We start from the raw sequence: 70,951 nt of genomic DNA on the forward strand, positions 1-70,951 counted from the left end.
CACTAGCAGTTGAACAGGCCCGTAGCTCCGGGTGGGCTGACTGCTCCACCCAACCCCCCCCTTCCACCTGTATGGCCCCTCCTTTCCTCGCCACCACTCTCGCTGCCACACACTAGCTGCCCCCTGCTCTCGCCACCCCGTTTTCACCACCACCGCTCTCCCCACTGCTCCCACCGCCCCGCTCTCCCTGCCGCCCTTGCTGCCACCACCACTCTCCTTTTTAATTTATTTTTTGAAGTGGGTGACGTCAGTTTGGGCCCCTCCACCTAAACTTTTATTCCCTGGGCCCCCCCACCCACCTAAAATTTTCTAGCTACGGCCCTGTGGTTGGAGTTTTCCCATGAGCAACAATCTCAGAGAAGTTCTTGCATCGCATCAGGAGAAAGGCACCTTCCAGCAGAGGAATCCACTGCTGCTAGCAGGACAGATCTGCACTATCCATCCCCTGTTGAATAACGAGGGGTTTTTTTCTGTAGAAGGAACTCCTTTGCATATTAGGCCACGCACCCATCCTCCTGGAGCTTATAGTAGGCCCTGTACTAAGAGCCCTGTAAACTCTTGGAGGATTGGCTACATAAGAGGGGTGTGGCCTAATATTCAAAGGAGTTCCTGCTACAAGAAAAGCCCTGAAAATCTATTGTGACTCATTGCAGACCAGAGGTTACCTTCCCCTGCCTCATGTTCGCGAAAGAAGGGGCACAGACTTTCCATCTGTGCAGTCTCGCAGAAGCTCTCAGTAAAGACTGAGCGAGACCATTTCCCTTCTCCCACATTTTCCCTGTCCTCTCCGAAAATAATTTTTAACCACATTTGATAATTAGTGTATGAATTTCTTCTGAAAATCATAAAATGGCTCAACAGCGGTGAGCACATGTACCCAGTGAAATCATTAGACTGGGGGATGATAAAAAATAAAGAATAAACCCCACCTCCCAAGTTAACCTTACAACTGGCCTCTCTTCATTGCCTGTTTTAAAAGTAGGGTTGCCAAGTCCAATTCAAGAAATATCTGGGGACTTTGGGGATGGAGCCAGGAGACTTTGGGGGTGGAGCCAGGAGACACTGGGGGCAGAGCCAGGAGCAAGGGTGTGACAAGCATTATTGAACCCCAAGGGAGTTCTGGCCATCACATTTAAAGGGACAGCACACCTTTTAGAATGCCTTCCTTCCAAAGAAAATAATGAAGGATAGGGGCACCTTCTTTTGGGGCTCATAGAATTGGACCTCCGGTCCAATCTTTTTGAAACTTGGGAGGTATTTTGGGGAGAGGCACTAGATGCTATACTGAAAATGTGGTGCCTCTACCTCAAAAAACAGCCCCCCCCCAGAGCCCCTGACACCCGCGGATCAATTCCCCATCATTCCCTATGGGAATCGTTCCTGGAGGTGCATAATGGCTATGGGGGTGGAGCTTCCCCCGCTGGCCAGCTGGCTGGGGGAGGGGGGAAGCCTGTAAAACCAGGGGATCCCCCGCTGGGACCTGGGGATTGGGAAGCCTATTTAAAAGCTTTGGTTGGGGTCATGTCCTTTCAAGTCCTTTCCATCTCCGCCGCTCACTAAAATAACCACATTTCTCTCCCAGTACCTCTGTGGATCAGGGCAGTTCTCAAACACAACTGAGCCGGCAAGGAAAGCAAGGCACATACTGAATTTGTCAAAGGCCACAGAGGGGAGAATTCTTGAGATTCGAAACGTTATAGTGTCTTCCCTCGCTGTTACACAGCCATCCAAGAACAGGGGCCCAGCTAACGCTGTGGGACGAATATGCCATGGAAACCACAGGGGATTTGCACGGGAACTTCTGCTCGGCCCAGTTCGGTGAATTTCTCAGCATCCAGAATGAGCAGGAAAGTGCCTTGATTCTGAAACAAGAAGGACAAATAAACACCAGCTACTAAACACCAACCAGCTACTTTCTCATCCGTTCCAACAACGTACGCTGCTATGCGCGATAGTGTTCACCAGAGGGCAACATACAGCAAGATTTTCAGCAGCCTAAAATTAAAGTCATTTTGACAAGCAGCGAAAACTGAACTACCTGTTTGGGCGTGACCACGACAGACAGGATGACTCCGCTATCTTCTCCAGCAGCTTTAGGATCTGGCACAAACACCGGCTCGGAAGGATGCATGCCTTTCTCTTTCCAAATCTAGCAGGAAAAGAGAGGCTTCAGATGCAGCTTTTCAAAGATGATTCTCTCCTCAGCTTCTAAATGTGGGTGGTAGGGTTGCCAATCCCCAGGTGGGGGCAGGGGATCCCCCGGTTTGGAGGCCCTCCCCTCGCTTCAGGGTCATCAGAAAGCAGGCGGAGGGGAGGGAAGTGTCTGCTGGGAACTCTATTGTTCTCTATGGAGATTTATTCCCATAGAAAATCATGGAGAATTGATCCACGGGTATCTGGGGCTCTGGGGGGGCTGTTTTTTGGGGTGGAGGCACCAAATTTTCAGTATAGCATCTAGTCCTCTCCCCAAAATACCCCCAAGTTTTAAAAGGATTGGACCAGGGAGTCCAATTCTGCAAGCCCCAAAAGAAGGTGCCCCTATCCATTATTTCCTATGGAAGGAAGGCATTGAAAAGGTGTGCCGTCCCTTTAAATGTGATGGCCAGAACTCCCTTTGGAGTTCAATTATGCTTGCCACACCCTTGTTCCTGGCTCCACCCCAATATCTCCTGGCTCCACCCCCAAAGTCTCCTGGCTCCATCCCCAAAGTCTCCAGATAGTTCTTGAATTGGACTTGGCAACCCTAGTGGGTGGGGTGAGGGTGGAGTTCTTCCAGAATCACATCTGATCTCTATAGAGATCAGTTCTCCAGTAAGAACTGGCAGTTTCAACAGGCAGAGTCCATGTAGAGTTGCCAGTTCCTATGTGGGTTACAATAGAGTGAGAGTAGACGCCAAGAGACCAATGAAAAAAAAATTTTTTTTTTAAAGTGACTTAAATTACTAGGTAAATTGAACAATTGTAAATTGAAAAATGTAAATTGGGGAAGGCAATGGCAAACCACCCTGTAAAAAGTCTGCCATGAAAACGCCGTGATGCGACGTCACCCCAGAGTCGAAAACAACCGGTGCTTGCACAGGGGACTACCTTGACCTTTTTAAATTGAACAATACTCTTATTAAGAAAATTACAAACACCTGTCCTCCAATAAACAAATCTAAATAAATCAACAGGGGTTGACGACATCCAATTCCTTTGCAAGTTCATCCGCGCCCATAAATCAATATACAGTTCAAGCGGAAAGCCTTCAATGTCAGCAAATCTCAATGGCAGATAAAATATAATCCTCTCAATTATCCATTTCAAATGAAGGCACAGAATTCATATAATCAGATTGTCAAGTCTTCCAATTAAAGATTATGCAAATCCTGTGCAGCAGGTGTGCTAGCTATCTTCCTGTTTCCAAACCAATTTCGTTGTCAGGCAAAGGATTAATCATACTGTAAAAGACCAGTCACAGTCCAATACCATCCTTAACATCATGCAGATACAAATCCAAAACACAAATTATACAAATTCATATACTTGCATCCCAAACAGCGAAATCCCCACATGACGTCCCCAATAGGATGATGTCACCTGTTCCATTGACCTCTCTCTCCCACCCCACCAAATAGCTGAAGTTATATAGCTGGAGTCCGGCCTACAGAGAAGTCTCACATGATCTCACCTTCATCGCCTTGGTCTGCGTGTCGATCTTAATCAACGAGTCTGCAGCGATGTGATTGAACCCACAGCCGTAAAAGAACCGGTATTTCGTCCCATTGCAACGGGAATAATTAATCTGGGGAAATTCCAAGCCTCCAGCTTCCTTTAGGATGTCATCCTGTAGACTTTCATGTGTACAACAGATCTGGAAAAGGCATCAACACATCATCCTCTCCTCACCTGAAAGTGGCTTCAGTAGCTTGTGGCTGATCTTATGGGCAGCAGATAAGAATTATTTACATTGACTGGAGGAAATGAAAGGTGCTGGGCAGGCAGCCTCAGAGACGGGTCTAAGTTTTATGACTTAAGAGTTCCTGTCTACCAGCGCAATATGGTTCCATTTCGTATTCCTAGCTTTCCAAGGGTCTTAAAAGCAAAATTCACATAGCAAAACCCCACACATTCCAGAAAGTCTAGCACAGGGGTGTCAAACACGCGGCCCGAGGGCTGAATCGGGCCCCCGGAGGGCTCCTATCAGGCCCCTGAGCAACTGGCTGTCATCTGCTTCCTTCTCCGTCTCTCTGGCTTCCTTCTGCATCTCAACTTGCTTTGCAAGGCTTGCTCAATCGCACAGGAGCTGCAGAGCTAAACCTTGATTTTCTCCCTTGGTTGAGGCTCCTCCCCTTCCTGGTCCCCTGGGGAGGGAGGGAAAGAGGCGGAGCTTCCTTTGCCCAGTTCCCTGGACCCCAGGGGAGCACTACAAAGAAAACACCTTTAAGAACCAAAAGCGCTAATGTTTTAAGGGTTTTTTTAAAAAAAAAAAATTTAGTCATGTTTGTGTTCTCTAAAAAGTTTATATCTCTGCTACCTAATCTTAAATAGGTACACACATGGCCCAGCCAAGCATGGTATGGCCTGGCCCAACAAAGTCTCATTTATGTCAGATCCGGCCCTCAGAACAAATGAGTTTAACACCCCTGATCTAGCAGGTGTCAGGTTCTGACTGAGCTAGAATGTGTGCGATTCTGTTTAATTCCCAAGCGTGGACGATCACAAGTTTCAGAAGGACTAGACGCCTTAATGGGGAAGAGATCGTTAGCTGTCACAACGGCTAAACAGAACCTCCTCCGTATCAAAAGAAGTGAGATCGAGTCCAAATCTTGAGAGTCTTTATCTATCTATCTATCTATCTATCTATCTATCTATCTATCTATCTATCTATCTATCTATCTATCTATCTATCTATCTATCTCCCATTCTCCCCTAATGGGCTCAGGGCAGCTAACGACAATCCAAAATTTGTAACAGATTTAAATGACTACAATAAGACGTTATCAAAATATTAAAACAATTCTTAAAAGATATTTTCAAATACGATTTCGGACGGCCTTCTGTCTCGTTCAAAATCATTTACGTTAACCCTGTGGGTGGTGGACACTACGCACCCCTGCAGACGTTAAAAGCACCTCCAATTAGTTGTTAAAAGTCTGCCTGAACAGGTAAGTCTTGCAGGCCCGGCGGAATGGTGGCAGATCCCGCAGGGCCCTGGTCTCTTCCGGGAGGGCGTTCCAGAGGGCAGGCGCAGCCACGGAAAAGGCTCCTGCCCTCATAGTAGTCAAACAGGCATCCTTTCGCCTTTAAAGGTGCCTTTCACCTTTAAGGTGCCATGAGATTCTGCTTAGCCCTGACCTTGACGGGGTGGTTTGCCATTGCCTTCCCCAGTCATCTACTCTTTCCCTCCAGCAAGCTGGGTACTCCTTTGACCGACCTTGGAAGGATGGAAGGCTGAGTCAACCTCGAGCCGGCTACCTGAAAACCCAGCTTCCACTGGGGATCGAACTCAGGTCGTGAGCAGAGCTTAGGACTGCATACTGCAGCAGTAACACTCTGCGCCACGGGGCTCTTAAAATAATAAGGAGTGGACATAAGGAGTGGACATAAACAGGCTGCAACTTGACAGCACTTTTTACCATCCCCACCACAAGACTCCTGCTTAATTTTCCTTAGCCACGTACTGGATTGGGGGACAAACAACAAGGATAACCATTCCCTCTATGCTACTGCTTGTGAGTTTGGGGAAGCACTTGACTGGACTCTGTTGGAAACAAGGCTGGCTAGAGATGGATTCTCTGTTCACATTCCAGCTCGGGCTTCAACCCAACGCGTGCATCTTCTTTGCCAAGTGACAGTCCAGAAGCAGGAACCCAAGGGGGCAAAAATCAGTCTCCGTGCAGGGCCATGACACAGAGGTGAATTTAGCAGTCTATAGAAAAGCCAGGCAAAAGACCAACAACACTCCATACCTTCCCATTAGCCTCCTTCACAGCTCTTGCTGATGTGTAGGACAAGGGGTTGAGATTTTGTCCGTTGGGGGTACTGGGATCCACGTGGAGGGGAAGAACAAAGCGCCACGGACTTGACGGGGCTATGGCATTATAGGCCTGCCGAGGAGACAGAAAGACAACAATGAACTCTGTTTCCTGAAGATAGAAAACAGGAAGTGATCGGCTAGGGCAGAGGTGACCAAACGGTGGCTCAGGAGCCACATGTAGCTCTTTCACACATATTGTGTGGCACTCGAAGTCCCTACTGCCCCATCCGCCGGCTTGGAGAAGGTATTTGTCTCTTTAAATCACTTCTCCAAGCCAAGCCTTGGAGAATGCTTTTAGAGTTAGTTTCTTCCCACCAGTTCATCCCTCTCCAATCTATTTCCTTTTCCTTCCTTCCTTCCTTCCTTCCTTCCTTCCTTCCTTCCTTCCTTCCTTCCTTCCTTCCTTCCTTCCTTCCTTCCTTCCTCCCTCCCTCCCTCCCTTCCTTCCTCCCCTCCCCTCTCTTCCTGTCTTGTGGCTCTAAGACATCTGACTTTATTCTATATCAAGCAAGTTTGGCCAACCCTAGGGTTGCCAAGTCCAGTTCAAGAAATATCTGGGGACTTTGGGGGTGGAGCCAGGAGACATTGGAGGTGGAGCCAGAGGCAAAGTTGTGACCAGCATAACTGAACTCCAAAGGGAGCTCTGGCTATCACATTTTAAAAGACGTCACACCTTTTAAATGCTTTCCCTCCACTGGAAATAATGAGGGATAGGGGCACCTTCTTTTGGGGCTCATAGAATTGGATCCCCTGGTCCAATCCTTTTGAAGCTTGGGGAGTGTCTTGAGGAGAGGTACCAGATGCTATGCTGCAAATTAGGTGCCTCTACCTCAAATAACAGCTCCCCCAGAGCCCCACATACCTACAGATCAATTCTCCATTATTCCCTATGGGAATCGGTCTGCATAGGGAATAATGGGGTGCTCAGCAGCCCTCCACCCCCGCTTTCTGATGACCCTGATGTGGGGGAGGGCCTCCAAACCAGGGCATCTCCTGCCCCCACCTGAGGATTGAAGGCAATACAAAGAACAAACCCTATGATATACAGGCTACAATGTTTAGTTACTTTAGGAGTCATATAAATTTGCTGTATGCATTATATTATAAAGAAGTGCAACTTTACAAAGAGGGTTCATCCACAATATTGCAAGAAAGGTCAATCCCAATGAGCACCCAGATATGAGCTCATTTCGTCGTGTCCAAAGCCTTCCTCAGGAGTACTTCTGTTTCCTTCAAGAGTTATCAGCCACAGTTTACAATTCAGGAGTCGAGTGGCGCCTTTAAGACCAACCAATTTTTATTCAGAACGTAAGCTTTCTTGTGCTCTTCGGCACACTTCATCAGATGTGCTGGATTCCTCGTCTGATGAAGTGTGCTTAAGAGCACACGAAAGCTTACGTTCTAAATAAAAATTGGTTGGTCTTAAAGGGGCCACTTGACTCCTGCTTTATTCAACTGCTTCAGACCAACACGGCTGCCCGATTGGATCCGTTTACAATTCATTATTAATGTTTTCTAATGCTTTCTGCAGCGTCTTTACTTTCTTCAAAAATTCTCATCCCGGAATAAACCATGGCAATTATGAGATATAACACGAAGCTGAATGGAAATGGATAAATATTAGTCATTTTTAAATTTATTGTAATCAAAAACTTACCTCTCAGCACCACTTAAGCATTTACGTTTAGAGTGAGAGCTATGCTCTCTGCACTGTTTACAGTAAGAGCAAGCCGTTCCTTTGGATGGCCAAAAAAAAAAAGCTTTCTTTCTGGAGCAGCCAGTTTTAAACCACTTTTCTTACCAGATGCGTAAGTCTTCTGGATTTTCTTTTTTTATAATATAATACGTACAGCAGATTTATATGATTCCTACGCTGATACCAGACAGCTGGTTTGGGTCGGCTTCATGCCGCCTCAAAGAGAGCCGGCCAGAAATTAAGTGCCACGGAGCTTCCCAACAGCGCTCAGAAAAGAGGTATGCTATGGGCGCCCAGAGAGAATCTGGAATGTTTTTTTTTTGGGGGGGGGGGGGCAGAAATAAAAAATGATGCCCCCTTTTGGCCCATTCTATATTATGGTCCTATAGAATACAATGGACTCCATACCCAATTTGCCACCGCCCCCCCCGTCGGCGCCCGGGGCAAGCCCCCATCTGGTATCACCCCTTTGGTTACTAAACTTAACTAGGAGAGCCAGTTTGGTGTAGTGGTTAAGTGTGCGGACTCTTATCTGGGAGAACCGGGTTTGATTCCCCATTCCTCCACTTGCAGCTGCTGGAATGGCCTTGGGTCAGCCATAGCTCTGGCAGAGGTTGTCCTTGAAAGGGCAGCTGCTGTGAGAGCCCTCTCAGCCCCACCCACCTCACAGGGTGTCTGTTGTGGGGCAGGAGGGTAAAGGAGATTGTGAGCCGCTCTGAGTGGAGGGCAGGATATAAATCCAATATCTGAGGAAGACTCAGCATGGGTTCTGTAAGGGAAGATCTTGCCTCACGATCCTGTTACAGTTCTTTGAGGGGGTGAACAAACATGTGGACAAAGGAGACCTAATAGATGTTGTTTACCTTAACTTCCAGAAAGCTCTTGATAAAGTTCCTCATCAAAGGCTCCTTAGAAAGCTCAAGAGTCATGGAGTAAAAGGACAGGTCCTCTTTTGGATCAAAAACTGGCTAATTAATAGGAAGCAGAGACTGAGTATAAATAGGCAGTCTTTGCAGTGGAGGACGGTAAGCAGTGGGGTGCTGCAGGGCTCAGTACTGGGTCCCATGCTCTTTAACTTGTTCATAAATGATTTGGAGTTGGGAGTAAGCAGCGAAGTGGCCAAGTTTGCAGATGACAATAAATTGTTCAGGGTGGTGAGAACCAGAGAGGATTGTGAGGCACTCCAAAGGGATCTGTTGAGGCTGGGTGAGTGGGCATCAACATGGCAGATGAGGTTCAATGTGGCCAAGTATCCCAGCTACAAATACAAGTTGATGGGGTGTGAACTGGCAGAGACTGACCAAGAGAGAGATCTTGGGGTCATGGTAGATAATTCACTTAAAATGTCAAGACAGTGTGCGATTGCAATAAAAACGGCCAACACCATGCTGGGAATTATTAGGAAGGGAATTGAAAACAAATCAGCCAGTATCATAATGCCCCTGTATAAATCGATGGTGCAGTCTCATTTGGAATACTGTGTGCAATTCTGGTCTCTGCACCTCAAAAAGGATATTATAACATTGGAAAAAGTCCAGAAAAGAGCAACTAGAATGATTAAAGGGCTGGAACACTTTCCCTATGAAGAAAGGTTAAAACACTTGGGGCTCTTTAGCTTGGAGAAACGTCGACTGCGCGGTGACATGATAGAGGTTTACAAGATTATGCCTGGGATGGAGAAAGTAGAGAAAGAAGTCCTTTTCTCCCTTTCTCACAATACAAGAACTCGTGGGCATTCGATGAAATTGCTGAGCAGTCGGGTTAAAACGGATGAAAGGAAGTCCTTCTTCACCCAAAGGGTGATGAACATGTGGAATTCACTGCCACAGGAGGTGGTGGCGGCTACAAGCATAGCAAGCTTCAAGAGGGGGTTAGATAAAAATATGGAGCAGAGGTCCATCAGTGGGTATTAGCCACAGTGTGTGTGTATAATTTTTTTGGTCACTGTGTAACACAGAGTGTTGGACTGGATGGGCCATTGGCCTGATCCAACATGGCTTCTCTTATGTTCTTAACATTGTAGCCTGTGTATCATAGGGTTTGTTCTTTGTGTTCCCACCGGGAGACTGGCAGCCGTAGCCACCCCTGAGCTATGGGGGACAATACAGAAGGCCTTGCTTCCCAGCTCTGTTCTCTTCTCACTTGTCTTGCACTCAAACATAGGAATAGCTGTTCTTGCATCAAACGGAAGCTTTGTAAAAACGCCTCCCTGTTTTTCTGGAGTGCGGGAAAAGCAGAAATGAGCACACAGCAAATACAATCAGACCTTTCATCTCACGGAGAGGGTGCGCAGTGTTGGTCAAAAGTATCAAAGGATCAAGCTGAAAAAATGTTGAAACGAACAGTGGCAGTTCAAGCTTCTTCCTTTGGAATGATCTTGCCCTCAGCTGTAGCTGCAATTTGCTCTGAGCAGCAAGATTCAAATCCAGGAGCACCTTCAAGACTAATGAGATTTTCCAGGGTATAAGTTTTCAAGAGTTTAAAGCTCCCTTCATCAGATAGGAGCATGGCTTTTTTTTTTTGTAGCAAGAACTCCTTTGCATATCAGGCCACACACCCCTGATGCAGCCAGTCCTCCAAGAGCTCTTCTTACAGGGCCTCCTGTAAGCTCCAGGAGGATTGGCTACATCAGAGAGGTGTGGCCTGATATGCAAAGGAGTTCCTGCTATTAAAAAAACCCTGGATACCAGTGCTTTTTATTCTTGAAAGCTTAAGGGTCCTATAATGTAGTGGATTAAAGGAGGAGACGACGCGGTAGTGATCAGAGCTCTTTTATTAAGCACAGCATGGCAATGGCTGAACTCAAAGACAAGAATTGGGCCAGCAGGGCCAACTAGATACACTTCAAGGTTCCCGCGCAAAGATGCCATTGGATTAGGGATGCCAAGTCCAATTCAAGAAACATCTGGGGACTTTGGGGTGGAGCCAGGAGACTTTGGGGGTGGAGCCAGGAGCAAGGGTGTGACAAGCATAACTGAACTCCAAAGGGAGCTCTGGCCATCACATTTAAAGGGACTGCACATTTTAAAAATGCCTTCCTTTCATAGGAAATAATGAAGGATAGGGGCATCTTCTTTGGAGGGAAGAAGAAGAAGAAGAAGAAGATGAAGTTGATGATGATGATGGATTTCTATCCCGCCCTCCACTCCGAAGAGTCTCAGAGCGGCTCACAACCTCCTTTCCCTTCCTCCCCCACACAGACACCCTATGAGGTAGATGAAGATACTGGATTTATATCCCGCCCTCCACTCCGAAGAGTCTCAGAGCGGCTCACAATCTCCTTTACCTTCCTGCCCCACAACAGACACCCTGTGAGGTAGATGAAGATATTGGATTTATATTCCGCCCTCCACTCCGAAGAGTCTCAGAGCAGCTCACAATCTCCTTCACCTTCCTGCCCCACAACAGACACCCTGTGAGGTGGGTGGGGCTGGAGAGGGCTCTCACAGCAGCTGCCCTTTCAAGGACAACCTCTGCCAGAGCTATGGCAGACCCAAGGCCATTCCAGCAGCTGCAAGTGGAGGAGTGGGGAATCAAACCCGGTTCTCCCAGATAAGAGTCCGCACCCTTAACCATTACACCAAACTGGCTCTCCAGTTTGGACCCCCTGGTCTAACCTTTTTGAAACTTGGGGGGTATTTTGGGGAGAGGCACTGGATGCTATACTGAAAGTTTGGTGCCTCTACCTCAAAAGACAGTCCCCCCCCCCAGAGCCCCAGATACCAGCGGATCAATACTCCATTATTTCCTATGGGAATAACTCTCCATAGGGAATAAGAGAGTTCCCAGGAAACATTTCCCTCTCCCCCCCTTTTCTGATGACCCTGAAGCGGGGGGAGGGCCTCCAAACTGTGGGATCACCTGCCCCCACCTGGGGATTGGCAACCCTACATTGGATCATTCAAATCAGCAGGGGGCTCGTGATTGGAGCAGGGCAGCAAGGATTTGGATCCTCCTGCCCATCGTCCCGGAGTCCCCAAGCTCAGTCCACAGGCTCCAATGAGCCAGGCAGGAATACCCTTCCTAATACACAACCTTAGTCCACATACACAACAGGTCCTCAACCTTTTTCAGCCTGCAGTCCCCACTGGAATTCTGGAGGTGGGCACAACCACAAAACAGTTGCTGCAGGCAGAGGAAGCCACAAAATCTCAGGGAGTGAGGTCACGTTGGGACTCTAACAGGAACTCTTCAGTCTTTCCAACAGAAGCGTTGTTTAACAGGATGCCTTTTAATCTGCACAGCCGGTCCGAAGCCTTACAGGGTGGGTGTCCAGGTCCGACTCAGGAAATATCTGGGGACTTTGGGGATGGAGCTGGGAGACTGGGCTGGAGCCAGGAATAAGGCTCTGAACTCTGAAAGGGTTCTGGCCATCGCGTTTAAAGGGACCACACTCCTTTTAAATGCCTTCCTTCCATAGGAAATAATAAAGGATAAGGGCACCTTCTTTGGGAGCTCATAGAATTGGACCCCGCCCCCTCCCCCGTCCAATCTTTTTGAAACTTGGGGGGGGGAGGGGGGCTTTTGAGGAGAGACACCAGATGCTATGCTGAAAATGTGGTGCCTCTATCTCAAAAAACAGCCCCCCCTCAGAGCCCCCAAAGCCTACAGATCGATTCTCTGTTATACCCTATGGGAATCGGTCTCCAAAGGGAATAACGGAGTGCCAGCAGACATTCCCCTCCCACCCCGCTTTCTGATGACCCTGAAGCAGGGGGAGGGCCTCCAAATCAGGGGATCCCCTGCCCCCATCTGGCGATTGGCAACCCTACCTGTGGAGCAAATGCCACATCCAGCCTCGTCCTTTAGGGGGAGGTATTTGTGAGTTTCCTGCATTGTGCAGGGGGTTGGACTAGATGACCTTGGAAGGAGAAGTAGTAATAGTAATAGGAGTAAGGACGAGGGGGAGGGGGAGATTGGTTTTATACTCTGCCCTTCACTTGGTGTCTCAGAACACCTTACAATTACCTTCCTTCTCTTTAGCTTGGAGAAACGTCAACTGCGGGGTGACATGATAGAGGTTGACAAGATAATGCATGGGATGGAGAAAGTAGAGAAAGAAGTACTTTTCTCCCTTTCTCACAATACAAGAACTCGTGGGCATTCGATGAAATTGCTGAGCAGTCGGGTTAGAACAGATAAAAGGAAGTCCTTCTTCACCCAAAGGGTGATTAACATGTGGAATTCACTGCCACAGGAGGTGGTGGCGGCTACAAGCATAGCCAGCTTCAAGAGGGGGTAAGATAAAAATATGGAGCAGAGGTTCATCAGTGGCTATTAGCCACAGTGTGTGTATATATATGTGTGTGTGTGTGTGTGTGTGTATATATATATATACGCACACATACATACACACACACAGTTGTACACATATATATAATTTTTTTTGGCCACTGTGTGACACAGAGTGTTGGACTGGAGGGGCCACTGGCCTGATCCAACATGGCTTCTCTTATGTTCTTATGTGACACAGAGTGTTGGACTGGAGGGGCCACTGGCCTGATCCAACAGGGCTTCTCTTACGTTCTTCTGTGACACAGAGTGTTGGACTGGATGGGCCATCGGTCTGATCCAACATGGCTTCTCTTATGTTCTTTTGTGACACAGAGTATTGGACTGGATGGGCCTTTGGCCTGATCCAACATGGCTTCTCTTATGTTCTTATGTGACACAGAGTGTTGGACTGGAGGGGCCACTGGCCTGATCCAACATGGCTTCTCTTATGTTCTTATGTGACACAGAGTGTTGGACTGGATGGGCCTTTGGCCTGATCCAACATGGCTTCTCTTATGTTCTTATGTGACACAGAGTGTTGGACTGGATGGGCCATCGGCCTGATCCAACATGGCTTCTCTTATGTTCTTCTGTGACACAGAGTGTTGGACTGGATGGGCCTTTGGCCTGATCCAACATGGCTTCTCTTATGTTCTTATGTGACACAGAGTGTTGGACTGGAGGGGCCATTGGCCTGATCCAACAGGGCTTCTCTTATGTTCTTATGTGACACAGAGTGTTGGACTGGATGGGCCACTGGCCTGATCCAACATGGCTTCTCTTATGTTCTTATGTTCTCCCCGCATCAGACACCCTGTGAGGTGGGTGGGGCTGAGAGCTCTCAAAGAACCGCTCTTAAGAGCAGCTCTGAGAGAACTGGGAATAACCAAAGGTCACCCAGCAGTCACATATGGAGAAGTAGGGAATCAAGCCTAGTTCTCCAAATCAGTGTCTGCCACTCTTATCCCTTATACCAGCCTGGCAAGCAGCTCCATCCCCCTCAAGGAAATTTCAACAGCTTGTCTAGCGCACGGGTGAAGAAAATTCTATGCAGTGTAGTCGTTCTAAGGAAAGCGCAACCGGAAGTGGACAGGGAGGACATACGTCCTTTTGCTTGGGTTCGTTTTTACGTATCGGTTAGGAAGTAGGGAACGTTGAGGGGATGCCAAATGAAATTTAAAAACTCTTCACCCATTGGTGGAGGACAGCAACAGATGAGGAAAGACAGGCCTTCTTGGGGAGAGAGGGCCACAACCAAGGAGGCCCTTGGTTTGTGTAAGAATGCCAATGGATAAGGAAGTACAATTATAGGTCTGGCAGGGGCCGTGGCTCAGTGGCAGAGCATCTGTTTGGCATGCAGAAGGTCCCAGGTTCAATCCCTGGCATCCACAGTTGAAGGAACCAAGTAAGGGGTGATGGGAAAGGCCTCTGGCTGAGTCCCTGGAGAGCCACTGTGGTAGGCTTCCCAACCCTCCCGCCCTGGTGGGGGACCCCAGGATTTACAGCCTCTTCCCCCGCTCTCTAAAAAAATGGAAGCGGGAGGAGGAGGGGGAAACGGCGCCAAGAAGCGTGGCGAGCCGCCCCATCTCGGAGGAGCAGCTAAGGTAAACCGGAGAAGAGGCGGCGGCAGCGCAGCGGCATCGCCTGCTCCGCTCCGTCTCTGAGGTAAAATCAGAGAAGGGGAGGGTGGAGGCAGGCCAGGAGCGTGGCGAGCCGCAAATCTGGGTCCTTCTAGGTCCTTCCTGTGTTGGCGGGCAATCTGTGGGGTGCTGGGTCTAGATGGAGGAAGCGCTGAACATTTTATGGGAGGTTGATGCGATGGGGAAGCTGTGGCGATAGGGGGGCGGGGGAGAAGCCCCTTTAACTCCCAGTACCTCCCCAAATACATGCTTGGTTTATGACCCCTCCTGGTATCTTTCCCTTTCTCGCTCTTTTTAAAAGGACAGTTTGGAGCTGTGATGCTTGTCACAACCCCTTGCTCCTAGCTCCACCCCAGTGTTTCCTGGCTCCACCCCCAAAGTCTCCTGGCTCCACCCCCAAAGTCCCCAGAGATTTCTTGAATTGGACATGGCAACCCTACACTGTGGTCTGAGTAGATCAGGGATGTCAGACTCATTTGTTATTGGAGAGGGAGGTGGTTCAGTGGTAGAGCATTTGCTTGGTAAGCAGAAGATCCAGGTTCAATCCCCAGCATCTCCAACTAAAAAGGGTCCAGGCAAGGGCGTGAAAAACCTTAGCTTGAGACCCTGGAGAGCCGCTGCCAGTCTGAGTAGACAATACTATTATTATTTCTTCGATTTATATCCCGCCCTCCCCAGCAAGGCGGGCTCAGGGCGGCTACTGACTTCGATGGACCAAGGGTCTGATTCAGCATAAGGCATCTTTGTATGTTCATATGTCTGGAACACAACAAGCGCTCTGGGCTGCTTAAGGAAAGCCCTGTGTCCTTTAACCCGGCCTTGTGTTCAAAAGCATTCAGAGTTTTACCTTGTCCAGGGCTTCCCCTGCCTTACGGAGGTTCTGCAGTCGGAAAATGTCAAGGACTGCCGCATTGTCTTGACAGCAGAGATCAAGGACGATGCAGCCTTCATCTTCAAAGGCATTGATTTGATGGAAAGACATGAGGGGCCTCGTATAGTACTTATTGGGCAAGACCTGGGCAAAGAACACACAAGATGTGCAAGTCGGGTTAGCAGCTCTGGGTTGGGAAATACTTGGGGATTTAGGGGAGGGGAGCTGGGGGGTGTGGTTTGAGCAGGGATGGGACCTCAGCAGGGTACAACCTAGTGATCCCCTGGGCGGAATAGGCTTCCCAATCCCCAGGGCCCAGCGGGGGATCCCCCGGTTTTACAGGCTTCCCCCCCCTCCCCCAGCCAGCTGGCCGGCGGGGGAAGCCCCGCCCCCACAGCCATCATGCACCTCCATGAACGAGTCCCATAGGGAATGATGGGGAATTGATCTACGGGTATTGGGGGCTCTGGGGGGGGCTGTTTTTTGAGGTAGAAGTGCCAAATTTTCAGTATAGCATCTAGTGCCTCTCCCCAAAATACCTCCCAAGTTTCAAAAGGATTGGACCAGGGGGTCCAATTCTATGAGCCCCAAAAGAAGGTGCCCCTATCCTTCATTATTTCCTATGGAAGGTGTGCATTTTAAAGGTGCATTTTAAAAGGTGTGCTGTCCCTTTAAATGTGATGGCCAGAACTCTCTTGGAGTTCAATTATGCTTGTCACACCCCTTGCTCCTGGCTCTGCCCCATGTCTCCTGGCCCCACCCCAAAGTCTCCTGGCTCCACCCCCAAAGTCCCCAGATATTTCTTGAATTAGACTTGGCAACCCTAGGGCGGAAAGAGGCGAGACTGTTGACCACCAGGGATCGGGCCTTCTCAGTGGCAGCCCCCTCCTGGTGGAATCAATTGCCGGAAGAGGTTAGGGCCTTGCAGGACCTCACTCAGTTCCGCAAGGCCTGTAAGCGCTCTTTTCCGGCTAGCCTTCAGTCAACTGTAGGAGAATTCTGGAACAACTGTCGTCCTGAGAATAGGAGTAACATCTGATTTATTAGCACCAACTGTAGATTGTTTTAACTTGTACTGTTTAATGGTTTTATTGATTTTATGACTGCAATCACAGTTTACTATGATTTGATGTAAGCCACCCTGAGCCCACCTTGGCGGGGAGGGTGGGGTATAAATCGAATTAAACATAAACAGCCCCGTTCCAAGCAGCCATTTTCTCCAATGGGAACTGATCGTGGCTGCCTGGAGATCCATTGGAACAGCGGGGGAGCTCCAGGTGCCACCTGGAGGTTGGCAGCCTACATGCATGAAAATAAAGCGCCACATAAGTCACAGGAGACTGAAAAAGAAAAATACAACCAAGGCTGATGGGGCAAAATCAGGTAAAATATATTTTATTACTCAAAAATTCCCTACGGGTTACACCAACCGGCTTCGTCAGGGGAATCTGTCGTATGTAGTGACAACACTGAGTTTGCCTAAGTATAATTAAAATTATATAATTAAGCTATTACATTTGAATCCAGGTCCTAAAATATCAGTCAATTGGGCACAGAGTGGTGAAGCTGCACTACTGCAGTCCAAGCTCTCTGCTCACGACCTGAGTTCGATCCTGGGGGAACCTAGGTTCAGGTAGCCGGCTCCAGGTTGACTCAGCCTTCCATCCTTCTGAGGTCAGTAAAAGGAGTCCCCAGCTTGCTGGGGGGAAAGCGTAGATGACTGGGGAAGGCAATGGCAAACCACCCCGTAAAAAGTCTGCCGTGAAAACGTTGTGATGTGACGTCACCCCAGAGTTGGAAACGACTGGTGCTTGCACAGGGGACTACCTTTACCTTTTTAAAAATATCAGTCATATAATAATAATAATAATAATAATAATAAACAACTTTTATTTATACCCCGCCCTCCCCGCCTAGGCAGGCTCAGGCCGGCTAACAAGACATGGTAAAACCATGATACAGATAAACAATAGATAATATAGTTAATAATTTAAAGAATAAAACCAATAAAACAGTATGACATTAAAATACAGTCGAATGGCGTATAAGATGGCTCGGTGTTATTGATCTTATCAAGAGTTCTGTCTTAAAAAGCTAGCTGGAAGATGGCAGTTTTACAGGCCCTACGGAACTGGTTAAGATCTTGTAGGGCCCGCACCTCTTCCGGCAATTGATTCCACCATTGGGGGGCCTTTGTAGAGAACGCCTGTTCTCTGGTAGCTTTTAATTTAGTTTCTTTTGGCCCAGGGATTTCAAGAAGATTTTTTGAGCTTGATCGCAGTGCTCTCTGGGGAACATATGTAGAGAGGCGGTCCCTAAGGTAGGCAGGTCCTCGTCCATATAGGGCTTTAAAGTTAATGACCAGCACCTTGTAACGAACCCGGTAAACAACTGGCAGCCAGTGCAATTCCTGCAGCCCAGACTGCACATGTTCCCACCGAGGCAGTCCCAGTAGCAGCCTGGCTGCTGCATTTTGCACTAGCTGCAGGTTTCCGGGTTCAGTGCAGGGGCAGCCCCATGTAGAGGGCATTACAGTAGTCCAACCTCGAGGTGACCGTTGCGTGGATCACTGTTGCCAGGTTGCTGTGCTCCAGGAAGGGGGCCAACTGCCTTGCCCGTCTAAGGTGAAAAAAGGCGGACTTGGCAGTAGCTGCTATCTGCTAGTTAGCAGCTACTGCCAAGTCCGCCTTTTTTCCCTTAGACGGGCAAGGCAGTTGAGCACCCTTACTTGGAGCACAGCACCCAACAGGTTTGGGCTCAAAATTAAAGAAATATTTTTTCTGCACAGGGACGAATGTTACCAACCTGTTTGTCTTGCAGTAGTTCTTCAAAAAGACTAAAAAGATCAGCAGGTAATAGTCATTGGAAGAACTTTACTATATTCTGGCATCCAGCTGACTGTAATTACCTGGTTTTTTTTTAACAGCAGCTGATGCAACCATAAAAACACATTTACCCGTCTGGAGTCTAACAATCCAGTCTGCTTCTTTTTTTTTTTCAATAGCAGCCTTTCATTTTGACAGGTGAATTTCTGCACAGCCCAAAAAGTCAAATCAGAAGCACCAGGATTGTTTTCAGTAAAGCGTTTAACCACTTTCCTTTTCCATTTTATATGACTTTTGTGTTCTGCTTTGCCATGTTCCCTCTAAGCTGCAGAGTCCTGCGAGCAAACATTCTACTTTGCGAGCTACTGGCATTAAAGTTGTGAGCTCCTGCATACATTATTGTGCTCTAGGGTCATCCTTCCTGAGCGAAGACACAAATGTGTGAGCTGGAGGCTAAAAATCTGTGAGCTAGCTCACGCTAACTTAGCTTAAAGGGAACACTGCTGCTATGCATGTTTCTTAAGTTTCCGATTGTGTGTGTGTGCACTTGTGTGCCCGGAAGTCATGGTGACTTCTGACAACGCCTACTGGGCGGCTTGTTCAGAGAGATTAGATTAGCTTGCCTTGGAGGTCTCTCATCCAAATACTTTCCAGGGCCGATTCGGCTTAGCTTCTGAGATCGGAAGAGACTATTCCAGGGCACGGCTGTGTTCCTAACTTGAGAATGTGAATGTTGCCAGCCGCCCTGAGTCCGCTTGCGGAGAGGGCGGGATAGAAATGTAAAGTAATAAATAATAATAATAAATAATAAATAAATTAATTAAGTTTCTTCTTGTTTTTCTGACATAAATTCTTCTTGCAGAGGCATTGGCTGGTGTAAAACTATTTAGTACAGGTTTTTTTTTTCCTTATCTAAAGGTTTGATAAAGTATTGAGAGCCGGTTTGGTGTGGAGAGCCAGTTTGGTGTAGTGGTGAAGTGTGTGGACTCTTATCTGGGAGAACCGGGTTTGATTCCCCACTCCTCCACTTACACCTGCTAGCGTGGCCTTGGGTCAGCCATAGCTCTGGTAGAGGTTGTCCTTGAAAGGGCAGCTGCTGTGAGAGCCCTCTCCAGCCCCACCCACCTCACAGGGTGTCTGTTGTGGGGGAGGAAGATAAAGGAGATTGTGAGCCGCTCTGAGACTCTTTGGAGTGGAGAGCGGGATATAAATCCAATATCTTCATCTACCTCACAGGGTGTCTGTTGTGGGGGAGGAAGGGAAAGGAGATTGTGAGCCGCTCTGAGACTCCTTGGAGTGGAGGGCGGGATATAAATCCAATATCTTCATCTACCTCACAGGGTGTCTGTTGTGGGGGAGGAAGGGAAAGGAGATTGTGAGCCGCTCTGAGACTCTTCGGAGTGGAGGGCGGGATATAAATCCAATATCTTCATCTTCTTCTATTTCATATTACATGTTAACTTACAATACAGGCAAAACGTCCCTGAAGAGGATTAGTTCCAGGTAGAATTGTTTGTTGACTAACACATTTATGGGTGCTACCAGGGTTTTCTTTGAGCAAGGACGCCCAGGAACGTAGTTCTGGCTGGCTTGGCGTTAGGAGGTGTGGCCTAATATGCAAATGAGTTCCTGGTGGGGCTTTTGTGTAGAAACAATTTTAATGTCATGGGGTGCTGCCTAATATGCAAACGAGTTCCTACTGGGCGTTTTCTACCAAAAAAAAAAAAAGCCCCGGATGTTACTATGAACTAGTTGTTCGCTCAGATTCTTGATTCTCCTAAAAGCAATCATGGGGGGAGGGGAGGCGGTTGTTAATCACATAAAGGAATACTTTAAAGCAAAAAATAGTTTTTAAGATACTCTCTATTTAGACCCACACTGATATTATTAAAGGAAAGGCCGCATATAATCTGTCCACAGGCACAAGTATTACCTGGTACTAATCCTCCCTCTTTGCCCTCTCAAAATCTGGAAATAACAGAAGGTGGCTTGAAAAGATTTCCACGTGTGGGAAGAGCCCCGAAGTCCACCCTCTTACTTCTTCAGACCCAAAGATAGTCACATTCACAACCGTTCGGCGATTCTCCTTCTGCAGCCAAACCATTTACCGCAGCAGGGGCTTGGGCTGAGCAAGCTGATTCCACCACAGGGAAATCCTAGACCTCACAGGCCCAGGCAGGCCTCTGACTCCGCCTTCTACTCCCCCTAACCCTAACCCACAGACAGAGAGATGGGATGGAAGGGAGAGAGGGGGTGGAGCCAGAGCAGTCCAATAAAGCCACAAGCACCGGGTGGGCCAAGGTAGGGCTGCCAAGTCCCCGGTCCAAGCAGGGGTTCCCCCGCCTGAGAGGTTCCCAACCTGTCAGCCCATATTGGGCCGGTGGGGGGGAACCTCCTCTGACATCGTCAGCATGGTGACGTCACCCGGAAGCGATGCCATCGAGCTGGCAAATGCGCTCACAGCCATTCTACGCATTTCTGGGAAAACTCTATGGTTTTCCCAGACGCTGTAGCCATTTGGGAGGGGAAACTCTATGGTACAAGATGTACCATAGAGTTTCACCCACCCAAATGGCTAGAGCATCTGGGAAAACCGTAGAGTTTTCCCGGAAATGCATAAAGCGGCTGCGAGCGACATCGCTGACGTGATGACATCGCTTCCAGGTGACATCATTGTGTTGCGCACTGGAGAACGCAGGGGACTTGGCAACCTTAGCTCATGGGCAGGTGACACCCAAGGCCAACAGTTCTTGGTGCACGCCCACATGCCGCCAGTTGGCCCAGGCACACTCTGAACCACCCACTGGGCATCAGACAGCTGCCCTGGGCAGATGAGCATCCCAGGAGTCACATACTGGGCATACCCCCAGCTGTCCACCAGCCAGACAAGCCGGGTTGGCAGTGCTGGGCTTTGGTATCCTTGGTGCCCACTGCCTCCTGGCACCCTAGACAACTGCCTAAGGCCCCTAAGTGGGTGAGGCACCCCCCATATATTGGTTGCAGTCTCCACTCCAGGTGTGACTTGACTGAACCTCACTCCATGAGACCTGGGACTAACCAGGACACCTCAAGTTTGATAAGCTCCTTCTCCTGACTTGGGGGGTGCTTCTTCCATCTGGACAGCTTGCCAAGGTGTGGACAGCTCTGGCCAGTCTAGGATGACCCTCGCTTTGCTCTGCTCTGTCCGTCGTCTCCCTGGATATTGGACCTTGCATGTCTGTGGTCTCCCCTGCGGCTCTTCTCATGATGTTCCTCAGAAAGCCAGACGAGTGTCCACTTTTCACCTCGGGGCCCTTGAAAACCTCCCCTGGCAAAGACCTACCTCCCCAGTGACCTTGTCCACCACATGGAAGCGGGTCTTGTGCTTGGTAAATAGGACCTTTTAAAAGTCTTCGCTGTGGCGAGCTTCCACACGCTTATTTGAGAGGCAGCTCAATGAAGATCACATAGTTTTTGCTCATTTGCTGGAAGCAAAACATGATAAGGTTTAGACATCCTCTGTCCCAGCCACACTCCTCAACAGGGCCGGTTCCAGGTTTTGGGGGGACCCTGGAGAGAAAGTGCCCAAGACCCTCCCCCTGTCCTCTACTAGTCCCTCCTCCTCCAGTTTGGGTGTAGTAGAGAGCCAGTTTGATGTAGGGGTGTAAGTGCGTGGACTCTTATCTGGGAGAACCGGGTTTGATTCCCCACTCCTCCACTTGCACCTGCTGGAATGGCCTTGGGTCAGCCACAGTTCTCTTATCTGGGAGAACCGGGTTTGATTCCCCACTCTCCACTTGCACCTGCTGGAATGGCCTTGGGTAAGCCACAGTTCTCTTATCTGGGAGAACCGGGTTTGATTCCCCACTCCTCCACTTGCACCTGCTGGAATGGCCTTGGGTCAGCCAGAGCTCTCTTATCTGGGAGAACCCGGTTTGATTCCCCACTCCTCCACTTGCACCTGCTGGAATGGCCTTGGGTCAGCCAGAGCTCTCTTATCTGGGAGAACCGGGTTTGATTCCCCACTCCTCCACTTGCAGCTGCTGGAATGGCCTTGGGTCAGCCAGAGCTCTCTTATCTGGGAGAACCAGGGTTTGATTCCCACTCTCACACTTGCACCTGCTGGAATGGCCTTGGGTCAGCCAGAGCTCTCTTATCTGGAGAGACTGGGTTTGATTCCCCCTCCTACACTTGCAGCTGCTGGAATGGCCTTGGGTCAGCCAGAGCTCTCTTATCTGGGAGAACCGGGTTTGATTCCCCACTCCCTCCACTTGCACCTGCTGAAATGGCCTTGGATCAGCCATAGCTCTCTTATCTGGGAGAACTGGGTTTGATTCCCCACTCCTCCACTTGCAGGTGCTGGAATGGCCTTGGGGTCAGCCAGAGCTCTCTTATCTGGGAGAGAACCAGGTTTGATTCCCCACTCCTCCACTTGCACCTGCTGGAATGGCCTTGGGTCAGCCAGAGCTCTCTTATCTGGAGAACCAGGTTTGATTCCCCACTCCTTCACTTGCAGCTGCTGGAATGGCCTTGGGTCAGCCAGAGCTCTCTTATCTGGGAGAACCGGGTTTGATTCCCCACTCCTCCACTTGCACCTGCTGGAATGGCCTTGGGTCAGCCAGAGCTCTCTTATCTGGGAGAACTGGGTTTGATTCCCCCTCCTACACTTGCAGCTGCTGGAATGGCCTTGGGTCAGCCAGAAACTCTCTTATCTGAGAGAACCGGGTTTGATTCCCCACTCCTCCAACTTGCACCTGCTGGCATGGCCTTGGGTCAGCCAGAGCTCTCTTATCTGGGAGAACCGGGTTTGATTCCCCACTCCTCCACTTGCACCTGCTGAAATGGCCTTGGATCAGCCATAGCTCTCTTATCTGGGAGAACTGGGTTTGATTCCCCACTCCTCCACTTGCAGGTGCTGGAATGGCCTTGGGTCAGCCAGAGCTCTCTTATCTGGGAGAACCAGGTTTGATTCCCACACTCCTCCACTTGCACCTGCTGGCATGGCCTTGGGTCAGTCATAGCTCTCACAGAGTTGTCCTTGAAAGGGCAGCTGCTGGGTGAGTCCTCTCAGCCCCACCCACCTCAGATTCAGAGTGATGGGCGGGATATAAATTCAATATTTTCTTCCTCTCCTCCTCCTCCTCCTCCTCCTTTTTGTTTGTTTTTGTGTGTGTGTGTCTGTACCTTGGAAGTCATGGTGCCCCTTGGTGACTGACACCTACCAGGGGCCTGGAGGATATTCAGAGAAATGGATGAATAAAGCCTGCCCTGTCCTCTTGACTGCTGGTATTTCAAGGTCACCCATCCGCTACTTGCCAGAGTTGACCCTGCTTGTCTTCCTAGATCTGATGAGATTGGGCTTGCCTAGGCTATCCTGCTCAAGGCCTAGCCCAGCTTCTTGAACGGTTCACAGAGCTTGACTCTCAAAAGCTCCTGCCCTGACACAAATGTTGTTCGTCTTTAAGGTGCAACTGGGCTCTTGCGCTTTCCCACGGCTATAAACAAGTGGCTTCCAGATCAGATCAAGCCTGAACTCTCCCTAGAACAGGGGTGGGGAACCTTTTTTCTGCCAAGGGCCATATGGATATTTATAACATCATTTGTGGGCCATAAAAATTATCAACTTAAAAAACAGTGCTCCGCCAAGGGAGAATGATTCAGGCTGGCAAAATTAATGCAAATAATAGTTTTTCTATTTGAAGTCATGTGGGGAGAGTCTAATCTGGCCCACACACACACACACCCGGCCCGCTGCCCTAGGCAAATGCATAGGTCCAAGGCTTTTTTGTAGAAAAAGCACAGCAGGAACTCAGCAGCATATTAGACCACATCACCTAATGTTAACACATTAGGTCACACACTCATTAGCATATTAGGCCACACCCTCTGGGATAATCAAGTGCAAACTGAACGGTGACAGTAACTTTTCCAGGCCCTGCAGCAATTCTGGCCGGCCAGCCAGGCCCCGGGGGAGGCTGCCGCACAGTACATCTGGGCCCTGTGATCCCTGCCTGGCCCTGGGGAGGCTGCTGCACAGCGCAGCTGGGCCCCACGATCCTCGCTGGCCAGCCCAGGCCCCAGGGAGGCTGCCACATGGCTCAGTTCAGTCCAGGAATCCCCAAGGTCCACACCAAGTGACCTCGAGGGCCGTATACGGCCCTTTGGACAGAGGTTCCCCACCCCTGCCCTAGAAGCTAAAAATGACTCAACGGGGGGCTACTGTACTTTGACCACATCATGAAAAGACATGTCTGAAAAGGGCTAGGAAAAGTTGAAAGCAACAGAAAAAGAGGAAGACACAATAGAAGATGGACTGGCCCAGTAAAGGAAGTCACGGCTTTCCAGCTTGCAAGACCTGAGTAAGGTTCTTAAGATCGGCAGGACTTTTTTTTTATAGCAGGAACTCCTTTGCATATTAGGCCACACCCCCTGATGTAGCCAGTCCTCCTGGAGCTTACAGTAGGCCCTGTACGAAGAGCCCAGTAAGGCTCTTGGAGGATTGGCTACATCAGGGGTATGTGGCCTAATATGCAAAGGAGTTCCTGCTACACAAAAACAAAAGCCCTGAAGATAGGACATTTATTCATAGGGTCACGCAGGGCTTCTTTTTTGTAGCAGGGGTTCCTTCGCATATTAGACCCACACACCCCTGATGTAGCCAATCCTCCTGGAGCTTACAGTAGGCCCTGTAAGAAGAGCCCTGGAAGCTCTTGAAGGATTGGCTACATCAGGAGGGGTGTGGCCTAATATGCAAAGGAGTTCCTGCTACAAAAAAAGCCCTGGCCCTGAAGCAACTAGACACATGTCCCTTTATACAGAAACTGTCCCCGCTATTGTTCCATGAAGCCACTGCAGCTAATAGCTGTTGACAGACTGATCCTCCATCCATTTGCCTAATCCTTTTCCAAACCATGTGTGCTTATGGTTGTCTCCACACCTTGGAGCCTTGAATCCCACGCACCGGCCACATTCTTGGGGCTTTCCGCCCTGCCCCGGTTTCAAAGAACGAAAACAGCCGATGCTTATGACATCCCAGTCTATAGACTAGGCTCCTAGTTGCCTTGGTTGCGAAATAAGAGATCCCCCCCCCCCCCCCGCTCTTTCTGCCATAAACTTCCTTGGTCGCTCCCGCTAGAAATTCTACTGGAAATGCAGCTCTTTCAATTCAAAGGAGGATGCGCTCACCAAAACTGTGGTAATAGGAGGGTTTATTTTTGGGCTGAATGGTGCACAAGATTTTTGCACCCCGCAGACTGGTGTCATCAGGACCAGACTTCTGGGGGGGAATCTGGATGATGTTATACTTTGAACCTGGAGGGGACAAAACACATCTGTTAGGAACGATTCTGGCCATAGCTGCGGGGGGGGTTTTAGGCCATTCGCCTATTGAGCTACCTGGGCAGGGTTCGTATGAATTACTGAATCAGACCCTCGCTCCACAACAGTCAGTCTTGTCTAGCGAGACTGGCAGCAGCTCCCCTGGGTCTCAGGCAGAGAGAGCTCTTTCATATTACCTACCACCTGCTCAGAAAGAGCCCCGTGGCGCAGAGGGGGTAAAGCTGCAGTACTGTGATCTGAACTCTCTGCTCACAACCTGAGTTCGATCCCAGCAGAAGCTGGTTTCAGGTAGCCGGCTCCAGGTTGACTCAGCCTTCCATCCTTCCGAGGTCAGTCAAAGGAGTACCCAGCTTGCTGGGGGGGGAAAGCGTAGATGGCTGGGGAAGGCAGTGGCAAACCCCATAAAAAGCCTGCCGTGAAAACGTTGTGAAAGCAACGTCACCCCAGAGTCAGAAACGACTGGTGCTTGCACAGGGGACTACCTTTACCTTTAAGAAGAGCCCCGTGGTGCAGAGTAGTAAAGCTGCAGTACTGCAGTCCTAAACTCTGCTTATATGACCTCAGTTCGATCCCTGCAGAAGCTGGGTTCAGGTAGCCGGCTGGAGGTTGACTCAGCCTTCCCTCCTTCTGAGGCGGGTCAAATGAGTCCCCAGCTTGCTGGGGGGGGAAGTGTAATGACTGGGGAAGGCAATGGCAAACCACCCTGTCAAAAGTCTGCCATGAAAACGTTGTGAAAGCAACGTCACCCCAGAGTTGGAAACGACTGTTGCATGCACAGGGGACTACCTTTTACCTTTTCCACCTGCTCCTTTTAGCTGGAAATGCAGGGGTAGAGCTTTTCATCTCAAGCTTGAAGACTGAGCCATATACTCAGAACAGGACTTCTGACTTCCTAGGAAGTATCTGTCTGAGCACATTCGGAATATGTCTGAAATAGCAGTAGATGGACAGAACGTAGCCCCAGCAGATTTAGTCCCAAAAGGCTATGGTACAAGATTTTTTTTGGGGGGGGGGGAGGTTGTTGTTTTAAACAGCCTTCTCGATTCTCTTAGGTTTCCCCCCAGTGTTTTCTGTATGAGAATAACCAGACAATTTTGCCTGCAGTTCACGTGGCTAGGAAAAAAATGGGCAGAAAGGAATGCGGTGGGAGCAACAATAGTGGAAAGTCAACAAATTGAAGGAACTTCTGGAGAGAATCGGTGCCAGTTAACTGCCTCAGCCTCAATCACTCAAGGCATGAACAGTTTCTCTGGGGACTGGAAAGCCTTAGGATTTCTTATCACTGCAAGTCTGTTTTGTACACTCCAAATACTTCCCCCCACTCTTACCAGTTTCTACATGAGAGTCTCTATAAACATTTTGTTCTTTTGTCCCATATGAAAGATATTGACTTTGGCAGATTCAGTAAAAGGCAGGGGGAGGGGCTGTGGCTGTGGCTCAGTGGTAGAACATCTGCTTGGCACACAGAAGGTCCCAGGTTCAATCCCCTGTAACTCCAGCTAAAAAGCATCCAGAAGTTGGTGTTGTAAGAAACCTCAACCTTGGACTCTAGAGCAGGGGTGGCCAAACTGTGGCTCGGGAGCCACATGTGGCCCTTTCACACATACTGTGTGGCTCTTGAAGCCTTCACTGCCCTGTCAGCTGGCTTGGTGAAGGCATTTTGCTCTTTAAATCACTTCTCCAGGTGCATTAGAGAATGCATTTAAAGTTACCTTCTTTCCACCTCTCGCTTCCCTTCCACATCTATTTGCCTCCCTCCCTCCCGATCTCAAACATCTGGCATTCACGTCTCAAACATCTGACATTTATTCTATGTGGCTTTTATATTAAGCAAGTTTGGCCACCTCTGCCCTAGAGAGTCTCTGCCAGTCTGAGTAGATGACTGTTTCAGGATGGCAGCTTCATGCAGCACTCTTGTGAAAAGCTGCTGCTACGGGAACAGAAGGGCCAACTGTACGGCTCAGGAGAAGGCAATTTTACAGGTCCGTATCTTCATTCCCCAGAGAGTACTGAGGTCTGGGACTCAAAATCTTCTCACCATCCCTGGGCCTAAGGAAGTCCGTCTCAAGGCGACCAGAGACAGGGCTTTCTCTACAATGGCTCCAACATGGTGGAACCAGCTACCGGAAGAGGTGAGGGCCCTGCGGGATCTTACTCAGTTCCGCAGGGCCTGTAAGACAACCCTCTTCCGGTTAGCCTACGCCTGACTGGATAAATGTAGCCTGCTAGACTGCTGTGTTTTATACTGTGTCGTTTAATGTTATAATGTTATAGTTTTTAGGTTTTTAAATGCTTAACTTTTAAATGTAATAACTTTGCTTTGTTTTATTGTTTTATCGTTTGTTGTGAGCCGCCCTGAGCCACTCTGTGGGAAGGGCGGGATATAAATTGCGGAATAAATAAATAAATAAATAAATAAATAAATAAATATACAGGGGATGTAAAGAAACCCTCTCTCCTGCAGACTCCCATATAAGAGAGCACCATCGCAGAAATAAGTACCCAGTAAAGAACAAGAAGAGCCCTGTGACGCAGAGCGGTAAAGCTGCAGAACTGCAGTCGGAGTCCCAGCGGAAGCTGGTACAGGTAGCCGGCTCCAGATTGACTCAGCCTTCCATCCTTCCGAGGTCGGTCAAATGAGAATCCAGCTTGCTGGGAGGAAAGTGTAGATGACTGGAAAAGGCAAGGGCAAACCACCCCGTAAAAAGTCTGCCGTGAAAACGTTGTGAAAGCTCCGTTACCCCAGAGTTGGAAACGACCGGTGCTTGCACAGGGGACTACCTATACCTTTTTTAAAGAACAAATTAAAGATGCTCAGCTCTGCTGATCCGTGAGCTTGATAAGTTATTACCTTGATGGACTTGAACCCTGCCTACAAACCGATGCAAAGGGATCCTGGGCAAGCTCAATCAAGCAACCCCAGAAATCTCACCTTGTCTCCCATACGAATTGCCCATGTTGTACGCCGTTCCGTCCGCGTCATAATGCGGGTGCGCAGTCGCCCCGTTCACTGCAACGTACTTACTCCAGTTCACCTGCCAATGCAAAGATGCTGGTTTTTCCACAAAGAAGCTCTTGCAATCTTCAAAATATTTCCCCAGCCCTGGCATGAACTAGGGGTGCGTCTCTGTTGGCAACCAGCCATGCACATGGCTATTTGGAGAAGAAGAAGAAGATATTGGATTTATATCCCGCCCTCCACTCCAAAGAGTCTCAGAGCGGCTCACAATCTCCTTTCCCTCCCTCCCCCACAACAGACACCCTGTGAGGTAGATGAAGATATTGGATTTATATCCCGCCCTCCACTCCAAAGAGTCTCAGAGTGGCTCACAATCTCCTTTCCCTCCCTCCCCCACAACAGACACCCTGTGAGGTAGATGAAGATATTGGATTTATATCCCGCCCTCCACTCCAAAGAGTCTCAGAGCGGCTCACAATCTCCTTTACCTTCCCCCCCACAACAGACACCCTGTGAGGTAGATAAAGATATTGGATTTATATCGCGCCCTCCTCTCCGAAGAGTCTCAGAGCGGCTCACAATCTCCTTTAGCTTCCTCCCCCACAACAGACACCCTGTGAGGTGGGTGGGGCTGAGAGGGCTCTCACAGCAGCTTCCCTTTCAAGGACAACCTCTGCCAGAGCTATGGCTGACCCAAGGCCATTCCAGCAGCTGCAAGTGGAGGAGTGGGGAATCCAACCCGGTTCTCCCAGATAAGAGAGCTATGGCTGACCCAAGGCCATTCCAGCAGGTGCAAGTGGAGGAGTGGGGAATCAAACCCGGTTCTCCCAGATGAGAGAGCTCTGGCTAACCCAAGGCCATTCCAGCAGGTGCAAGGGAAGGAGTGGGGAATCAAACCCGGTACTCCCAGATGAGAGAGCTATGGCTGACCCAAGGCCATTCCAGCAGCTGCAAGTGGAGGAGTGGGGAATCAAACCCGGTTCTCCCAGATGAGAGAGCTCTGGCTAACCCAAGGCCATTCCAGCAGGTGCAAGGGGAGGAGAGGGAAATCAAACCCGGTTCTCCCAGATAAGAGAGCTCTGGCCGACCCAAGGCCATCCCAGCAGGTGCAAGTGGAGGAGTGGGGAATCAAACCCGGTTCTCCCAGATAAGAGTCCGCACACTTAACCACTACACCAAACTGGCTTGAGGTTAGTGGCAAGAACATTCAATAAAGGTGCCTTTGGGCTAATCAATTAAAATCAATCCGTTAACAGATAAATGCAGTACCTGGTGTAGTCGTTTTCTACTTGCACTGATTTTTGTAAACTGGGGAAGCATTTAAAAATGCCATTCCTGACCTGTAAACTGAAGGGGCTCATTTGATTCTGCCACCTCCGGACGCAAGCAGCTTATTTTCCTATCATCCCCCTGCGGCCTCAAGCCCAAACGGAGCTCCGTGCAGGGTGGGATCTCCTTCAGATTGGATTACTTCCAGCCAGGGCTTCTTCTTTTTTTTTTTTTTGAGCAGAAGTGCACAGTAGTGTTGCCAAGTCCAATTCAAGAAACATCTGGGGACTTTGGGGGTGGCTCCAGGAGACTTTGGGGTGGAGCCAGGAGACATTGGGGGTGGAGCCAGGAGCAAGGCTGTGAGAAGCATAATTGAACTCCAAAGGGGTTCTGGCCATCACATTTAAAGGGACAGCACACCCTTTTAAATTTCTTCCTTCCCTAGGAAATAATGAAGGATAGGGGCACCTTCTTTTGGGGCTCATAGAATTGGACCCCCTGGTCCAATCGTTGTGAAACTTGAGGGGGTATTTTGGGGAGAGGCACTAGATGCTATACTGAAAATGTGGTGCCTCTACCTCAAAAAACAGCCCCCCCAGAGCCCCTGATACCTCCAGATTAATTCCCCATTATTCCCTATGGGAATTGTTCTCCATAGGGAATAATTGCCCAGCAGGCATCCCCCGCCCCCCATTTCTGGCGAGGGATTGGCCTCTCTACTCACGAGTTGATGCCAACTTCTTCAAGGTAACGCAGACACCCCATCCCAAGAGGAAGCCTTTCAATCGGAGACTGAAGCCTCCGGAGGGGGAAAGTCACATGGTGGCTTTGGGGGCGGGGCTTCCCCCTGCCGGTCAGCTGACTGGGTTCAGGAAGGAGCCTGGGAAAGGGAAGAACCCCCGCTGGGACCTGGGGATTGGCAAGCCTAGTGCACAGGAACGTAGTTCCAGCTGGCTTGGTGTCAGGGGGTGTGGCCTAATATGTAAATGAATTCCTACGGGGCTTTTTCTACCAAAAAGCCTTATGTGAAATAATGGTGAGCAGGGGGTGTGGCCTAATATGGAAATGCGTTCCTGCTGGGCTTTTTCTACCCAAAAAGCCCTGCTTCCAGCATATGCTGAATTTATCCGGGAGGACCGTGGTCACCAATTCGGAACTCCTGTGACCCACCATCGTATATCTGAGACCCTAATCTTGCTGCTATCCTGTCCCGTTTACCTTCCCTTTTGACTCCAGGGTCTCCACATCCACTTTGTGCATGAAGTTGGTCTCTGTGCTGACATAATAGTCCCCTTTGTAGATCGCATAGTTCACATTGCAGTTGTCGGTGGAGTCTAGAACGAAAGTCCTGGCTTAGTAGGACCCACTGAAGGGGCAGGGGCGCAATTAGAATAAACGCATCACCTTGTTCAAATTGATCTCTTGTGAACTGCCAGAGGAAGAAAGAGGGGATGGGGAGGGAACCTCCCTAGTAGCTGGGAAGGAGGAGCAGTTTAAGCTGTCTTTGCTCTAGGCCGATAAATGTATTCCTCCTCTTGACTTCCTGTCTGCGGTTACTGTCAACATGGCAAAGGTTGATTTCCTCACAACTAAATTAAATACATGGAAATCTCAGGCAGACTGATTTAAAAGCACTTGAGAAAACTCCTTTTATCTCGATCTTTAGTCAGCTATGGACACACAGGAATAAACAGTTACAGGGGAACAAGTATTCCATTGCTATGTTGAGCCAGGAAGAAGAAAGGAGGAAGAGGAGGAGGAGAAGAAGGAGGAGGAGAAGAAGGAGAAGAAGGAGGAGGAGAAGAAGGAAAGGAGAAGGAGGAGAAGGAGGAGAAGGAGGAGGAGGAGGAGAAGGAGAAGAAGAAGAAAACTGCTGATTTATACGCGAGCTAGGGTCTTCTCGGTGGCAACACCAGAAATGTGGAATGTTCTCCCGGAGGCCATAAGGGCCCTACGGGATCTCTCTACTTTCCGCAGGGCCTGTAAGACCGAACTGTTTCGAAAGGCCTTTGAGATCTAACCGGGAGAGAGCTGCCACCCTACATCATTACAGAGTACTATGTGATCTCCGCTTATATTATACCCGCTTATATTATATTGATCTCCGCTTATATTATCCTGTAAAAATGAACGTTGTTAGCCGCCCTGAATCCGCTTGCGGAGAGGGTGGGATAGAAATAGGAAGGAAGGAAGGAAGGAAGGAAGGAAGGAAGGAAGGAAGGAAGGAAGGAAGAAAGAAAGAAAGAAAGAAAGAAAGAAAGAAAGAAAGAAAGAAAGAAAGAAAGAAAGAAAGAAAGAAAGAAAGAAAGAAAGAAAGAAAGAAAGAAAGAAAGAAAGAAAGAAAGAAAGAAAGAAAGAAAGAAAGAAAGAAAGAAAGAAAGAAAGAAAGAAAGAAAGAAAGAAAGAAAGAAAGAAAGAAAGAAAGAAAGAAAGAAAGAAAGAAAGAAAGAAAGAAATGTATCTGAAGAAGTGTGCATGCACATGAAAACTTATATCCAAAATTAACTTTGTTGGTCTTAAAGCTGCCACTAGACTAAAATTTCATTCGGTTTGAAGCATGGTTTCTAATTTGGCACGAAAATGTCAGGGAATGGCACCCAAAGGCAGACGATGAAAGTATGCTCAGGTTCGTCCCAAGGCACACTGCCAAGAATGTCAGCACAACAATTTTGTTTAGAATTTCTAAGTGGAAAGCAATAACATCAAGTTCACTACGTAACGGAGCTGCTATCGATAAGATACTTGCCCATCATTTCAAACCTCGACATGAACCGCTCAAAAATGCTCTTGCAAGGGTCCGGCATAGACAGGGTTCCAAACTCAGAGGCCATGATCCGGTTGTACTGGCTGTTGGCCTTGTAGGCATCGCTCCTGAGGAACTTGCTTTGGTAGGTCACAGCCCCCTTCTCAATTGTGAACTGGTGTAGCAGGGCGGCACCATCAAACCAGTGGTTAAATCTTCCATCAGAGGGAAAAAAAAGACACTGTCAAAAGAGAAGATATGAGCATAGGGTATCATCCTACCTACACTGTCCGTTTTAAAGTCTGTATGGGGTTCCAGTTCATTGTTTCATGCATCCAAGACGTCTCATCTGCATCCACATTCATATCTCTTTACATAACGTTACATATGAACTCAACATCTCTGGACTCTGTATTCTTGGTGCTTGGCGGGGGGAACAACAGTGTGAGGGCTTCTAGTGCCCTGGCCCCACTGATGGACCTCCTGATGGCACCTGGTTTTTTTGGCCACTGTGTGACACAAAATGTTGGACTGGATGGACCATTGGCCTGATCCAACATGGATTCTCTTATGTTCTTATGTGACACAGAGTGTTGGACTGGATGGACCACTGGCCTGATCCAACAGGGCTTCTCTGATGTTCTTATGTGACACAGAGTGTTGGACTGGATGGGCCACTGGCCTGATCCAACATGGCTTCTCTGATGTTCTTATGTGACACAGAGTGTTGGACTGGAGGGGCCATTGGCCTGATCCAACATGGCTTCTCTGATGTTCTTATGTGACACAGAGTGTTGGACTGGATGGACCACTGGCCTGATCCAACAGGGCTTCTCTGATGTTCTTATGTGACACAGAGTGTTGGACTGGATGTGCCATTGGCCTGATCCAACATGGCTTCTCTGATGTTCTTATGTGACACAGAGTGTTGGACTGGAGGGGCCACTGGCCTGATCCAACATGGCTTCTCTTCTGTTCTTATGTGACACAGAGTGTTGGACTGGATGGACCACTGGCCTGATCCAACAGGGCTTCTCTGATGTTCTTATGTGACACAGAGTGTTGGACTGGATGTGCCATTGGCCTGATCCAACATGGCTTCTCTTATGTTCTTATGTGACACAAAATGTTGGACTGGATGGACCACTGGCCTGATCCAACAGGGCTTCTCTTATGTTCTTATGTCTGGAGCAGTGATGCTCTGTATTCTTGGTGCTTGGGGAGGGGCACAGTGGGAGGGCTTCTAGTTGTTATTATTGAAGAACGTGTTTAGGTGTTTAGAACTGTTATTTCATTCCTGGCCCCACTAATGGACCTCCTGATGGCACCTGGGTTTTTTGTCCACTGTGTGATACAGTGTTGGACTGGATGGGCCATTAGCCTGATCCAACATGGCCTCTCTTACGTTCTTAAAACAGATTAGAAAAACTGCACATGGACTTCGCAGGCTGAAGCCCACAAAGAAGAAAAAGATATTGGATTTATATCCCACCCTCCACTCCGAAGAGTCGCAGAGCGGCTCACAATCTCCTTTCCCTTCCTCCCACACAACAGACACCCTGTGAGGTGGGTGGGGCTGAGAGGGCTCTCACAGCAGCCACCCTTTCAAGGACAACCTCTGCCAGAGTCAAAGATTATTCAGTATGTGAAAGCAGAATGTAGTTACAGTTGTGGTATAGGGTTGTCAGGTCCAATTCAAAAAACATCTGGGGACTTTGGGGGTGGAGCCAGGAGCAAGGCTGTGACAAGTATAATTGAACTCCAAAGGGAGTTCTAGCCATTACATTTAAAGGGACCGCACAACTTTTAAATGCCGTCCCTCCATTGGAAACAGTGGATAGGGGCACCTTCTTTGGGGGCTCTTCGAATCAGGCCCCCTGGTCCAATCTTTTTGAAACTTACAGGGTGTTTTGAGGAGAGGCATCGGATACTATCCTGCAAATGTGGTATCTCTAGCTCAAAAAACAGCCCCTCCCCCAAGCCCCAAATACCAACGTATCAATTCTCTTTTATACCCTATGGGAATTAGTCTCCAAAGGGAATAACAGAGAGTCCAGCAGGCATTTCCCTCCTCCCCCCGCCCCCGCCCTGCTTTCTGATGACCCTGATGTGAGGGGAGGGCCTCCAAACTGGGGGATCTCCTGCCCCCACCTGGGGATTGGCAAGCCTATTGTGGTAACTAGCACTTGCATGAGGCTGTTACAGTTGGAAATCACCAATCCCAGAGAAACCACCACCAAGAAGCAGGACTTACTGATACTTTCCATACTCAAACTTCCCAGGCCCGTTCCTCAGCAGTTTCCCCTTGAGCCATGGGGGGACCTTCCCTTTGACCACCGTAGGGATTTTTTGGGGTGTCTCCTCCACAGTAGAAAACAAGGGCGCGACACATTCCAAACCTTTTTGATTGCTCATGGTGTGACTCTTCGTAACTATGGGAACAAAGTGAGAGATCAGTACACAGGAAGGGAACAACCTGTTAAAACTACAAAAAAAAAGCCTAAAACTAACAAGACAGACTTTAAGCATTTTTGGGGGGTGGGGGTGGGTTAAAGCCATTTGCAAAACAGAGTGCAATTTTCTGTTGTTCCATCCAGGTAAAAACAATACCAGGGTATTGAGAAGAAGAAGATGATATTGGATTTATATCCCGCCCTCCACTCTGAAGAGTCTCAGAGCGGCTCACAATCTCCTTTACCTTCCTCCCCCACAACAGACACCCTGTGAGGTAGATGAAGATATTGGATTTATATCCCGCCCTCCACTCCGAAGAGTCTCAGAGCGGCTCACAATCTCCTTTACCTTCCTCCCCCACAACAGACACCCTGTGAGGTAGATGAAGATATTGGATTTATATCCCGCCCTCCACTCTGAAGAGTCTCAGAGCGGCTCCCAATCTCCTTTTTCTTCCTCTCCCACAACAAACACCCTGTGAGGCAGATGGGGCTGGAGAGGGCTCTCACAGCAGCTGCCCTTTCAAGGACAACCTCTGCCAGAGCTATGGCTGACCCAAGGCCATGCTAGCAGGTGCAAGTGGAGGAGTGGGGAATCAAACCCGGTTCTCCCAGGTAAGAGTCCGCACACTTAACCACTACACCAAACTGGCTCTCCCAGGACTCAAGATCAAAACTATTGTGATGTTAGCAGTCTAGAGCTCTTGCAAACTAATCAGTCTGAGCCACACAAACATCAAGAATCATTGCCAAAAGAAGAAGAAGAAGAAGATATTGGATTTATATCCCGCCCTCCACTCCGAAGAGTCTCAGAGCGGCTCACAATCTCCTTTACCTTCCTCCCCCACAACAGACACCCTGTGAGGTGGGTGGGACTGGAGAGGGCTCTCACAGCAGCTGCCCTTTCAAGGACAACCTCTGCCAGGGCTATGGCTGACCCAAGGCCATTCCAGCAGCTGCAAGTGGAGGAGTGGGGAATCAAACCTGGTTCTCCCAGATAAGAGTCCGCACACTTAACCACTACACCAAACTGGCTCTCCCGGGGGCGGGGTTGAGGCTGAGAATAATGAGAATCAGAGCTTTTTTTCCTGGGGGAGCATGCCAGAACGGAGTTCCAAAACCTCTTTGGGGAAACAAATTCTCAAAAAATGCCTAAAAGCTGGTAGCAACTGCAGGAGAGCGGAGTGGGAGTCAGACAACGCAAGGGACAAAAGTTTGGAAACTGCTTTAAAGTCGATGTAGGTCCACAGTGCATGGAAATAATATTATTTCAAAGAATCCCATGTGTTTCTCCTTCATTTTCCTCTTGAGAGTTCCAGAACCTCTTTTTCCAGAAGAAAAGCCCTGACTGAGAACTCATTGGGCGGAACCATGTCAGATTGGACTGAGCCATGTTGGGCCGGGCCATGTGTGTACCTATTTAAGATTAGATAGCAGAGATATAAATTTTATAAAGAACACAATCACAAATATATATATTTAAAAGCTTAGAACATGCTTAAAATATTAGAACTCATTGGTCTTAAAGATGCTTTCTTCGTATTTCTCCCACGGGATCAAGGGAACTTGGCACAGGAAGCTCTGGCTCTTTCCTCAGCCAATAGAAGGAAGAGAGGCTTGGCTCAGTAGCTCTGCTGTGCGATTGAGAGAGTCTGCTCCCCCCCTTCCTCCTTAAGGGAGGAGCCTCAGCCAATGGAGAAAATAGAGGTTTTGCTCTGTAGCTCCTGTGCGATTGAGCAAGCCTTGCAAAACAAACTGCAATGCAGGAGGAAGCAAGAGAGATGGAGAAGGAAGCAGATGACAGCCAGGTGCTCGGGGGCCTGATAGGAGCCCTCCAGGGGCCTGATTTGGCCCCCGAACTGCATGTTTGACACCCCTGCTCTAAAAGATTTCAACAAGCACTTTGAGGAGCTGGACTGAGAAGTGTAGGAGGGCCAAGGACCGCACTTACGCCATCATAATAGCTTAATTTCAGCTTAATTTTCCTGACAGGAATCAGATGTGGTCTCTGGGAAGCAAGAACAGCTTAATGATTAGCCGAATTCACAATGCCAACTTATCTAAGAATCAGGAATCGGGCCAGAGAGAGAGAGAGAAACCTTTGCCAGCTGAGATACACTTCAAACTTTTAAAAGAGTTCTAAAGGAAACGCTCTGATTTTTCACAGAATGGGGAAATGAAATAAAATAAGGTTTCTTTTCCATAAGAAAGAAGTTTAGGTTTCTAAAAGGTCTTCATGACCAGACTCTCAAGCATGCGGTTTCAATGACGAGTCAAGTTTGATACAAAACTACGTTTATTGATAGACCCATACTTTCAGTGTAACAGATTCTTGAGAGTGATGCTAAAGATACATGGATACAATACTTTTAAGGCTTACTTCAAAAGGATTCCAAAAGGTGGGGGCGAGGGATGCGCTCTCACACATAAACTATCATAAATGTCTACGTTCTCATGGCGTTATCAAGACTCCGTCCTTGCTTTCCCCAGATGTGTCACACTCCCTAACAGGAATGTATGGGAAGGTGCTAATTACTCTTCCTCCAGTTAGTTTCGTTTCTCTCTACTTCTACTTTGCAAGCAATAAAGTACGATGGGGGAGGGGGGAAGAATAGCAGAGTTAATAGACCTTGGTCCTCCATGGTATTTCACAGACCAGCTTTATGGAGGACCCTAAAACAATCAATTACCAATGGAATTCTACCATGCTTGACACAGACGGCTGATGATAGAGTTTGAATAGCAAATGGGAGGTGAAGGTTTGGGGGCAGATTTGAACACCGACCAAAGAAGAAGAAGATGACTGCAGATTTATACCCCACCCTTCCCTCTGAATCAGAGACTCAGAGCGGCTTGCAATCTTCTCCCCCCACAACAGGCACCTGTGAAGTGGGTGGAGCTGAGAGAGCTCTCACAGCAGCTGCCCTTTCAAGGACAACTCTGTGAGAGCTATGGCTGACCCAAGGCCATTCCAGCAGCTGTAAGTGGAGGAGTGGGGAATCAAACCCGGTTCTCCCAGATAAGAGTCCACACACTTCACCACTACACCAAACTGGCAGAAGGGCACACAAGCCTGTTCCTCCGCCTTCTTTGTTTGAAATCGCTTGGTGGTGGTGATGTATTTTGAATGCTACTTGCACGTAACCGTGAATCATGAGGCTATGCATTATTATTATGTACCCTCACCTCCCCCACGTGAATTCTTGACTGCTTCCACACTAAGCATCCCCAGTTCTCAAACTGCCGCAGGACGTTTGAGAAGAGCCATTTCCTATTGTCCTTCTCCCATTTTCCTTCCATTGCCTTTTGCAATTTCCCTGGCTTTTGCGCCAAAACCTCTAGGAACGCCTTTGTTCCCAACTGTCCAGAAACATCAGAGTCCAACTTGGCATAAGAAAGGTGTATGCGTTTTGGAACCTCCCTGCCCGCATCAGGTGCGAATTTCCCTCTCCATACATACCCTTGTTCCTGCCACAGACGCAAACACCCTACCCCCCGGAGAACTTTCGGCCATTAAAGGCAGTAGGAAGGGAATATATCGCTGGAGTGGAGAGGTACGGGTCGCCTGAAAGCAGCGGTCACAAACGTGAGAACCAAGTGATGCGGGCATTCTGATGATTGTGCTGGGAAAAAGCAAAAGACTCCTGGGAGGCTGAACGTTCCAAAGATTCACAGATCTTACCAACTGCCAGGGGTCGTTTTGTAGAAAAATAGATAGTGGAGCTCATCCAGGGATTGTTATGCAGCTGCACCTACTATTCAATGGACAAAGTAGGTAGGTGGGGAGGAGGAGGGGGAACCCTCAGAAAGGTTCAGGAGCTGCGCCCCTCTAAGCTGCCACTGAATTCAAGGCCTGCCAACTGCCTTGATTCAATCTCAGTTAGGATCACCCAGTTTGTATTTGGATGAGGAGGGTGAGGTTTGGGAAGACGAGAGGAAGGACTTGAGTGGGGTATAGTGCCATGTAGTCCACCTTCCAGGGCAGGGGATTCCCCCTGCTTCAGGGTTATCAGAAAGTGGGGAGGCAGCATTTCAGCAGGGCACTCCATTATACCCTATGGAGACTGGTTCCCAGGGTATAATAGAGAATTGATCTGTGGGTATCTAGAGCTCCGGGGGTGGGGCTGCTGTAGAGGCACCAAACTTTCAGCATAGCATCTGGTGCCTCTCCTCAAAAAACCCTCCAAGTTTCAAAAAGATTGGACCAGGGGGTTCAATTCTATGAGCCCCCAAAGAAGCTGCCCCTATCCTCTATTATTTCCGATGGAGGGAAGGCATTTAAGAGGCATGCAGACTACTTACATGTGATGGCCAAAACTCCTTTCAGAGTTCAGTGGTGTTTGTCACAGTCTTGCTCCTGGCTCCAAAATCCCCAAATACTTCTTGAGTTGGACCTTGCAAGCCTACCCAGAAATCGATAGAGACGGCAGAAGAAGAAGAAGATGATATTGGATTTATATCCCGCCCTCCACTCCGAAGAGTCTCAGAGTGGCTCACAATCTCCTTTACCTTCCTCCCTCACAACAGACACTCTGTGAGGTGGGTGGGACTGGAGAGGACTCTCACAGCAGCTGCCCTTTCAGGGACAACCTCTGCCAGAGCTATGGTTGACCCAAGGCCATGCTAGCAGGTGCAAGTGGAGGAGTGGGGAATCAAACCCGGTTCTCCCAGATAAAAGTCCGCACACTTAACCACGACACCAAACTGGCTCTCCAGAGGGCAGAGAAGAACAGAAGTAACAATTCTAAAAACCTAAACGTTCTTCTGCAGTAATAACAAATTCAACAAGAGACTCCTCTGTGCTCCTTCGTATAGTAGAGTCCAAAAGACCTGCTTGGTTGTTATTATTGAAGAACGTGTTTAGGTGTTTAGAACTGTTATTTCTATTCCCCACTACTTGTATTTGAATTGTGACCGCCAATTCTATTTATTGTTTGCATTCACTATGATTAGCTGTCCCGTGGCGCAGAGTAGTAAAGCTGCAGTTAAAAAAAAAGGTAGTCCCCTGTGCAAGCACCAGTCATTTTCAACTCTGGGGTGGCGTTGCTTTTACAATGTTTTCACAACGGACTGCAGTACTGCCGTGCGAACTCTCTGCTCACGACCTGAGTTCAATCCCCGGCAGAAGCTGGAGTTTCAGGTAGCCGGCTCGAGGTCGACTCAGCCTTCCATCCTTCCGAGGTTGGTCAAATGAGTCCCCAGCTTGCTGGGGGGGGGGAGTGTAGATGACCGGGGAAGGCAGTGGCAAACCACCCCGTAAAAAAAATCTGCCGTGAAAACGTTGTGATGCGACGTCACCCCAGAGTCGGAAACGACTGGTGCTTGCACAGGGGACTACCTTTTTATTCACTATGATTATGTTTCAATATACCGATGTTTACTGGCAACTTGTAACATTTTGTGAATTTTTTGATGGCCCACTCTTGGTTTTTCTATCTTTGACTAGAGAAAGGCAGTAGCAAAAGAAGGGAGCGGGCAGTGCCGGAATTACTGCATTTATTGCTCTGTAAATAAAATAAAAATAAATATGACATTCTCACCAACATCCTCCAATTCTGAAGTTACTGCCTTTGTTGCTTTCCTATGCAAATGCTATCCAGACCAAATGTCCTTTCCATTTGTTCATTTCACTATTTTGCCGCTGGATTCTAACTCTGTCCCACTTTGCATTCTTAACCACTGCCCACCAGTTTTATGTAGCTCTGCTCACTGTGCCGCATTCCATTGTTTGGCGAAGTGTGCATGCGTACGAAAGCTTCCATTCTGAATAAAACTTTGTGGGTCTTAAAGGCGCTACTGGACTCCTACGTTGTTCTGTTGCTTCAGACCAACACGGCTGCCCACCTGGATCTAAAAGAAGTTACAATATTCCACGGATGGTACAAGAAGTAGTCAATACGGAGAAAGACTGTTAAGTAAGTAGTTATTTCATATCCTTCTGTATGCCAATATTCTGCCGATTATGCATAATCCAAGTGAGAAGGCACAAAATGACAAAAGACGTAATCAATATGAAAAAGGATTGCGAATCAGCACATAAGAACATAAGAGAAGCCATGTTGGATCAGGCCAATGGCCCATCCAGTCCAACACTCTGTGTCACACAGTGGCAAAAAAGTTTATATATACACACACACTGTGGCTAATAGCCACTAATGGACCTCTGCTCCATATTTTTATCTAAACCCCTCTTGAAGGTGGCTATGCTTGTGGCCGCCGCCACCTCCTGTGGCAGTGAATTCCACATGTTAATCACCCTTTGGGTGAAGAAGTACTTCCTTTTATTCGTTTTAACCCGTCTGCTCAGCAATTTCATCGAATGCCCACGAGTTCTTGTATTGTGAGAAAGAGAGAAAAGGACTTCTTTCTCTACTTTCTCCATCCCATGCATTATCTTGTAAACCTCTATCATGTCGCCCCGCAGTTGACGTTTCTCCAAGCTAAAGAGCCCCAAGCGTTTCAACCTCTCTTCATAGGGAAAGTGCTCCAGCCCTTTAATCATTCTAGTTGCCCTTCTCTGGACTTTCTCCAACGCTATAATATCCTTTCATATGTTCTTGTCAAAAAGTTATAATCCACATGAAAAAAAAGCACAGGCTTTTCGAATACTCTACTACGACCCAATTTGTGATCAGAAAATAGTCAAACATAAAGAAGTAATATAAAATCCAAATGACGCTTTGGGGAAAGAAAAGGTGAAAAAAGGTGGAGGTGGTTGATTCCCAGGTCTTATTTTGGGCAGGAGCTCATAGGAGTGGAGCTCCAGAATCTCTAAATTTCATTGTGCTCTTTCTTGCTTACCATCCCCCACCCTCCCAATACTTGCTTCTGGGCTCCATTGTTCAACACACCCCCCCCCGGTGAGACTTTTGCTGAAGTCTAAGATTTGACAAACTTTCTAATATTTCCCCCCACAAAAAATGGGGAAATAACCGAAACATATAAAGCAGAGACAGAAATCTTCCATCATGCCACTGTGGCCACGTAGGAGACAGTAATTTTAAAAGTATGATGGGACAATTCTAATTCAAGAAGCATTTTAAGGTAGATGCTGAGCTGATATAATTTAGTACAGCCTCTGGTGATGTCAGGGGTGTGTGGCATATGCAAATGAGTTGTGCCAATGAGCTCCAGCACCTCTTTTTCTACAAAATGACCCCTGTTTATTCCATCTTGTTGATGAAAAAAGACAGAAACAAAAAACAGTACAGAAGTTAAAGGCCAAACAGCAGAAAGTGGCAGTCTTCCAAAACTTGTTCAACAATATTCTGGTTCACTCAAAAGATCAACCAAAGAGAAGCTGCAGAATGGTACAAGGAGGGGGGAACAACTGCTGAAAAAAAGCTGGTAAGATCCAGATAATTACTTATATCCAGTTAGTTCTTTTAAATGTTGGATTTACGTTACTTAGTGCAATTGAGAAGCAAAAAAAAGAAAGCTTTATCTTGGAAGAAGGGAAGTATTTCCTTTAACAAAGAGCAATCAATCTTGTTAGGATTCTCCAGGGTCGCCAAAGTGAGATAGCAAGGAAATAAAGTTCCAGTTCCTTATAGAAGCTAATAAGACAACTTTAAAATAATGTTCTGAGTAAGATCCAGGGCTTTTTTTGAGCAGGAATGCACAGGAACACAGTTCCGGCTGGCTCAGTGTCAGGGGGTGTGACCTAATATGCAAATAAGTTCCTGCTGGGCTTTGTCTACAAAAAAAGACCTGTGTGAAACAATGGTGCCATCAGGGGGTGTGGCCTAATGTGCAAATGAGTTCCTGCTGGACTTTTTCTACAAAAAAAGTGTGAAACAATGGTGCCACCAGGGGGTGTGACCTAATGTGCAAATGAGTTCCTGCTGGGCTTTTTCTACAAAAAAGACCTGTGTGAAACAATGGTATCAGCGGGTGTGGCCTAATGTGCAAATGAGTTCCTGCTGGGCTTTTTCTACAAAAAAAACCCCTGTGTGAAACAATGGTGCCATCAGGGGGTGTGGCCTAATGCGCAAATGAGTTCCTGCTGGGCTTTTTCTACAAAAAAAAAGTGTGAAACAATGGTGCCACCAGGGGGTGTGACCTAATGTGCAAATGAGCTCCTGCTGGGCTTTTTCTACAAAAAAAAAGACCTGTGTGAAACAATGGTGCCATCAGGGGGTGTGGCCTAATGTGCAAATGAGTTCCTGCTGGGCTTTTTCTACAAAAAAAGAGACCTGTGTGAAACAATGGTATCAGCGGGTGTGGCCTAATGTGCAAATGAGTTCCTGCTGGGCTTTTTCTACAAAAAAAACCCCTGTGTGAAACAATGGTATCAGCGGGTGTGGCCTAATGTGCAAATGAGTTCCTGCTGGGCTTTTTCTACAAAAAAAAAGTGTGAAACAATGGTGCCACCAGGGGGTGTGACCTAATGTGCAAATGAGCTCCTGCTGGGCTTTTTCTACAAAAAAAAAGACCTGTGTGAAACAATGGTGCCATCAGGGGGTGTGGCCTAATGTGCAAATGAGTTCCTGCTGGGCTTTTTCTACAAAAAAAGAGACCTGTGTGAAACAATGGTATCAGCGGGTGTGGCCTAATGTGCAAATGAGTTCCTGCTGGGCTTTTTCTACAAAAAAAACCCCTGTGTGAAACAATGGTATCAGCGGGTGTGGCCTAATGTGCAAATGAGTTCCTGCTGGGCTTTTTCTACAAAAAAAAAGTGTGAAACAATGGTGCCACCAGGGGGTGTGACCTAATGTGCAAATGAGCTCCTGCTGGGCTTTTTCTACAAAAAAAAAGACCTGTGTGAAACAATGGTGCCATCAGGGGGTGTGACCTAATGTGCAAATGAGTTCCTGCTGGGCTTTTTCTACAAAAAAAAAGTGTGAAACAATGGTGCCATCAGGGGGTGTGGCCTAATGCGCAAATGAGTTCCTGCTGGGTTTTTTCTGCAAGATCCATTTGAAAATATTTACAAAGAGTAATTGGGCAGGCAGAGTACTCAATTTTCCAACCAGCGTTTTCGGGACATGTTTGGTGGTAGCCTCAGTGCAGAAGCCGGGAGACCTTGAGTCCACTAATTAAAGGAGACTCCACATCTTCCATGCTTCCAAAATGGTTTCGCTTGTGCCCTCCGTGGATTAAACAGGGTGGGGGCTGGGGTTTAGCCCATGAACCCTGCCTGGCTTTGAGCAGAGATCACAAAACAAGCTGTGTTCTAGTCAGACATCACTGCCCGTCCCCCAGCGAGCAGTTTTTTGCGGGGAAGTTGGGGGGACTCACCTGTTTCCGGCGAGTTCTCTCAGCTTGCTGTGCTGATGCTTGAGTACTGATAAAGATGCAGATAAAAGCATTACCGGCCTGCCTCCAGGAAAGTGTCTTTCGGTACCCTCTGCCTTGTACCTACCTCATATGAAAAAAATCCCATGAAAATAACTACACCAGGGGTGTCAAACTCATTTTTTATGAGGGCCGAATCTGACATAAATGTCACTTTGTTAGGCCGGCTCATGCGTGTCATAAACTATACTGGAGATATAAACTTTATGAAGATGCCAAGAGTGGCAATTGTAAGTGAATGACAATAGCACTCTTGATTTAAGTAGGTGTGATATGCAGAGGGGTAGGAAATGTGGCGCAGAGTGGTAAAGCTGCAGTACTGCAGTCCTAAACTCTCTGCTCACGACCTGAATTTGATCCCGGCAGAAGCTGGGTTCAGGTAGCTGGCTCCAGGTTGACTCAGCCTTCCATCCTTCCGAGGTCGGTCAAATGAGTACCCAGCTTGCTGGGGGGGAAAGCGTAGATGACTGGGGAAGGCAATGGCAAACCACCCTGCAAAAAAGTCTGCCGTGAAAACAGTGTGATGCAACGTCACCCCAGAGTCAGAAACGACTGATGCTTGCACAGGGGACTACCTTTACCTTTAGGAAATGTGGAGATACCACCATTAATAATGAGACAGAAAATCTAGGTCTCCAAGGGGCTTAGGAGGATGCAAAAAAATAAATGGACATAACACTAACATTAATACTACATCAAAAACCAGGGGGGGAATTTGAAGCTTCCAGGACATTCAGGTGCTGACCTAAGAGAAGCAGTTCTCTTACAAAATGGAGAACCAGTTTGGTGTAGTGGTTAAGTGCGTGGACTCTTATCTGGGAGAACCAAGTTTGATTCCCCACTCCTCCGCTTGCAGCTGCTAGCGTGGCCTTGGGTCAGCCATAGCTCTGGCAGAGGTTGTCCTTGAAAGGGCAGCTGCTGTGAGAGCCCTCTCCAGCCCCACCCACCTCACAGGGTGTCTGTTGTGGGGGAGGAAGGGCAAGGAGATTGTGAGCCGCTCTGAGACTCTTCGGAGTGGAGGGCGGGATATAAATCCAATATCTTCTTCTTCTTCTACAAAGGGATTTCAAAGCAAGATTAGAGAGACTGCTGAATTGCAACTGATAATGAAGCTCCAGACCAGGTGTGGTCAAACTGCGGCTTGGGAGCCACATGTGGCTCTTTTACATATAATGTGTGACTCTTGAAGCCCCCACAGCCCCATCGACTGGCTTGCAGAAGGCATTTCTCTCTTTAAATCGCTGCATTTAAAGTTAAAGTTGCTTTCATAGAATCCTAGAGTTGGAAGGGTCCTCCAGGGTCATCTAGTCCAACCCCCTGCACAATGCAGGAAACTCACAAACACCTCCCCCTAAATTCATAGGATCTTCATCACTGTCAGATGGCCATCTAGCCGCTGTTTAAAAACCTCCAAGGAAGGAGAGCCCACCACCTCCCGAGAAAGCCTGTTCCACTGAGGAACCGCTCTAACAGTCAGGAAGTTCTTCCTAATGTTGAGCCGGAAACTCTTCCGATTTAATTTCAACCCATTGGTTCTGGTCCGACCTTCTGGGGCCACAGAAAACAATTCCACACCATCCTCTATGTGACAGCCATTCAAGTAGTACTTAAAGATGGTGATCCTATCACCTCTCAGCTGCCTCCTCTCCAGGCTAAACATCCCCAGCTCCTTCAACCTTTCCTCATAGGACTTGGTCTCCAGACCCCTTACCATCTTCGTCGCCCTCCTCCATATCCTTCTTAAATTGTGGTGCCCAAAACTGAACACAATACTCCAGGTGAGGTCTTACCAGAGCAGAGTAAAGCGATACCATCACAACTCGTGATGTGGACACCATACTTCTGTTGATACTTGAAGATGGTGATCCTATCACCTCTCAGCCGCCTCCCCTCCAGGCTAAACATCCCCAGCTCCTTCAACCTTTCCTCACAGGACTTGAGCCCCTCTTCTGATGAAGCGCGCTTAAGAGAGCACGCGGAAGCTTCCGTTCTGAATCAAAATTGGTTGGTCTTAAAGGTGCCACTCGACTCCTGCTTTCCTCAGCTCTGCTTCAGAGCAACAGGGCTGCCCGCTTGGATGCACCTTTCGGTCGTTGTTCTCACCTCCCCCCACACATCATCGGAGCTTGTCTGCCGTGGTTTGCAACGGCTGCTGGCCCCCCTCGCGAAACAGCTACGGTACCTTGCGGTCGCTGCGGCATCAAACCCTGCCCTTTGCTCCAGTTAACTTGCAGCTTGCAAACGTGCTGCTTCAGAGCAAGCAGGCGATGCTGGGGGGAAAAAACCCTTTTTGCAGAGAGCATGCAGAGGGGAGGAGCTGCAGTTTGCTGCTAGTACGGTTGCCAAACCCCAAGTGTGTGTGTGTGGGGGGGCAGGGGATCAGAAAGGGTCATCAGAAAGCAGGGGGGGCAGGGACGCCTGCTTCACACTCCATTATTTGCTAGAAAGACCAATTCCCATAGGGAACAATGGAGAATAGATCCGTGGGTATCTGGGCCTTTTTTTGGGGGGGGGTGCTGTTTTTTGAGGTAGAGGCTCCAAATTTTCAGCCTAGCGTCCTGCGCCTCTCCTCAAAACACCCTCCAAGTTTCAAAAGGATTGGACCAGCGGGTCCCATTCTATGAGCCCCCAAAAGGAGGTGCCCCTCTCCTTCATTATTTCTAATGGGGGGAAGGCATTTTTAAAAAGGTGTGCGGTCCCTTGAAATGGGATGGCCAGAGCGCCCTCTGGAGTTCAATGATGCTTGTCGCACCCTGGCTCCACCCCCAAAGTCTCCTGGCTCCACCCCCAAAGTCCCCAGATATGTCTTGAATTGGACTTGGCAACCCTCGTTGCTGGTGACGGATTGAACTTTGCGTCAGGTTCGTGGACGAGTTCGCTGTCGGCTCCCCCCTTTCTGTGCTTGCTCTCCGGCCCTCCTCCCCCTCCAGTCCCCCATACCTCTTCGTGCCACTATCTGTCTGTTTCTGGGATTGCATTCTAGATGGGGTAGAAAAGGCAAACGTTTTCTCCTAGCTCACCAGATTTCTCCTCCTTTGCTCCTCTGCTGGGCACAAGATGGACAAATGCTGGAGTCCAGATCCGGGTGAAGCATTTCGCATGGTCAGGGTCTGGGCTCTCTCTTCCTTTCCCCGCCCCCCTCCCTTCCCCGCCCAAGGAGGAGGGGCTGCTGCTGGTGACGAGAACTGGCCATTCATCCTGCTGCTAGATCTCAGCCTGGCCTTAGGAAAGGGAGGAAGGTGGAAGCACAGGGGTTTTCCAAACAAGAGGAGGATGAACAGATGAAGCCGCCTTCTAGGAATCAGACCCTCCTGGGTCCATCAAAGTCAGTATTGTCTGCTCAGACTGGCAACGGCTCTCCAGGGTCTCAAGCTGAGGTTTTTCATGCCTATTTGCCTGGACCTTTTTGAGTTGGAGATGCCAGGAATTGAACCTGGGACCTTTTGCTTATCAAGCAGATGCTCTACCACTGAGCCACCGTCCCTCCCCTAATATGAACATATGAAGCTGCCTTCTACAGAATCAGACCCTGGGTCCATCAAAGTCAGTCTTGTCTACTCAGACTGGCAGCAGCTCTCCAGGGTCTCAGGCTGAGGTTTCTCACGCCTATTTGCCTGGACCCTTTTGAGCTGGAGATGCCAGGGATTGAGAACCTGGGACCTTCTGCTTACCAAGCAGATGCTCTACCACTGAGCCACCGTCCCTCCCCTAATATGAACATATGAAGCTGCCTTCTACAGAATCAGACCCTGGGTCCATCAAAGTCAGTCTTGTCTACTCAGACTGGCAGCAGCTTTCCAGGGTCTCAAGCTGAGGTTTCTCACGCCTACTTGCCTGGACCCTTTTGAGTTGGAGATACTGGGGACTGAACCTGGGACCTTCTGCTTACTAAGCAGATGCTCTACCGCTGAGCTACCATCCCTCCCCTAATATGAACATATGAAGCTGCCTTCTACAGAATCCTCGGTCCATCAAAGTCAGTCTTGTCTACTCAGACTGGCAGCAGCTCTCCAGGGTCTCAAGCTGAGGTTTCTCACACCTATTTGCCTGGACCCTTTTGAGTTGGAGATGCCAGGGATTGAGAACCTGGGACCTTCTGCTTACCAAGCAGATGCTCTACCACTGAGCCACCGTCCCTCCCCTAATATGAACATAGGAAGCTGCCTTCTACAGAATCAGACCCTGGGGCCATCAAAGTCAATCTTGTCTACTCAGACTGGCAGCAGCTTTCCAGGGTCTCAAGCTGAGGTTTTTCACGCCTACTTGCCTGGGCTCTTTTGATTTGGAAATGCTGGGGATTGAACCTGGGACCTTCTGCTTACCAAGCAGATGCTCTACCACTGAGCCACTGTCCGCCCCCCAGGGGGACAGTCAGGACAGAGAAAAAGTCCGAGACTTAGAGGGATTTTGGCTGGTGCTTGAGGAAGAAGCTTGCTCAGTAGGTGTCTAAATACAGGGGAGAGGGTGCCATGGGTGGGGGGGGACAGTGCCTCCTTGTAGTGCTCTCCAAAATACCCCCCAAGTTTCAAAAATATTGGACCAGGGGGTCCATTTCTCTGAGCCCCAAAAGAAGGTGCCCCTGTCCTTCATTGTTTCCTATGGAAGGAAGGCATTGAAAAGGTGTGCCGTCCCTTTAAATGTAATAGCCAGAACTCCCTTTGGAGTTCAATTATGCTTGTCACAGCCTTGATCTTGGCTCCACCCCTAATGTCTCCTGGCTTCACCCCCAAAGTCCCCAGATATTTCTTAAATTGGACTTGGCAACCCTAGCAGAGTAGGAAGCTGTGGCGGAGGCACGCACCACTGGCAAGGAGTTGCCACCGCTTGCAGGCACCTCGAAGATCCTGCCAAATCAGATTCAGAGGAAAGTCCTTAGCAGACATGCAGGCCCAGCAGCATGCACCAACCAACAGAAGCAGGCGTGCCGTTAGAGGCGTTACGTTGCCCTGCTGTGTGCAAGACACTGTTCAAAAGGATAAGTGCCTTAGCTGTGCGCATTCTGTATCACACCAGGCAAGGGCAGTATATGGTAAAGACAAATTAGAAATGGCTGTGGAAATCTTCAGATCCACAGAAAAGACACACCAGACAGGGTCTTTTCAGTGGCAGCCCCCCAATAACGGAACAACCTCCCCAGCGAGGTGTGCCTGGCCCCCTCACTTTCGAAGGAGCTTGAAGACACTGATCTAATTATATTATTTCACATTTAGAAATCATATATATTCAGAGATATTACATTTATTACATTTAGGGTACAGGCGATAGTAAAGCAAAGGTTATAGAGAGATGATAGGGATTTCTCTCTGTCTTTATTCTGGCTGCATAATTGAAAACAATTCTATTGAGAATTTAATTAACATCATTATTAGCCACACTGCCTCTGCTGGACAGAGACAATGAGGCTATGATAGCTACCAAGGTCTTTGAGGTTTCTAACTGCATATCTATGTGGAAGAAAGGTGTTACGGAGGCACACTGAAGCAGGGAGTGTGGAAGTTTGCAGAGAAGATACATTCGGTATGCTACAGACAAAATAATGTCCTTGGGAAACACCTTTATTGAATAGGCATACAAATGGATTTAGGTTGCTTCTGAATTATCAGCAAAATGCTAATTTCACGGGACATCCCAAATTCTGAATGCCCAATGGAATAGGACCAGGTCAAAGAGGGTTTTTACTCCCCTCATGCCCCCACAATTGAAATGAGGTAAAAGTTATGGGACCAGTATGTAATGGGAAAGACAAGGGATAACCCTTTTTTTGATAATGATACTGATTTGGCTATAGATTGTGATCTGCTTTGGGCCCCCGTTTTGGAATTCTTAGAAACATTTCTTTTTTTGCCTAATAGAATGTATTATAGGCTATCTTGTAATTCTTAATACCTAGCATATTCTGTACTGTTTTTGTAAATTGTTTCTTATATGCATTCAGTGGTTAAATTAGAGCTTTGTATGTTATGTTTATATTTTTATGAATTACCGTATTTTTCGCTCCATAAGACGCACCTGAACATAAGACGCACCTAGTTTTTAGAGCCGTTTGTGTGAATTTAGAGGCATTTGTGTGAATTTTTTGCAGTATTCGCTCCTTAAGACGCACACACTTTTCCCTCCACTTTTTTGGGGGGGAAAGTGAGTCTTATGGTGCAAAAAATACTGTATTTTCCCTCTACTTCCTTTGTATTGGATTAGAACTTGTATTGATCTTGTTTTTTTTTTTTTAAAAAGAGAGTTTTTACCTGTAAAGACCAATAGTGTATGATTTGCATAATTTTCTGCTGATGTCATATGAAGTATAAAACCTTTGGTCAAAGCCTGTAATCTTTGAAGAGTTCTTTGGTCTTGGAGGTTTTCTTTATCCTCTGTATCCAATCTCTTCCACTTATTATAAATAACCTTGTAGTTATTCCAGCCACAGGACTTCTGGATGTATTCCTGAATTGCGTTAGGGGGCACACCTAACCACAAATTGTGTGGAACAACGGTTAATTAGGAGTAGGACTGCATTGGGCTGGTATTGATTGGCGATCCAAACTGAGATTGTAAATTAGAGTCTGGTATGTTTATTTAGTTGCCATTTTATTTACATTGTCAGCTGCCTGGAGTTCCACTGGGTAGAAAGGTAGCTAACAGACATTTCAAATCAATCGAATCAAAAATAGCATCAACCATAGTTCTGCATATTTCTGTATCTTTAATTTGTATTAAAGAAGACGTTTACAAAAAAGGAAGCGTTTCATACATTCTCGTTATCCAGATTGATTTGGCTTGACAGTGCAGAATATGTTTCTTGAGTGCAAACATATAAAACTCTGGGGGAAGTGCATGAGTTTGCCATACCCTAGCCCTCTTTGCTCTTCTTTACTCTTCCCTTGGCAACTCCAGCATCCTGCCCCACTGATTGTGATTCTCTGCCCCTTCCCAGGAGACGACCACAGTGCTTGACAGAAAAGACCTAGATCAAGACAGCCCCTGTTTTGCCAACATAGTAAGTAGCCAGGATTCTTGGCTAGTGGAAATTCAACCACAGGGGCCCTTGTTTGTTTGAATTTAGCCCAGTTTTGTTAGCTGCTTGCTCAGGGCTAATAATATATTCGTACTTATCTAGAAGGCAGGGTGATTGCGGAGCTACCCAGAACCCAGATCAAATCCTGTCAAGATTTCATGTTTGTGTTCAGATTACTGGTTTACTATTCCAGTGAATCTATCTATCAGGTTATGGGCCTAGCACTTTTAAGGAAGGCCTAGCACTCCCCACTTTTGGGGAGGGATGGTGGCTCAGTGGTAGAGCATCTGCTTGGGAAGCAGAAGGTCCCAGGTTCAATCCCCGGCATCTCCAACTAAAAGGGTCCAGGCAAATAGGTGTGAAAAACCTCAGCTTGAGACCCTGGAGAGCCACTGCCAGTCTGAGAAGGCAGTACTGACTTTGATGGACCGAGGGTCTGATTCAGTATAAGGCAGCTTCATATGTTCATATGAAGGGAGGGAGCGATTTGGGGCTTGCTATTTTTTTTTAATTTAAACTGGGGATGTTCTAATTATTATTGTAAGCTGTCTTGCACCAAGAAGGAAGATGGGATATCAGTGTGGGGCAGGCATGGCGAAAAAACTACAGTGAATGTAGGCTCCACTTCCTGGCTGCTTCCAGATGCCTTCCTGACACAGGAAAACCAAGTAGCACAACACTCTATATTCTTAAAGACACATCACCAATTTACAGCCAAGTGTAACAAAAGTCAATGTACTAGAAAAATTTGATTTACACCCTTATGTAAGAATGGACATACAAAGTAGGGTTGCCAAGTTCAATTTAAGAAATATCTGGGGACTTTTGGGGTGGAGCCAGGAGACTTTGGGGTGGATCCAGGAGACGTTGGGGGTGGATCCAGGAGACTTTGGGGTGGAGCCAAGATTAAGGTTGTGACAAACATAATTGAACTCCAAAGGGAGTTCTGGCCATCACATTTAAAGGGACCTTTTCAATGCCTTCTTTCCATAGGAAGTAATGAAGGATAGGGGCACCTTCTTTTGGGGCTCATAGAATTTGACCCCTTGGTCCAATCGTTTTGAAACTTGGGGAATATTTTGGGGAGTGGCACTAGATGCTGTACTGAAAATTTGGTGCCTCTACCTCAAAAAAACAGCCCCCCCTCCAGAGCCCCAGATACCCGTGGATCAATTCTCCATTATTTTCTATGGAAATAAATCTCCATAGGGAATAAAAGAGTTCCCAGCAGACATTTCCCTCCCCTCCCCCTGCTTTCTGATGACTCTGAAGCGAGGGGAGGGCCTCCAAACCGGGGGATCCCCTGCCCCCACCTGGGGATTGGCAACCCTAATACAAAAACATCTTTTGAAACGTGAGTGCTACTGGATTCACACATTAAAAACCACGGCACCCACGGGACTAAATCAGAGTCCGGACTGGTCTGTATTATTGTAAAATTATGATAGATTGTACAGTGGTAATGTGATTTGCAAATGGAGCTTTTTAACAAAAAAAATTGTTACAAGCCCTTTGTGTGCCTTTAAATGAATTCTAACAGCTGTAATTAATTAACTGTCTGGTGCGTTGTTTGGTACTTGTAGGAGGGCAATGATGAGCAAAAGGGAGGGACGTTACCAGTAATAAGAGTGTGATAAGGCGTGCCTGCAAAAAGCAGTTTGCACTGGTGTCCCCATTTGTGAATAATTGATATCGGTGAGTATGTATGTTATGCGGAGTGTCTGTTTATTGTTAATGTTATTGTGAATTTATTTATTTATTATTTATTTTATGACTTATATCCCGCCCTTCCCAACAAGTGGCTCAGGGCGGCTCACAACATAAAAAATTTGACATAAATAGAATTTAAGCATAAAAATAGTTAAAATAATTAAGATTTAAAATTTTAAGACATTTAAACCATTTAAAACATTGGGGACAGCAGACATCTAGTATAACTACACTTGGTTTCTTGTACCAGCTAGTCATAGGCCAGCCGGAAGAGGGTTGTCTTACAGGCCCTGCGGAACTGGGCAAGGTCCCGCAGGGCCCTCACCTCTTCCGGCAGCTGGTTCCACCAGGAGGGGGCTGTAACAGAAAAGGCCCGGTCCCTGGTAGATTTTAAGCGGGCTTCTTTTGGCCCGGGGATAACTAGGAGATTTTGAATTCCCGATCTCAGTACTCTCTGGGGAACATGTTTTATTATCATCGAGTCCTTGTATTATGATAGGGAAACTGTGATGCGTGGATTGCTGCTAGAGTCTACAGTTGAGAAAGTTATGTCTGAAACCGGTATTGTGGAGACTACAGTTGTGCTGCGTTGCCACATGGATGGCTGTCTTCCCCGCATTCACATCAAGGATCAACGGATACTGAGGACTTGATTTCCATATAAGAATTTTCTATGACATTGACTTTTGTTACACTTGGCTGCAAATTGGTGATGTATCTTTAAGAATAGAGAGGGCCTCCAAACCGGGGGATCCCCTGCCCCCACCTGGGGATTGGCAACCCTAATACAAAGACTCGGTTTTTCTTGGTGTTGCTAATCTAGACTGAGTATCCATTGTTTGTTCCCTGCAAAGGAAACATAGATGGCAGCTCCAACTGAAGAAACCCTGGAGATTTCCCCAAGAGAAGCAGAGAGAAACTGCCAGCAATGTGAAGGGAAGGAGGGGGTTGGCTATCCACCACCAGCAGCACAGCTTTGCCAGCAGGCCAAGCTACTTTTCACATTCTCACATAGTGCATTAACTAGAGACAAACGAGGATGGCAGGGATCGGATCCTGTGCTTTATAAAGTTGGGTAAAAAAAAAGAACGTCAGAGGTGAGGAAAGCAGCGATGTCAAAAATCCCTCTTCTACCTAGCTGTGAAAGGCAAAAGAGCCTTACTGCTTCTCCTTGCATCTGATCTCCTAGAACTAGATCCAGCGGAGAGCCAGTTTGGTGTAGTGGTTAAGTGTGCAGATTCTTATCTGGGAGAACCAGGTTTGATTCCCCACTCCTCCACTTGCATCTGCTAGAATGGCCTTGGGTCAGCCATAGCTCTGGCAGAGCTGTCCTTGTGAGAGCCAGTTTGGTGTAGTGGTTAAGTGGGCAGACTCCTATCTGGGAGAACCAGGTTTGGTTCCCCACTCCTCCACTTGCCCTGCTGGAATGGCCTTGGGTCAGCCATAGCTCTGGCAGAGCTGTCCTTGTGAGAACCAGTTTGGTGTAGGGGTTAAGTGGGCAGACTCCTATCTGGGAGAACCGGGTTTGATTCCCCACTCCTCCACTTGCACCTGCTGGAATTGCCTTGGGTCAGCCATAGCTCTGGCAGAGCTGTCCTTGTGAGAGCCAGTTTGGTGTAGTGGTTAAGTGGGCAGACTCCTATCTGGGAGAACCGAGTTTTATTCCCCACTCCTCCACTTGCACCTGCCAGCATGGCCTTGGGTCAGCCATAGCTCTCTTATCTGGGAGAACCGGGTTTGATTCCCCACTCTTCCACTTGCAGCTGTTGGAATGGCCTTGGGTCAGCCATAGCTCTGGCAGAGGTTGTCCTTGAAAGGACAGCTGCTGCGAGAGCCCTCTCAGCCCCACCCACCTCACAGGGTGTCTGTTGTGGGGGAGGAAGGGAAAGGAGATTGTGAGCCGCTCTGAGACTCTTCGGAGTGGAGGGCGGGATATAGATCCAATATCTTCTTCTTCTTCTTCACTCCACTAATCGTTGGAGCCTTCCCTAGGAACAACAACTTCCGAGAAGTTCTTGCACTTTGACAGGGGAACAGGGCCAGACTGCTCACTAGGTGAATTAGGCCACTACCCAGGGGTGAAGAATTGGATCATGTGGCACGACCCTGTCTCTTAGAGGCACCGGCCATGGGGCTTCTCCCCACCCCCCACCCCCATGTCTCTTGGAATCTCTGAGAGGCGCAGGCCGGTGGGGCTTTCTTCCTACTTTTGCACTCCAGGGTGCAAAATCAAGAAAAATCTCCCCCACCCCTCCCGATGCCTGTCAGTCTCCAAGAGGCGTAGGCTGGCAGGGCAACCCCTTCTCTGGGGTTTGGCCGCAGTGGCAGCCCAATCTCTTCATTCTGTCCTTTGGCTCATAGGCTGCCACTCTGGTGTAACACTAGAGAAGGGGTTTTAAACTTTAAACCCCTTCTCTGAGGTTGCACTGCAGCGGCAGCCTGATCTCTCCATTCTATCCTATGGGGCTGTGGGGGAGAGGAGTGCAAGTAGTTCGCCTTTCCTAGGGTGCCAAATAGTCTATGACCTTCAGCGGCATCTGGATCAAGGCGGCTCGGCGGTGCTGATGTTGTTGGACCTATCGGCAGCGTTCGATACGGTCGACCATCGGCTTCTGGCGCGCCGCCTTGCCGACGCTGGGATTCAGGGGCTGGCATTGCAATGGCTTTCCTCTTTCCTTGATGGTCGGGGACAAAGGGTGGCGATTGGGGAGGAACTGTCCCAGAGACACACGCTTGACTGCGGCGTGCCTCAAGGGGCGGTACTTTCCCCGATGTTATTCAACATCTATATGCGCCCCCTTGCCCAGATTGCCCGAAGGTATGGGCTGGGTTGTCACCAATATGCGGATGACACCCAGCTCTATCTGCTTATGGACGGCCGGCCCGCCTGCGTCCCAGAAAATCTGGACCGGGCGTTACAGGCAGTGGCTAGGTGGCTTAGGCTGAGCGGGCTGAAGCTGAACCCAGCGAAGACAGAGGTCCTTTGCTTGGGTCGCTGCGGCCCGGGAAGGGAAATCCCCCTGCCAGTTTTTGACGGCGCGCCGCTGACAGCGTCGGGCAGGGTCAAGAGCCTGGGGGTGCTATTGGAGCCTTCTCTGACGATGGAGGCTCAGATAGCAGCCACTGCCAAGTCCGCTTTTTTTCACCTTAGGCGGGCGAGACAGTTGGCCCCCTTCCTGGAGCGCGACGACCTAGCAACAGTGATTCATGCTACGGTCACCTCGAGGTTGGACTACTGTAATGCCCTCTACATGGGGCTACCCTTGTGCCGGACCCGGAAACTGCAGTTGGTGCAGAACGCTGCTGCCCGGCTGTTATTAGGGCTCCCAAGATGGGAGCACATTCGGCCGGGGCTCCGGGATCTGCACTGGCTGCCAGTAACATTCCGAGTCCAGTACAAGGTGTTGGTCATTACCTTTAAAGCCCTGTATGGCCTAGGACCTGCCTACCTGAGGGACCGTCTCTCCCCACACGTTCCCCAGAGAGTACTATGTTCCGGCTCACAAAATCTGCTGGTAGTCCCTGGGCCAAAGGAGGCCCGCCTAAAATCCACCAGGGATCGGGCCTTCTCAATAGCGGCACCTTATTGGTGGAACCAGCTGCCGGAGGAGGTGCGGGCCCTGCGGGACCTAGGGCAGTTCCGCAGGGCCTGCAAGACAGCCCTCTTCCGGCAGGCCTATAACACCTAACTGATACTTTGGATGGAACATCTTTGGATGGAACAAAATGCTCTTATAGACCGCTGGCTTTATTTAATCTTGTTTTATTAACTATGCTTTTATTGTATCTGTAAATGTTTTAAATGGAATTGTATGAATCATTATGTTGTGAGCCGCCCTGAGACACTTCGGTGAGAAGGGCGGGATATAAGTTCATTAAATAAATAAATAAAAAATAAAATATGTCTGGCCCTGCAGGGGAAGGCACCTTCCAAAAGAGAAGTCCACTGCTGACAGCAGGACAGATCTGCGCTATCCAGCCCCTACGGAATAAAATCTGTTGCGTCTCACTGCAGACCCTGCGGTTACCTCCCCTTGCCTCTTGTCCCGGAAACAAGGCACTGCCCTTCCACCTGTGCAGTCTTGCAGATGCAACAGTGAGTGGCAAGAACAGTACCGTTTCCCTTCTTCTACATTTTCCCTGTCCTCTCCCCAAAAAATGAATTTTAACACATATTGATATTACTGTAAGAATATTTTCTAAAAATCATAAAGCGCCTCGACAGCTACAGGCCCGTGTACATAGCAAACATACAGTATGGGAAACAAATTAAAAAGAATGAATAAAAGATGAAGCCCCAACTCCCAAGTTAATTTAACTCTGGTGTCTTGGTTGCCTGTTTAAAAAAGCTTTGTGGCTGAAGAAGAAGATGATATTAGATTTATATCCCGCCCTCCACTCCGAAGAACATATGAAGCTGCCTTATACTGATCAGACCCTCGGTCCATCAAAGTCAGTATTGTCTTCTCAGACTGGCAGCGGCTCTCCAGGGTCTCAAGCTGAGGTTTTTCACACCTCTTTGCCTGGACCCTTTTTTTGGAGATGCCGGGGATTGAACCTGAGACCTTCTGCTTCCCAAGCAGATGCTCTACCACTGAGCCACCATCCCTCCCAAAGAGTCTCAGAGCGGCTCACAGTCTCCTTTCCCTTCCCCCCCCCCACAACAGACACCCTGTGAGGTAGATGAAGATATTGGATTTATATCCCGCCCTCCACTCTAAAGAGTCTCAGAGCGGCTCACAATCTCCTTTACCTTCCCCCCCACACACAACAGACACCCTGTGAGGTAGATGAAGATATTGGATTTATATCCTGCCCTCCACTCCGAAGAGTCTCAGAGCGGCTCACAATCTCCTTTCCCTTCCTCCCCCACAACAGACACCCTGTGAGGTAGATGAAGATATTGGATTTATATCCCGCTCTCCACTCCAAAGAGTCTCAGAGCGGCTTACAATCTTCTTTACCTTCCCCCCCCACACAACTGACACCCAGTGAGGTAGATGAAGATATTGGATTTATATCCCGCCCTCCACTCCGAAGAGTCTCAGAGCAGCTCACAATCTCCTTTTCCTTCCTCCCCCACAACAGACACCCAGTGAGGTAGATGAAGATATTGGATTTATATCCCGCCCTCCACTCCGAAGAGTCTCAGAGCGGCTCACGATCTCCTTTTCCTTCCTCCCCCACAACAGACACCCAGTGAGGTAGATGAAGATATTGGATTTATATCCCGCCCTCCACTCCGAAGAGTCACAGAGCGGCTCACAATCTCCTTTTCCTTCCTCCCCCACAACAGACACCCAGTGAGGTAGATGAAGATATTGGATTTATATCCCGCCCTCCACTCTAAAGAGTCTCAGAGCGGCTTACAATCTCCTTTACCTTCCCCCCCCACAACAGACACCCAGTGAGGTAGATGAAGATATTGGATTTATATCCCGCCCTCCACTCTAAAGAGTCTCAGAGCGGCTCACAATCTCCTTTACCTCCCCCCCCCCACAACAGACACCCTGTGAGGTGGATGAAGATATTGGATTTATATCCCGCTCTCCACTCCAAAGAGTCTCAGAATGGCTTACAATCTTCTTTATCTCCTTCCCACACAACAGACACCCTGTGAGGTGGGTGGGGCTCAGAGGGCTCTCACAGCAGCTGCCCTGTCATGGACAACCTCTGCCAGAGCTCTGGCTGACCCAAGGTCATTCCAGCAGCTGCAAGTGGATGAGTGGGGAAATCAAACCTGGTTCTCCCAGATAAGAGAGTTATGGCTGACCCAAGGCCATTCCAGCAGGTGCAAGTGGAGGAGTGGAGAATCAAACCCTGTTCTCCCAGATAAGAGAGCTCTGGCTGACCCAAGGCCATTCCAGCAGCTGCAAGTGGAGAAGTGGGGAATCAAACCCTGTTCTCCCAGATAAGAGAGCTGTGGCTGACCCAAGACCATCTCAGCAGGTGCAAGGGGAGGAGTGGGGAATCAAACCCGGTTCTCCCAGATAAGAGAGCTCTGGCTGACCCAAGGCCATTCCAGCAGGTGCAAGGGGAGGAGTGGGGAATCAAACCCGGTTCTCCCAGATAAGAGAGCTCTGGCTGACCCAAGGCCATTCCAGCAGGTGCAAGTGGAGGAGTGGAGAATCAAACCCTGTTCTCCCAGATAAGAGAGCTCTGGCTGACCCAAGGCCATTCCAGCAGCTGCAAGTGGAGAAGTGGGGAATCAAACCCTGTTCTCCCAGATAAGAGAGCTGTGGCTGACCCAAGACCATCTCAGCAGGTGCAAGGTGAGGAGTGGGGAATCAAACCCGGTTCTCCCAGATAAGAGAGCTCTGGCTGACCCAAGGCCATTCCAGCAGGTGCAAGGGGAGGAGTGGGGAATCAAACCCGGTTCTCCCAGATAAGAGACCGCACACTTAACCACTACACCAAACTGGTTGGGCATTGTCTAGTGCTCACTAAAGTATCCACATCTCTCTCCCAACCAGGGGCCATTCCATAGAAAAAGAGCGGTCAGAGCTCATTAGCACAACGCATTTGCATATGCCACACACACCCCTGACATCACCGGAAGGGGAACGAAATTATATCAGCTCAACAGCTCTTCAATTGGAATTGCCATCGTAAAACCTTACTCCCCTCATACTTTTTAAATTACTTTCTCCTGTGTGGCCACAGTGGCATGAGGAAGATTTCTATCTGTCTGCTTTATACGTTTTGGTTATTTTTCCATTTTTTGTGGGGGAAAATATTAGAGATTTTGTCAAATCTTAAAGTTCAGCAAAATTCTCACAGGGGGGTTGAACGATGGAGCCCAGAAGCAAGGAGGGAGAGGTTTAAAAAGGGGTAAGAAAGAGCACAATAAAATTTAGGTGTTCTGGAGTGCCTCTCCTGTGAGCTCCTGCCCAAAATGAGGCCTTCTCCCAATACCTCTGTGGATCAGGGCAGCTTCTCAAACACCATTGGAGAGGCAAGGAAAGCAAGGCACATCCTGAAGGTGTCCACGGCCACAAAGGGAAGAATCCTCGAGATTCAAAGCGTTATGGAGTCTTTCCTTGTTGTTATGCAGCCGTCCAAGAATAGGATCCCTGCTAATGCTGGACAAACATGCCATGGAAACCGTACGGCATTTGCACGGGAACTTCTGCTCTGCCCAATTCGGTGAATTTCTCAGCATCAAGAATGAGCAGGAAAGTGCCTTGGTTCTGAAACAAATAAGCACAAAGGACAGCTACTTTCGCACCCATTCCATCAGACGCTTTGACAAAATGAGAGCTTATACCCCTGGAGCCACTGGACTCAGCTGTTTCTCACCCAGAATATTTACTTACAGGCAGGGGTCATTTTGTGGGAAAATAGGTGGTGGAACTCATTAGCATAGCTCATTAGCATATGCCATCACCACCCCAGCCAAAAGCAACCCAATGCAAAAAAGAAGAGCCCCGGGCAAGTGAGGCCTCACTTGCCTGGGGCTCACCTGGGCTGTTCCACCCAGTCAAAAGGCCAGCAAGCCACCCGCCACCCAAAATCACATAAGAAGTGGAGAAAGAATAGCACGGGCTTCTCCAGGGGTTAATGAGGGCTGCTGGAGGTGTGGCAAAGCCCCTGGTGGCTGGCTGGCTGTCCGCTCTCCTAATCCAGGGATTGTTATGCAGCTGCACCTACTACTCAATGGGCAGGGTAGGTGGGGAGGAGGAGGGGGAGCTCTCAGAAAGGTTCAGGAGCTGTGCTCCTGTGAGCTCCTGCTGAATATGAGGCCTGCTTACAGGGCTCTTCCTCATCAAGTGGTGCATTAAATTAGATTCAAAGGAAAGGTAAAAGGCAGGAGCATATGTTAGCTCCTCAAAGCCTTGGCACCTGGACACTCAACAGTGTACTCTGCTATGCATGATAGTGCTCACCAGAGGGCATAATTCAACCGGATTTTAGCAGCCTGGAATCACTGTCCAAACAGCAGCCATTTTACAAGCCGTGAAAACTAAACTACCTGTTTGGGTGTGATCACGACAGAAAGGATGACTCCGCTATCTTCTCCTGTAGCTTTAGGATCTGGCACAAACACCGGCTCAGAAGGATACATGCCTTTCTCTTTCCAAATCTAGCAGGAAAAAAGAAGGGATCAAAAGAGGCTTCGGATGCAAAGCTGATTCTCTCCCCAACCTCTAGACTTTGGAGTGGGGGCTGGAGTTCTTCCAGAATTACATCTGATCTCTTCAGAGATAAATTCTCCTGTAAGAACCGGCAGTTTCAAAAGGTGGAGACCGTGGCATCACATCTAGGGTTGCAAACCTCCAGGTGTTGCCTGGAGATCTCCAGGATTTACCACTGATTTCCAGATGACAGAGATCAGTTCCCCTGCAGAAAATGGTTGCTTTGAATGATGGGCTCTGTGGTGTCATAATTCACTAAGATTCCCCCAAATCTCACCTTTTCCAGGCTCCACCCTCAAAATCTCCATGAATTTCCCAACCTGGAGCTGGCAACCCTACTGATGATGAAGAAGAAGATGAAGAAGATACTGGATTTATATCCCGCCCTCCACTCCGAAGAGTCTCAGAGTTGCTCACAATCTCCTTTACCTTCCTCCCTCACAACAGACACCCTGTGAGGTAGATGAAGATATTGGATTTATATCCCACCCTCCACTCCGAAGAGTCTCAGAGCGGCTCACAATCTCCTTTACCTTCCTCCCCCACAACAGACACCCTGTGAGGTTGATGAAGTTATTGGATTTATATCCCGCCCTCCACTCCGAAGAGTCTCAGAGTTGCTCACAATCTCCTTTACCTTCCTCCCTCACAACAGACACCCTGTGAGGTAGATGAAGATATTGGATTTATATCCCACCCTCCACTCCGAAGAGTCTCAGAGCGGCTCACAATCTCCTTTACCTTCCTCCCCCACAACAGACACCCTGTGAGGTAGATGAAGATATTGGATTTATATCCCACCCTCCACTCCGAAGAGTCTCAGAGCGGCTCACAATCTCCTTTCCCTTCCTCCCCCACAACAGACACCCTGTGAGGTAGATGAAGATATTGGATTTATATCCCGCCCTCCACTCCGAAGAGTCTCAGAGCGGCTCACAATCTCCTTTCCCTTTCTCCCCCACAACTGACACCCTGTGAGGTGGGTGGGGCTGGAGAGGGCTCTCACAGCAGCTGCCCTTTCAAGGACGACCTCTGCCAGAGCTATGGCTGACCCAAGGACATTCCAGCAGCTGCAAGTGGAGGAGAGGGGAATCAAACCTGGTTCTCCCAGATAAGAGAGCTATGGCTGACCCAAGGCCATTCCAGCAGCTGCAAGTGGAGGAGTGGGGAATCAAACCTGGTTCTCCCAGATAAGAGTCTGCACACTTAACCACTACACCAAACTGGCTTTCCACTACACCAAACTGATGAGGGCCCTCCCCTCTCCAAAACCACCCCCACATCTTCAGTAATTTCCCAAACTGGAGTGGCCAGCTGTATCTCCCTCCCCTCTCTCCCATAGCTGAGCTTATATTTAGCACCTGGCTTCCAGGCCACAGAGAAGCCTCACATGATCTCACCTTCATCTCCTTGGTCTTCGTGTCGATTTTAACCAACGAGTCTCCAACCATATGACCAAACCCACAGCCGTAAAAGAACTGGTATTTCATCCCATTGCAACGGGCATAATTAATCTGGGGGAACTCCATGCCTCCTGCTTCCTTTAGGTTCTCATCATGTAGACCTTCATGCGTACACCAGATCTGGAAGAGGAATCAACATATCATCTTCTCCTGGAGGTGGCTTCAGTAGCTCATGGTCAATCTTATGGGCAGCAGATAATAATTATTTACATTGACTGGGGGGGGGGGGGAATGAAAGGTGCTGGGCAGCCTTAGAGATGAAGTTTCCAGACTCAAACACATTCCCCACTAGCCTTATGCCACTCTCACTCTCCTCTTCTCCGCGGGGCTTCTGTTGGGGGCTGCGACTTGCTCCGCCTCTTTCGCGCAGCAAACAAGATCCTCTAAAAATCAGTTTCTGATCCCCTCGTCTGATGAAGTGTGTTTCGAGAGCACACAAAAGCATCCATTCTGAATAAAACTCGGTTGGTCTTAAAGGTGCCATTTGACTCCTGCTTTGAGAAGAGGAGCATGAGAGCGGCATAAGGCTGGCGGGGAACCGGTCTCCGTGTTCCTTTCTGCCAACGCGATGTGGTCCCATTCCGCATTCCTAGCTTTGCAAAGGTCTTAAGAGCAAAAGTTTCGTAGCAAAACCTCACACTCTAAAAAGCCCAGCAGCAGGTGTCAGGTTCTGAGCTAGAATGGCAGAATGTATGCAGTTCTGCTTAATTCACAAGTGCAAATGACCACAAGTTTAAGAAGGACGAGAAACGTTAGCGGGGAAGAGATCTGTCTGTAGCTGCTGGCCACAACTGCTAACAGAACCTCCACCAGAAGTGATCTCTAATCCACAAAACGTATGCCGGAATCAAATCTTGTTAGATCCTCATCAGGTCTCAGAAGCTACGCAGGGTCAGCCCCGGTTAGTGTTTGGGCCACCAAGGAAGTCTGGGGTTGCTACGCAGAGGCAGGCGATGGCAAGCCACCTCTTGCCTTGATCCGGGTTGCCCAAACGAGCCTGACCTCATCAGATCTCAGAAGCTAAACAGGTTACTACTTTGATGGGAGACCACCAAGGAGATGCAGGGTTGCTATGCAGAGGCACGCAGCAGCAAACGACTTCAAATGTTATCAAAGATTTCAGGTTTTCACGGCTGGCATCATCATTAGGGTTTGTAGAATCTTTCGGGCTCAAGTGCCGTGTTCTACTGGAGAAAGTTTTTCTTCCAGACGTTTCGTTCTCGGCTGCAGAGAACATCCTCAGTGGCGTTGCAGCGCTCTGACCTTCTTGGCTGCTGTGCATTGAGTGAGGCCAGGGCTGCTGGAGAGCTGCTATTTCTAGGCTGGAGAGGGTGTGGTGAAAGGTCAATAGGTTTGTGGATGTGCCCATTGTTTGGTGGGGCTTCCTCGAAGGGTTACCAGGAATGGTTCCAGCAACGCCACTGAGAATGTTCTCCGCAGCTGAGAACGAAATGTCTGGAAGGAAAACTTTCTCCAGTAGAACACGGCACTTGAGCCCAAAAGATTCTACAAACCCTAATGACTTCAAATGTGTCTCTTGCCTTGAAACCCCCATGTGGGGCTGCCATAAACAGCCTGCAACCTGACGGCACTTTCCACCACCACCATAACCAGCCATGTACTGGACAGAGGGACAAACGACAAGGATAACCTTTCCCTCTATGCTACCGCCTGTGAGTTTGGGGAGGCATCTGACTGGGCTCTGTTGGAAACAAGGCTGGCCTAGAGATGGATTCGATAATATAGTGCAGGGGTGGGCAACGGTAGCTCTCCAGATGTTTTTTTCCCGCCAGCAACTCCCATCAGCCTCAGCCATTGGCCATGCTGGCTGGGGCTGATGGGAGTTGTAGGCAAAAAAACATTTGGAGAGCTACCGTTGGCCACCCCTGATATAGCGGGTTCAATGCAAGAAAGAGGCGAAGTGGTAGTGATCATAGCTCTTTATTCGGTACAGCATAGGACAGGGCTGCACTCTTAAGACTGGAGAATTGGGCCAATGGGGCCAACTAGATGCAACTCAGGGTTCCTGCGCAAGCCCGCTATTGGATCATTCAAACCAGCAGGGGGCCCGTGATTGGAGCAGGGCAGCAGGGGGGCCGTGATTGGAGCAGGGCAGCAGGGGGGCCGTGATTGGAGCACGGCAGCAGGGGGGCTGTGATTGGAGCAGGGCAGCAGGGATTTGGATCCTACTGTCCATTGTTCCCGAATCCCCAAGCTCCGTTCTTATGGCTCCAGTGAGCCAGGCAGGAATACCCATCACTGTCTTCCCTTAGGTCCTCATACGCAACAGTTTCTCCCTTCACTTTCTAGTTTGATTTTCATCCCAGGGCCTGCAGCATCTTTGCCAAACAGTGGTCCAAGGGTGGGAATCCGAAGGGCAAAAATCAGTCTCGGTACAGGGCCATGACACAGGGGTGAATTTAGCGGTCTGTAGAAAAGCCAAGCAAAAGACCAGCACCACCCAAGGAGACGACATTGGAAGAAGAAGAAGAACACATTGGATTTATATTCCGCCCTCCACTCAGAGCGGCTCGCAATCTCCTTTATCTTCCTCCCCCGCAACAAACACCCAGTGAAGGATGTGAGGCTGAGAGAGCTCTCCCCAAAAGCTGCCCTTTCAAGGGCAACCTCTGTCAGAACTATGGCTGACCCAAGGCCATTCCAGCAGCTGCAAGTGGAGGAGGGGGGAATCAAACCTGGTTCTCCCAGATAAGAGAACTATGGCTGACCCAAGGCCATTCCAGCAGCTGCAAGTGGAGGAGTGGGGAATCAAACCCGGTTCACCCAGATAAGAGAGCTATGGCTGACCCAAGGCCATTCCAGCAGGTGCAAGTGGAGGAGTGGGGAATCAAACCCGGTTCACCCAGATAAGAGAGCTCTGGCTGACCCAAGGCCATTCCAGCAGGTGCAAGGGGAGGAGTGGGGAATCAAACCCGGTTCTCCCAGATAAGAGAGCTATGGCTGACCCAAGGCCATTCCAGCAGGTGCAAGGGGAGGAGTGGGGAATCAAACCCGGTTCACCCAGATAAGAGAGCTCTGGCTGACCCAAGGCCATTCCAGCAGGTGCAAGTGGAGGAGAGGGGAATCAAACCCGGTTCTCCCAGATAAGAGAGCTATGGCTGACCCAAGGCCATTCCAGCAGGTGCAAGGGGAGGAGTGGGGAATCAAACCCGGTTCTCCCAGATAAGAGAGCTATGGCTGACCCAAGGCCATTCCAGCAGGTGCAAGGGGAGGAGTGGGGAATCAAACCCGGTTCACCCAGATAAGAGAGCTCTGGCTGACCCAAGGCCATTCCAGCAGGTGCAAGGGGAGGAGTGGGGAATCAAACCCGGTTCTCCCAGATAAGAGAGCTATGGCTGACCCAAGGCCATTCCAGCAGGTGCAAGGGGAGGAGTGGGGAATCAAACCCGGTTCTCCCAGATAAGAGAGCTATGGCTGACCCGAGGCCATTCCAGCAGCTGCAAGTGGAGGAGTGGGGAATCAAACCCGGTTCTCCCAGATAAGAGTCCACGCACTTAACCACTACACCAAACTGGCTCTCCCATGGGGGCATAAAAGACTGTCCATACCTTCCCATCAGCCTCTTTCACAGCTCTTGCTGATGTGTAGGCCAAGGGGTTGAGATTTTCTCCAGCAGGGCTACAGGGATCCACGTGGAGGGGAAGAACAAAGCGCCACGGAAGTGGCTGCATTCCCGAGTTATAGACCTGCCAAGGAGACAAAAAAGCAGCAATGAGCTCTGCTCTCTGAAGACAGAGAAGAGGAAATACCAGCTTTATTTGACCTTGCTTCCCAGCTTTTTCTCTCTTCTCACTCATCTTGCACTCAAACGTAGGAATAGCTGTTCTCACATCAAACGGAAACTTCCATCCCCAGAGCTTTACCTGGTCCAGGGCTTCCCCTGCCTTGCGGAGGTTCTGCAGTCGATAAATGTCAACAGCTCCCCCACCATCTTGACAGCAGAGATCGAGAACAATGCAGCCTTGATCTTCAAAGGCATTGATTTGATGGAAAGACATGAGGGGCTTTGCATAGTACTGCACCGGCAGGACCTGGGCGAAGAACACAGAAGATGTACAAGTCAGGTTACCAGCTCTGGGTTGGGAAACACCTGGGGATTTGGGGGTGGGGCTTGGGGAAGGTGGGGTTTGGAGAGGGATGGGACCTCAGCAGGGTACAATGCCATAGAGTTCCCCCTCCCAAGCAGACTTTTTTCCAGAGGAGCTGATCATGGTTTTCTGAAGATGCATCGTAATAGCGCGAAAGCTCCAGGTACCACCTGGAGGTTGGCAACACCACAAGCCATTCTTTCTCCGTGAATCTCAGCCATTCCTGCCACTGAGAGAACACCCCCTCTCAAACCTTGTGGAAATAACCGAAGATTGCTTGAAAAGATGTCCACATGTGGGAAGAGCCTTGAAGTCCACCAACTTGCTTCTTCAGACCCAAAGATTATCACGTTCGCAACTATTAAGCGATTCTGCTTCCATAAGCAAATAATTTACTGCAGCGGAGGCTTGCGCTAAGCAAACTGATTCCACCACAGGGAAATCCTAGATCTCACAGGCCCAGGCGGGACTCTGACTTAGCCTTCTACTCGCCAGGGACTGGATCAAAGGCAGAGAGAAGAAGATATTGGATTTATACCTCACCTTCTACTCTGAATCTCAGGGCAGCTCCCAATTCCTTTTACCTTCCTCCCCCACAACAGACACCCTGCAAGGTAGGTGGGGCTGAGAGAGCTCTCCAGAAGCTGCCCTTTCAAGAAAAACTCTGCCAGAGCTATGGCTGACCCGAGGCCATTCCAGCAGCTGCAAGTGGAGGAGTGCGGAATCAAACCGGTTCTCTGAGATAAGAGTCTGCTCACTTAACCACTACACCAAACAGGCAAACTCAATCGATGAGATTATTTTTTACACCATCACCCATTTCACATTAGCACTGGAACAGTATGTGCGGACAGATTTATGGTTGGCTTCAGATTTCTACATTCCCAGCTTCTACAATCCAACTGCATTGTTTATCAGATGCCCCCTTCTGCTGCTGCGATTGACTTTCTCTTGTGTAATCAGAAGAAGAAGACTGCAGATTTATACCCCACCCTTCTCCCTGGATCAGAGACTCAGAGCGGCTTACAATCTCCTTTACCTTCCTCCCCCACAACAGACACCCTGCAAGGTAGGTGGGGCTGAGAGAGCTCTCCAGAAGCTGCCCTTTCAAAGACAACTCCTAGGAAAGCTCTGGCTCAAGGCCATTCCAGCAGCTGCAAGCGGAGGAGTGGAGAATCAGACCCAGTTCTCCCAGATAAGAGTCCACACACTTAACCACTACACCAAGCTGACTCTCACTAGCCTGAAGCGCAAGGGTGGCCCAAGAGCAGTGGGCACTGGAGGGCAGCAATTCTGGGAGAACGCCCGCACACCACACTGCCAGTTGGCTCAGGCACACGCCAAACCACCCAGATGAGTGCCTGCTTTTCACCACCGGTGCCTTGCAAAGACCTTCCCTGGCAGAGACCGACCTCTCCAGTGAGCTTGTTCACCACGTGGAAGCGGGTGCTGTGCTGCGGCTCCCAGTTGATCCCATCCAAAAAGGACCTTCCAAGGACCTTGGCTGCGGCAAGCTTCCACAGGTGCATTTTGAGAGGCATCTCAATGAAGATCACATAGTTGTTGCTCATTGCTGGAAGCAAAAAAATAACAAGAAGAAGACGACCTTGGATTTATATTCCGCCCTCCACTCAAGAGTCTCAGAGCGGCTCACAATCTCCTTTATCTCCCTCCCCCACAACAGACACCCTGTGAGATGGGTGGGGCTGAGAGGACTCTCCCAAAAGCTGCCCTTTCAAGGACAACCCTTCCAAGAGCTCTGGCTGACCCAAGGCCATTCCAGCAGCTGCAAGTGGAGGAGTGGGGAATCAAACCCGGTTCTCCCAGATAAGAGTCCACGCACTTAACCACGACACCAAACTGGCTCTCAAGGTTAGGCAGGGGTCATTTCATAGAAAAAGAGGTGCTGGAGCTCATGAGCATAACTTATTTGCATATGCCGCACACCCCTGACATCACTGCCAATCCCCAGACTCCAGTGGGGATTCCCCCACTTTTGCAGGCTCCTTCCTGTCCCCAACAGCCTCCATGTGCCTTCAAACCACGGAAGGCTTAAGAAGGCACTGGGAACAGCTTGCTTCTAGAAAGGTGCTCCGTGCCAATTAACTCTTAGGATGAATGGAAGCTGGCCAATCCTCCAAGAGCTTACTGCGCTCAAAGCACAGGACCTATTGTAAGCTCCAGGAGGATTGGCTACATCGGGGGGGGGGGGGGGTGGCCTAATATGCAATGGAATTCCTGCTGTGGACTGCCACGAGTCAGTGGAGATAGTTCAAAATGAATAGCTGTTTGTCTGTAGTAGAACGAAAGAGGAAGATGCCAGTAGAAGAAGAAGAAGATATTGGATTTATATCCCACCCTCCACACAAGAGTCTCAGAGCGGCTCACAATCTCCTTTATCTCCCTCCCCCACAACAGGCACCCTGTGAGGTGGGTGGGGCTGATAGGGCTCTGACAGCAGCTGCCCTTTCAAGGTCAACCTCTGCCAGAGCTATGGCTGACCCAAGGCCATTCCAGCAGGTGCAAGCGGAGGAGTGGGGAATCAAACCCGGTTCTCCCAGATAAGAGTCCGCGCACTTCACCACTACACCAAACTGGCTCTCACAAGGACAGCTCTGCCAGAGCTATGGCTGACCCAAGGCCATTCCAGCAGGTGCAAGCGGAGGAGTGGGGAATCAAACCCGGTTCTCCCAGATAAGAGTCCGCGCACTTAACCACTACACCAAACTGGCTCTCAGTAGCAGCTGAAACAATAGCACAAGAACTCCCACCCGGCAAGACCTGAGTAAGGTTGTTAAGATAGGACATTTTGGAGGTAATGAATTCATAGGGTCAATTTGACAGATGTCCATTTATATAGGAGTTGCCTCCCCCCAACCAAAGGCCACCCCCCAACCAAAGGCACTGCTTCCAGAGGCACCAGGAGGTCCACAAACAAGGCATGTAGATGAAGGACATCTCCCACTGTTGATGCACAATAACTGACAGTCCAAACTTGCGCCTCTTAATTCACAGATTCCATGAAGCTGCAGTTGACAGGCTGATCCTTCATCCATTTGCCTAATCCTTTCCCAAACTATGCGTGCTTATGGCTGTCTCCGCAGAGCACTGAATCCCATGCACTGGGCACGTTCTTGGGGGTTCCCCCCTGCCCAGTTTCAAAGAACGAAAATAAGCTATGTTTATGACATTCCAAGCTGTAGACTAGGCTTCTGTTTGCCTTGGTTGTGAAATAGAGATCTTCCGTTCTTTCTGTCATAAACTTCCTTGGTCACTCTCTCTGGAAATTCTACCGGAAGTGCAGCAGTTTCTATTCAAAGGAGGGATGCGCTCACCAAAACTGTGGTAATAGGAGGGCTTCATCTTCTCTTCCGGCTGAATGGTGCACAGGATTTTTGCACCCTGCAGACTGGTTTCCTCGGGACTAGACTTCTGGGGGGGGACCTTAATGATGTTATAGTTTGAACCTGAATGAGAGAAAACACACCTGTTAAGGACGATTCCGGCAATAGTTGCAGGTGGACTTGGACCTTTGATCAAGGAGCTATTGGGGAGAAAGACTAAACAACCAGAAAACACCAGATATCTCCCTTGTGTAATGAAAACAATGTACTGAATATTTCCAGTACATAAATACACAAAGCACTAGTATTATCTATGAGAAGAAATTCAAAATGATGTAACACACACACAGTTGCCAATAAATACAATATCCAGAATAACATAAACCATATTCTTTGGAAGCCTGGAACTGTAACGGAACTTGGTGGTTTGGTTTATGTTATTCCGTGTGTGTATGTGACAACATTTTGAATTTTCTCTAGGGTTGCCAATCCCCAGGTGGGGGCAGGGGATCCCCGGGTTTGGAGTCCCGCCCCCCATTCCAGGGTATTCTGAAAGCGGGGGGAGGGGAGGGAAGTGTCTGCTGGGCGCTCCGTTCTTCCGTAGAGAGACCGATTGATCCAAGGGTATCTGGGGCTCTTGGAGGGCTGTTGTTGGAGGTAGTGGCACCACATTTTCAGCATAGCATCCAGTGCCTCTCCCCAAAATGCCCCCCAAGTTTCAAGTTTCAGTTCTACGAGCCCCCAAAGAAGGTGCCCCTATCCTTCATTCTTTCATAGGAAAGGAAGGCCTTTAAAAAGGTGTGGCGTCCCTTTCAATG

The 70,951-nt window shown here is 48.8% G+C and overlaps 2 protein-coding genes across 2 annotated transcripts in view; both read right to left on the reverse strand.

The window, feature by feature from the left end:
• Positions 1–1,634: 1,634 nt before the first annotated feature.
• LOC132580334 (carotenoid-cleaving dioxygenase, mitochondrial-like) lies at positions 1,635–47,447 on the reverse strand. The gene is given in 14 exon segments (XM_060251067.1): positions 1,635–1,862; positions 2,039–2,149; positions 3,671–3,853; positions 5,952–6,089; positions 15,477–15,644; positions 21,648–21,697; positions 21,700–21,744; positions 21,747–21,787; positions 25,489–25,615; positions 28,575–28,677; positions 31,089–31,204; positions 32,617–32,828; positions 34,868–35,045; positions 47,384–47,447. Coding segments are annotated over 13 exon segments (1,572 nt in total). The 5' UTR covers positions 35,029–35,045; positions 47,384–47,447; the 3' UTR covers positions 1,635–1,745.
• Positions 47,448–59,992: 12,545 nt separating this feature from the next.
• The window catches only part of LOC132580684 (carotenoid-cleaving dioxygenase, mitochondrial-like), a 33,620-nt gene continuing 22,661 nt past the window's right edge, over positions 59,993–70,951 (reverse strand). The window contains exons 7-13 of the mRNA XM_060251669.1: positions 70,125–70,256; positions 68,202–68,362; positions 66,565–66,732; positions 66,250–66,387; positions 62,618–62,800; positions 61,055–61,165; positions 59,993–60,272 (exon numbers count right to left, since the gene is read on the reverse strand). Of these exons, the coding sequence (XP_060107652.1) occupies positions 60,159–60,272; positions 61,055–61,165; positions 62,618–62,800; positions 66,250–66,387; positions 66,565–66,732; positions 68,202–68,362; positions 70,125–70,256 (1,007 nt within the window). The 3' untranslated portion in view covers positions 59,993–60,158. The remainder of the gene's footprint in view (positions 60,273–61,054; positions 61,166–62,617; positions 62,801–66,249; positions 66,388–66,564; positions 66,733–68,201; positions 68,363–70,124; positions 70,257–70,951) is intronic.

This window comes from Heteronotia binoei, chromosome 12, assembly GCF_032191835.1.
Source record: "Heteronotia binoei isolate CCM8104 ecotype False Entrance Well chromosome 12, APGP_CSIRO_Hbin_v1, whole genome shotgun sequence".
NCBI lineage: Eukaryota > Metazoa > Chordata > Lepidosauria > Squamata > Gekkonidae > Heteronotia > Heteronotia binoei.